This window comes from Takifugu flavidus, chromosome 8 (genome assembly GCF_003711565.1).
Source record: "Takifugu flavidus isolate HTHZ2018 chromosome 8, ASM371156v2, whole genome shotgun sequence".
In the NCBI taxonomy this organism is placed as follows: Eukaryota; Metazoa; Chordata; class Actinopteri; order Tetraodontiformes; family Tetraodontidae; genus Takifugu; species Takifugu flavidus.
Genome location: NC_079527.1, coordinates 7742088 through 7809480, shown reverse-complemented (window position 1 = coordinate 7809480; position 67393 = coordinate 7742088). Strand labels below are relative to the sequence as shown.

The 67393-nt window shown below is 44.1% G+C and overlaps 9 protein-coding genes across 24 annotated transcripts in view; 6 read left to right on the top strand and 3 right to left on the bottom strand.

Annotated features, from left to right (window-relative positions):
- The window catches only part of adora1b (adenosine A1 receptor b), a 6538-nt gene extending 3877 nt beyond the window's left edge, over nucleotides 1–2661 (top strand). Inside the window, exon 2 of the mRNA XM_057041738.1 lies at nucleotides 1–2661. This exon is cut by the window's left edge and continues 1546 nt beyond it. The gene's annotated coding sequence lies outside the window, so the exon portion shown is untranslated.
- A 5558-nt stretch (nucleotides 2662–8219) lies between these two features.
- Nucleotides 8220–12088, top strand: mmp9 (matrix metallopeptidase 9). The gene is made up of 13 exons (XM_057041732.1): nucleotides 8220–8477; nucleotides 8618–8856; nucleotides 8969–9117; nucleotides 9208–9336; nucleotides 9448–9621; nucleotides 9714–9887; nucleotides 9975–10148; nucleotides 10237–10392; nucleotides 10489–10684; nucleotides 10766–10905; nucleotides 10984–11134; nucleotides 11209–11312; nucleotides 11397–12088. Exons 1-13 carry the CDS (start codon nucleotides 8340–8342, stop codon nucleotides 11507–11509), a joined length of 2037 nt encoding a protein of 678 aa, XP_056897712.1. The 5' UTR covers nucleotides 8220–8339; the 3' UTR covers nucleotides 11510–12088.
- A 900-nt stretch (nucleotides 12089–12988) lies between these two features.
- LOC130530499 (zinc finger protein 335-like) lies at nucleotides 12989–23108 on the top strand. 9 transcript variants are annotated; one of them, XM_057041723.1, is made up of 29 exons: nucleotides 13450–13464; nucleotides 13837–13968; nucleotides 14652–14845; nucleotides 14913–15189; nucleotides 15292–15369; nucleotides 16132–17265; nucleotides 17369–17551; nucleotides 17644–17808; nucleotides 17886–18141; nucleotides 18242–18419; nucleotides 18507–18619; nucleotides 18707–18725; nucleotides 18871–18987; nucleotides 19066–19142; nucleotides 19251–19411; nucleotides 19496–19716; nucleotides 19817–19916; nucleotides 20009–20094; nucleotides 20170–20426; nucleotides 20536–20650; nucleotides 20732–20929; nucleotides 21080–21222; nucleotides 21310–21449; nucleotides 21579–21670; nucleotides 21759–21845; nucleotides 21937–22020; nucleotides 22103–22162; nucleotides 22249–22354; nucleotides 22473–23108. In XM_057041723.1, the coding sequence occupies exons 2-29, from the start codon at nucleotides 13887–13889 to the stop codon at nucleotides 22583–22585; spliced, it is 4836 nt and encodes a 1611-aa protein (XP_056897703.1). In that variant the 5' UTR covers nucleotides 13450–13464; nucleotides 13837–13886; the 3' UTR covers nucleotides 22586–23108. The 9 variants fall into 9 exon arrangements, 8 of the variants coding, with proteins under 8 accessions (XP_056897708.1, XP_056897710.1, XP_056897703.1 ...); XM_057041728.1 differs by lacking the exons at nucleotides 13450–13464; nucleotides 13837–13968 and adding an exon at nucleotides 12989–13250; XM_057041730.1 differs by lacking the exon at nucleotides 13837–13968 and having other exon boundaries at nucleotides 13444–13464.
- Nucleotides 23109–23228: 120 nt separating this feature from the next.
- On the top strand, nucleotides 23229–30939 carry LOC130530504 (uncharacterized). 4 transcript variants are annotated; one of them, XR_008951855.1, is made up of 7 exons: nucleotides 23230–23400; nucleotides 23483–23791; nucleotides 23857–23983; nucleotides 24056–24165; nucleotides 24248–24291; nucleotides 24423–24797; nucleotides 28848–30939. XR_008951855.1 is itself a non-coding variant. In XM_057041741.1 (6 exons), the coding sequence occupies exons 1-6, from the start codon at nucleotides 23370–23372 to the stop codon at nucleotides 24439–24441; spliced, it is 687 nt and encodes a 228-aa protein (XP_056897721.1). In that variant the 5' UTR covers nucleotides 23229–23369; the 3' UTR covers nucleotides 24442–27207. The 4 variants fall into 4 exon arrangements, 3 of the variants coding, with proteins under 3 accessions (XP_056897721.1, XP_056897720.1, XP_056897719.1); XM_057041741.1 differs by lacking the exon at nucleotides 28848–30939 and having other exon boundaries at nucleotides 23229–23400; nucleotides 24376–27207; XM_057041740.1 differs by lacking the exon at nucleotides 28848–30939 and having other exon boundaries at nucleotides 24426–27207.
- Nucleotides 27198–29072, bottom strand: prok1 (prokineticin 1). The gene is made up of 3 exons (XM_057041742.1): nucleotides 28909–29072; nucleotides 27877–28002; nucleotides 27198–27666 (listed from the first exon to the last, which is right to left on the bottom strand). Exons 1-3 carry the CDS (start codon nucleotides 29053–29055, stop codon nucleotides 27523–27525), a joined length of 417 nt encoding a protein of 138 aa, XP_056897722.1. The 5' UTR covers nucleotides 29056–29072; the 3' UTR covers nucleotides 27198–27522.
- lamtor5 (late endosomal/lysosomal adaptor, MAPK and MTOR activator 5) lies at nucleotides 30807–33352 on the top strand. Its single transcript, XM_057041743.1, has 4 exons — nucleotides 30807–30939; nucleotides 31033–31094; nucleotides 31632–31749; nucleotides 33053–33352. The coding sequence occupies exons 1-4, from the start codon at nucleotides 30905–30907 to the stop codon at nucleotides 33111–33113; spliced, it is 276 nt and encodes a 91-aa protein (XP_056897723.1). The 5' UTR covers nucleotides 30807–30904; the 3' UTR covers nucleotides 33114–33352.
- Nucleotides 33353–33761: 409 nt separating this feature from the next.
- slc16a4 (solute carrier family 16 member 4) lies at nucleotides 33762–51602 on the top strand. Of its 4 annotated transcripts, XM_057041734.1 has the most exons (12): nucleotides 33762–34053; nucleotides 34255–34316; nucleotides 36251–36383; nucleotides 36895–36992; nucleotides 42597–42724; nucleotides 42853–42985; nucleotides 43076–43219; nucleotides 43290–43451; nucleotides 43604–44239; nucleotides 47081–47292; nucleotides 48087–48180; nucleotides 48975–51602. In XM_057041734.1, exons 5-12 carry the CDS (start codon nucleotides 42608–42610, stop codon nucleotides 49178–49180), a joined length of 1704 nt encoding a protein of 567 aa, XP_056897714.1. In that variant the 5' UTR covers nucleotides 33762–34053; nucleotides 34255–34316; nucleotides 36251–36383; nucleotides 36895–36992; nucleotides 42597–42607; the 3' UTR covers nucleotides 49181–51602. The 4 variants fall into 4 exon arrangements, with proteins under 4 accessions (XP_056897714.1, XP_056897715.1, XP_056897713.1 ...); XM_057041735.1 differs by lacking the exon at nucleotides 36895–36992 and having other exon boundaries at nucleotides 33763–33929; XM_057041733.1 differs by lacking the exon at nucleotides 36895–36992 and having other exon boundaries at nucleotides 33763–34053.
- Nucleotides 51603–53666: 2064 nt separating this feature from the next.
- On the bottom strand, nucleotides 53667–58131 carry rbm15 (RNA binding motif protein 15). Its single transcript, XM_057041731.1, has one exon. It carries the CDS (start codon nucleotides 57971–57973, stop codon nucleotides 55436–55438), a length of 2538 nt encoding a protein of 845 aa, XP_056897711.1. The 5' UTR covers nucleotides 57974–58131; the 3' UTR covers nucleotides 53667–55435.
- A 2573-nt stretch (nucleotides 58132–60704) lies between these two features.
- Nucleotides 60705–64539, bottom strand: alx3 (ALX homeobox 3). Of its 2 annotated transcripts, XM_057040782.1 has the most exons (5): nucleotides 64128–64539; nucleotides 61759–62033; nucleotides 61497–61619; nucleotides 61305–61425; nucleotides 60705–61201 (listed from the first exon to the last, which is right to left on the bottom strand). In XM_057040782.1, exons 1-5 carry the CDS (start codon nucleotides 64459–64461, stop codon nucleotides 61131–61133), a joined length of 924 nt encoding a protein of 307 aa, XP_056896762.1. In that variant the 5' UTR covers nucleotides 64462–64539; the 3' UTR covers nucleotides 60705–61130. The 2 variants fall into 2 exon arrangements, with proteins under 2 accessions (XP_056896762.1, XP_056896761.1); XM_057040781.1 differs by having other exon boundaries at nucleotides 60705–61425; nucleotides 64128–64537.
- Nucleotides 64540–67393: the final 2854 nt, after the last annotated feature.

The following is a 67393-nucleotide window of genomic DNA, read 5'->3' as shown; positions in this document are numbered from 1 at the left end:
GGTTTTTGTCTAATGACCTTATCACACCATACCACACGCCTCCACGGCCTTACACAGGTTAGAAGGACTTAAAGAGCTGAGTGGGTGTGTTTATTATAAGCTCAATATTCTGCCCCACCGAGGCATGTGGAGATGGATAATTACGGCACGTTCAAATGCCGCTGGGTAAAAAAGCAAAAGACTTTAAGAATGTAAAATTGTTCTCTTTGGTTCCCCGTAAAGACTGGACTGAGTGCACTGACAAAGGTGGAGAGGAGCTCTGGCATGAAAAGTGTTGCAGTCTTGCCAAAAACCTCTCAAGTGGCCAGTCAACATTATTACTACAGTACATGGATATTTGAGAAACAGTATCAACAGAATCCTTTGCAGCTCCCTGATTTTTGGATTTTCTACCAGGTTCCCTGTACATAACACACCAGAGGACAAACCAGTGAATAATAAATGTTTAAAATAAGGGTGCTCACTAAAGATAATAATATTTAGCACCTTTAATTACTGTTCTCATCCCTACAAAATTGTGCAAATATTGTTGTTTTATTCTTTTAATTTTGTATTTATTCATGACCTCGTCCATACTGTACTTTATAATTTCTCACTGGTTAAAGAAGCAGCTGAATATGTTTAAAAGCAGGACCTCTGTTCCAAGCGTAACTTTGGATGTGAACATTGCTTGACACTCCTGTAAAAAAAGTCACTTTTTATTCATTTTATTCCAGACAAAAGTTGTCTTTCTCCATAAGACGGTGACGATCACGGCCAACACAGTTCGGGTGGTTCCGTCAAGCAGAAGATCTCGGCACACTCTGTTTATTTTGGCCACATGCAAAACAGAAAAAGGATCTCATGATGGCTAATTTACACTCTCCCACATGTAAACAGTGGGTTTTACCACCTTTAACCTCACTGTTATGCTTGGCCACTTTTTTGTTTTAGCCGGAGGAAGCTTTGAGAGAAATACAGCAGGCAAATGGTGATAAATTATCAACAGGACTGAACCTATTTATAGGGGGTTTAGCCAGACTAAGAGAGAAAGTTGAGTGATACTGTGAATCAACACTTTGTAAGGTTATAAAACCATCAGCCCTGGATATTTTAAGCTCTCGATATTTGAAGCTCATTATGATAAACGTGGGAATTCTTATCATGTCTTGTGAAGGTGCTGAGCTTCAGGATTGAGTTTCTGCTCATGCATAGATCTGCACCTTAAAGGACAGTCTAATGCTGGAGCGATGACCAGTTGACCTCCTCTCTGCTGTGACTGGCTGCCCTTGAGGTTAATGTGGCCGCTAACCGCAGATCCAGAGAGGAAGAAAGGAGCATCTCTTTCCACTGATTTATTCTTAAGTTCCAGAGTGAACTCAGGGTTGGTTGCAGCCACAGTTAAAACGAGTTCGCTTTGCTAGACGAGGTTGATGCTTTGACACGCGGTCACAACCATTATTTCCACAGGATGGTGCATTTCAGCGGCATGTCAGGACTGCACTTCTTCATCAACATCAGCAAGTCCAACTGACATAAACACTTGAAGCCCCCAAAGATCCTACAGTCATCTAGAGATCGCGGCGGAGGGGAAAAGGCTTGATCTTTGTCTCCCAGGACCAAGCTTTTTTATTGAAAAGGGACGAGCTGTTTGATCCTTCTCAGCCCTCATCATTTGGCACCAACATGTAAGCCCATTATTCTCCTAATGCCGAAACAGGAACTCGGTCTTAATGAAGAGCAGTGAGGGTGTGAGCACAAGAAGGATGTAGCTGAAGAAGTTGTGGTTACAGCAGCAGATATCTGTTGTCATGCTGCAGTTGTGCTAAAAACAAATCAGTCACAAAAATCCTTCCCCTGATGCAGGAGCAGCTGTGTTGGCGTGCAGGAGTGTGAGCATCAATTCCTAGGTGGCTGCATCAAAAATGATGAGCAGAGATGCAAAAGCATAGCCACATTTGCAGCAGATGGACCATTTGCATAAATCAAAAAGAAAAAAAACCCAACAAACAGAAACAATTCTCAAAGATTAAAAAAAAAAAACATCTATAAATTTGAGACTGCCTCTACCGGAGCCTCTGGCTGAGAGCATGTGTGAAAACCCAACAAATAATACAAACTCATTTCACCTAAAATAAAAAATAAAAAATGAATTATTCACCAAGCAGGCCTGTAAAATTAGAACAACATTAATATTTCATCTCTTTTCTCCCATCAAACCACACTAAACAATAGACTGCTGCGTGGAACAGCAGATGAGACGAGAGGCTAAATTTAGAAACTTTCAAATCGTTTTCAGTGAGCCTTTTTATGGAGCAGACTTCAGAGGTGCTTCCAGGCTCTGCTCGGCTGCAGCATCCACCCTCTCAAGTGTTCCTCTCAAAGCGTCTTCTCCTACCTGGCACTAATTCTCAGCACCGTTTCTGGCTCCTTTGGCCTCGTTGACCGTCGTTGTGGCAGGCTGCCACCTGCTGGCGAGGAATAAAACCAAGATTTTCAGAATGAGCCCTAAACAGCGCCAGGGGAATTCTGATTTCTTATGCAGGGTGGAGAGGTCACATCTGCTTCCTTCATTAAGCTTTTCCCACAGGTTACGATGGCCACTTCAGGCCCTTTAATCTCAAATCTTCAGAAGGATTTCCCAAAGACCTCCTTACCTAAATAAACTCTTTGTAACACAGAGGGATTGGATATCATCGGCGTGTTCAATATCAAACTACATCTATAACTTATTTAATTTATTCCTGCACAGAAAAACAAGAACACACGGTTTTAAAAGAATGTAGGTTATCATAAGTAGGTCAAAATCATCAAGTATAACTTTACAGTCACTGAAAGTTTTCCATTACTGCTAATTAATCATTTTTAATAGGTGGAGTACATAATCCTATAGCTGAACTGCTGATGCCAATGTATTTCTCCCTCTTTTAGTGATGAAGGCACAGTCATCAGTAAGTGTGTAACCACGGCCGGTAAGGTCAGGATTTCTGATGTTTTTTACTGGAAAATGACAAGGCGTGTGCACAGGTTTGTGCCCTCAAGGGAAATTGTTGCGTTCATCTCAGCCCGCATGAATTCAAATCCAGGCATTCCTTCGTGTGGTAATACGGCCAGAATTCCAGCAAACAAACACATAAAGGAGGGATAATTGCTTGTTTCAACAAGTCTGAGCCGTGCAGAGTGTGCAGAGTTCACTGAAGCTCTGACTCACTTCCCAGATGCTATCAGCTGCTTTTCCTTTATCAGGAAGGGGAATTTCCCTTTTCGCTATTTTTCCAAAATGCTTGTTTTTAAAAACCCTTTGAGCTGATGTCTTTTTATTTTTACTCCACTAATTTTAAAGGATGGGCTGGTGGCAACATTCCAACCTCTGACAGGGACCATCTTATTGTTTTGGCTTACAGGCTCTGTCGTACTTGTGGTATAGATCTTCCAAAACAGCTATTTTAAACATTATGGAGGAGTTGCTCCATATTGTGTTAAACAAGCAATAATGCTGTAAGATTCTGTGCAATCACAGCTCCAAAGGTTGCTTATACTGTCACTCCCTGTGGCCGCATGAGGCTGGAACGCCCAGGCCCCTGCTTACGACTGGCACTAATTAGCTTTTAAAAGTGGTGGCGAGAGATGGTTCTTCATAAAGTCAACAAAACTCCCCCGCCCTGAATTCACTCGACAGCGCCGAAGCAGACCGCAGATGAGCTCTGCTGAACACGCCTTTGCTTGTGCTCTAATATAATTACAAGAACTCGAACAAATTGTCTGCAGTATTACAAATGTCCCTGACCGACACCAGGTTGGCGTCTGTCATCGGCGAACTCGTAGCACATCGGTTTCACACTATGTGCACACGTGTACACATCAGGGATGTTGTGTGTGCCATATCGGGCAATTGCCTTGAGCCACATTCACTTTACAGTCATTGGTCCATATAGATAACAGCGTTGCATTGGAGCATGGGCATTACTTTGCTCTGGTTTCCTGTCACATCCTGTTACAGTCATCAAGGCCAAGGTGTCCCAATTCCGTACAGTACCTGAGTGAAGACAACGGAAGTGTGCAATTTTGCGGCTCCCCAGTGGAAAAGAACCATTTCTTCCACTTTTCAGAGGGGTGCAGATGCGTGTGTCAGTGAGGAAGCCTAATGATTCATCTCCTGCTTTTTTTTGTTGGGTTGCGGCTGAGGCGTCATTATGTAGCAAATGAGGATCAATGCTGCTGTCTCAATATTTGCAATCTTTGTATAATCCTTAAGGAGCTCCTAATAATTCCATTTGTGAGTGTTTTCTTTCATTCGGTCTCCCTCAAGATCGCAACCTCATTATGTTATCAAACGCTGTCAAACTTTCAGGGAGAAATACAACCAGACAGGTCAATCACCAGGCGATCATGATTAATTGTACACCTCTGTGTGTCATTTCAGGTGCATGAGTCACACTTTAGGTCTCCTGTGTGCCTACACTCCCAATTATATGACTGTGCATAACTCTCTGATAACTATTGAAGCAGTTATATTGACATGTGAGTCAACTTGCTCAGTGAGCAACATGCTCAGTGAAACGTAAGCACCGGGGGGCCACACCATAGTTTCCACGTGACCGAAACATGTCTCTTGTTTGTTGTGGACGCAGGACTTCAGTGTGCAAATTTCACCCGCAGGTATGCAAAGTATTTTGAGAAGCCAGGGCAAAAGTATTCAGAGACAGGTAATAAATAGGCTGTTTATTGTGTTCACTGTTTTTAATAATATTTACAGAATAAGGCCAAATGCAGGGGTGGATTTCTTGGAAATCCTCAGTGAGGGTTATAAAAACAAATCTGCCCTCAGAAGTGCAAGGCATGGCCGAGTCAACAGATTGGGGTAAAGTAACTGGACGTGGTGATTTTGGGGGGGTTGTCCCCTCATACTGTGACAGTCCTGTTTGTTGCACAGCCTGACCGCAAAGTCAACAAGCCAGTCACAGTAAATCCCACACAGCTGAACTGAGGAAGCTGAGCAAGGAACCAGATCAGATGGGACAGGCTGGAAGTGATTTTGACATTTACAGACCGCCAGAAGCACGCCGTACGACATAAACAAGACAGCGGGAGTCTACACAAGGCATGCAGCAATTAAGCAGCTAGTTGTGAAACTGTAAATCAGAGCTGTAAATGCTCCACAGCAGCAGAGGACAGTCTTGGTGTAACATTCACATTAGAACGTGATGCCGTTTAGTTCAGGGGTGTCCAAACTACGGCCCGCGGGCCAACTGTAGCCCTTCGTCCATTTTTAATTGGCCCGCAAGACATTTTATAAATAGAATAGAATATGGCCCGTACTTCAACTTTTGCTTGAGTGTATTGGACTTCTTAGTTTTAACACCAGGGGAAGCTACTGTTGGCATCAAGGCACTTACTCCACCAAAAAGGAAAACCCTGCTTTTGCGCATCACTTTGTAATAAGCGTTTTGCTGGTTAACACACAGTTTATACACCGCTGTGTACAGCGCACACACTGCACACGCAAAAGCAGCTCATCTCATCTGATGCAGATTTGCTCCTTGATCAAGTGACATTTGTCCGGATTTTTGGCACGAGTGGCGTCAGATCTGGACCACAGCTTGATGGCCCGATTTACATACCCAGCTGATACTCACCAGAATAATTTGCTAAATTTATGCGCACGTCCAGTTCAGTCTGTTAATGTTGATAACCATTTCAAGTGAACGTTATTAGGTGTGCTCCTAATCCTAATAACTTAAATAACAAGCTTGAAATCTACCAGTTCCATTTTCCACTTTATTGTTTTTTCTCTGTACTGTAAATCTTCTAAGAAGAAATCTGAGGCTGCTGTTCTGGGAATGAGCTACCAAAGCTTTTTCTGAATAACTCAATAAAGATCCATACATGGAAAGCTGTGATGAAGGCAGTTTTGTCTTTAATTACATTCAACAATATAACATATTTGACCACTTTTAATTGATATTTCTAACTTTAATACACTAAAGTTAGGGCTATATACCTAATTTCTAGTAAGTGGCCCAGCCCCTCCTATATTTTTATGTATTTGGCCCTCGGTGAAAAAAGTTTGGACACCCCTGGTTTAGTTCTAAGGTGCCTAATTATATTGTTGTGAAGTCCAGCGTATCTTCAAGCCAAAGTAAAGTTTAGAAAATGGTCTTTTTCTCAATATGTCACTCCTCTGACGTTGCATGGTTAACTTCATAAAGATCCATCCTTCCCATGTGCTGTGAGGGTCTGTATTTTCCACCCCTACAGTGACGCACGTGCCCACCTCCTACAGTAACATGCTGTGTGCCAGAAGGCTGTGCCAGGATTAAGGCCGATTTTGGGTAGAATGCCACAAAGAAGTGTGTGCGTGCACACGCGCATGTGTGTGGGTGGGTGTTTTAAGGTCCTGGAGCAGACGTCTTTTTTGGAAACAAAGTGGCAACACCAAATGAAATGTGGCATTCGTTAAAAATGGCGGAGCCGCATTCATTAAGGCTTTGACGCCATGTCAAATCAGTGGCAGATGTTTTCAAAGAGGTCCCGCAGGCCCCTCTGAGCAGCAGATTCATGCTGAAATAAGCTTTGGCTTGAACTTGAAGGTAAAATAACATGTGCGTTTGCAAGGAGAGATGTTCACTCTGAACGTGTACCATATTATTCCTGTGGAACAGAAACCTTTTACACATTTATACTCACTGAGAACGCAGTGTGTTGGGGTGCTCATTACTATACCTGTAAAATGACAGCAGAGTGTTTGGTAACAGAACAAATAACATATACCAATGTAAAAAAAGGCATCAACATCAACTACCCTGGAAATGTTTTAGAATAGAGGCAAACGGACCGCAACGGGAAGCAACGCTGTCATAATGAGGAAGGATGTCTTTCTCATCAAACCACAGGCCCACACTACATCTCCTCGTCATTCGGATGTTGTCAGGTACAGCTGTTTGGTTACCATAAAAGGCAATTTGGCAGAAAATCTGCAGCGGCAAATGTGCAAATAAATTCACTCTAAAAATCAAGCTCAGGGTCTTTGGTCGGCATGAAACATGAGGACGGGGTCTTGGCCGTGTGCTGCCCTCACCAGCCGGAATGGTGTAATTTAAAACATCAGTTATGGGGAACTGTTTATTTTCTTACGTCATTTTAAGACCGAAGACTAAAGATCAGCAGATCTGCAGCATGCTCACTTAAAAAAGTCCCCTTGTCTGCATCTCTGACCATTCGAGTGGGAGCACAGTGAGTCATGAAAGGCTGAGACAGGTCCTGATGCACATCCTTCTACACAACACCTCCACATTCATCAACCACAAAATATCAACATATGCCCACCACACCGGGCTGCAAGTTAGCCAATGTATAATTTGTGCTTCAAAACAGTGATGCAAGAAACAGTGTGCAAGAAAAACTCTAATGCAAGATCATTTTATATGGAAATAGAGAACGACTGTCTAAACATTACCAAAACAAATTATTGCTAATGAATTGGGTCACACTGGAGATTTTGTGCTTCTTCGGTTCCCGTGACTGCAATAGTGGATGGATGGATGGATGGACGGATGGATGGACGGACGGACGGAGGGACGGACGGATGGAGGGACGGACGGACAGATGGATGGATGGCATATCCTCTTATGATATGGCTATATCCTTGACCTAGATGGACATTTCACTCAGTGCACAGCTGTAGAAGGGAAAAATTCTATATATATATAAAAAAGTGGAAGCAATATTTCTGTTATTATTTGAAATAACAGAAGTCTCTGTCTGGGTGCTGCAATGTGTGTATTAGTCAGGTAACAACATATTAGCATATGTCAAAACCAGCCTTTCATGTTCAGAGTCTGAGATAAAATGATTTAAATAATAGCAAATGTCTGCAGAGCTAATAATAGTTGATCAAACAGGAGGCCTTTTGTTGAAGTTTTTTTTTGTTTGTTTGTTTTTTTACATCTATTAGCTTTGTTGAGCAGTTAATCCATACCTTAATGTCAGAATTGTATTATGTATTTGTGTCCATATTTTATGTATGTATTTGTTTGGCATACTTGGACAAAAGACAAATTGACTTGACCGTTTTCCATATGTAGTCTAATTTCTGAACAAAACCACTTTTTAAGTGTTAAAGCTAAATGTGGATATTTTGGAAATTCCCGTCTATACAGCCGGTGCAGTCCGTCACTATGAAGTGGGAGGGGTGAGGCTTGTAAGAGGTGGGAGTGAGGTTAGGTGACTAAGGCTTGATGTTGTATAAAAACAGGAGCAGCGCAAGGCACAAAACAAACACAACACCCAAAGCCAACAAGGAGGACCACTTCTGAAGAGACCTTTTTCTGTGTTTGAATTGTTGTTTTTGTTTTTCCATCATGAGATCCTGCACTTTAGTGCTGCTTGTAGTTTTAGGGGTAACCCTGCAGGATGGATGGAGCCTTCCCATCAAGTCGATTTTTGTTGATTTTCCAGGCGACATCATCAAAAACATGACTGACATTGAGTTGGCAGATGTAAGTAGCAGATGGTTCTATTTTGCCTTGATGCTGTTAAAGTCCCATCGTTGTTTGAGCTGAAGATGCGCAGGGCAGTAATTAGCTGAATGTTGATCCCAGTCTTCCTAATTAGTGTGGTTTTCTGCTTGTCCTGCCAGAATTATCTGAAGAAGTTTGGCTACATTGACATACAGCGCCGCAGTGGCTTAGATTCAGTGATCTCCACCTCCAAAGCTTTGAAGAAGTTGCAGAAACAACTGGGGCTGAAGGAGACGGGAGAGCTGGACAAGCCAACGCTCGAAGCCATGAAACAACCTCGCTGTGGTGTTCCTGATGTGGCCAATTATGCAACATTTGAGGGTGACCTTAAATGGGACCATAATGATGTTACTTACAGGTGAGCAAAAGACACAGTTGATCATATTGGAAATGTCATGCATGAATTACAACAGTCTATATCTATGGAGATATAGAGTTAAATATCTTTGCTGATGTGTTCTTATCTGCAGGGTTTTAAACTACTCCCCCGACATGGACAGCTCTGTGATTGATGACGCCTTTGTTCGGGCCTTCAAGGTGTGGAGTGATGTGACCCCGCTGACTTTCACCCGCCTTTTTGATGGAACCGCTGACATCATGATATCATTTGGAAAAACTGGTATGCAAATGTGCTGAACACAATAAATGTGGCCACCTGTGACCGTCACACAATGCAAAAGAGTCTAATTTGATGTCATGTTCTGGTCAGACCATGGAGACTTTTATCCATTTGATGGTAAGGATGGCCTTCTGGCCCACGCCTATCCCCCTGGTGAGGGTGTGCAAGGAGACGCCCACTTTGATGACGATGAGTTCTGGACTCTAGGAAAAGGACCAGGTACTGTCACATTCAGAGAAACATCGCTTCAACCATAATAAATGATGTCGTCTCCCCCTTGTGTTCACTTGATGAATTGCATTAAAACTGTCCTTGTTTTTGTCTCCCAAGTTGTGAAAACTCTATACGGAAATGCAGAGGGTGCCATGTGCCATTTCCCCTTCCGCTTCCAGAACAAGCTGTATAAGCACTGTACCTCTGAGGGGCGCTTAGACGATCTGCCATGGTGCGCCACCACGGCAGACTATGACAAAGACAAGAAATATGGCTTCTGTCCAAGTGAACGTAAGACTAATAAATTATTCTATAAGGGAAACCGGGGAAAACATTTGTTTTGGAGCTGTTACGTCACCCAGATATAATCCTCACCCTGACAGTGCTCTACACATTTGGAGGAAATGCCAATGGAGAGAAATGTGTCTTCCCTTTCACATTTTTGGGCAAGGAATACGACAGCTGCACCTCAGAGGGCCGTTCGGACGGATACCGCTGGTGTGCTACTACAAAGAGCTTTGACGAGGACAAGAAATATGGCTTCTGTCCCAGCAGAGGTGTGTAACGGGGAAGGGAACGAACAAATGCATCAGAGGGTGTCAAAGCCTGTTTGTCCTCACTGATTTTTTTGTGACCATGAGCAGATACAGCTGTTATCGGTGGGAATTCCGACGGAGAGCTCTGCCACTTCCCTTTCATCTTCCAAGACAAAGAGTATGATTCCTGCACCAGTGAGGGCAGAGGAGACGGCAAATTGTGGTGCAGTACCACTGCTAACTATGATCAAGACAAGAAATGGGGCCTGTGTCCAGACAGAGGTAATGGAGGCATTAGAATAGCAAAGATGCTGTAACTTTCATCCCTCATTGTTATGTACTGACACTACTTACCGTATGTGTTCTGTAGGTTACAGTCTCTTCCTTGTGGCAGCCCATGAATTTGGACATGCGCTTGGCTTAGAACACTCCACCATTAAAGAGGCTCTCATGTACCCAATGTACAGCTATATTGAAAACTTCTCCCTGCATAAAGATGACATTGAAGGCATTCAGTATCTCTATGGTAAGCTTGGATTGAAATAGCATGCAGGAATTCTTAAGAAAGACTTCAGTTGTGAGCCTCTGAGCATTTTTTTTCCTCAACCAACACTTTCTGCAGGAAGTAATACAGGCCCTAAGCCGACCCCCAATCCACCCATCTACCCCACAACTGATCCTATCGTGACTGACAGCACAGACCGACCCACTGAAACCACCACACCACTACCTGTGGATCCAAGCCAGGACGCCTGCACAGTGGCAATATTTGACTCCATCACTGCAATTAATGGAGAGTTGCATTTCTTCAAAAACGGGTGAGCAAGGATGGCTTTTATTGTGTGAGAGTAGAGTAAAAATTAAAAATCAAAGTTGGTTAATTATGTTTTTCCCAACAGAATTTACTGGAGGATGCCCAGTAAGAGTAATGCAGGAGTCAAAGGACCACATGCTATTTCGGAGAAGTGGCCTCAGCTGCCAGCTGTCATTGATACCGCCTTTGAGGACACTGTGACCAAGAAAATCTACTTCTTCTCAGGTATTCTTATTGTCATGCAGACTGCCCGTTGAGCCAAAGATACATGTCACATTCCTAATGATTGTTTCTTGTATGCAGGGACCAAATTCTGGGTGTACACGGGGCAGAATGTCATGGGACCCCGCAGCATAGAGAAGCTTGGCCTTCCTCCCAGCATTCAGAAAGTGGAGGGCGCACTACAAAGAGGAAAAGATAAAGTGTTGCTCTTCAGTGGAGGCAGCTACTGGAGGTAAGTTATGGAAGGATGGCAATCTATCCATTTACTGGATTTTGTGGTATAATGTTTGTGCATGTTCATTACAGACTTAATATTAAAGACCAGAAAATGGACAAAGGATACCCAAAATACACAGATGGTGTCTTCGGTGGTGTCCCCTATAAACCCCACGATGTATTTCAATATAAAGGTAAAGTAAAAAAAAAAAAAAAAAAAAAACTTTTCTCTTTTCTTTTTCCTTCCCATAAATTCCTAAACTATATTTCTACTTTAGGTTACTCTTACTTTTGTCAAGACCGCTTCTACTGGCGTATGAACTGCCGAAGGCAGGTGGACCGTGTTGGCGACGTGAAAAATGACATCCTCAACTGTGTGGAATCCTACTAGGCTCACTGTTGAGATGGATATTGGGCCAAACTGAAGATGCGTTTCTGTAGCACCCATCTACATATTCTGGGAAGGTGTCTGGTAGAAAACAGGAACTGATTTGTAATAGTTATGAGGTGTGTACTTTCTGGGTTGTGAAAAGGACCATCAGGGATGCTGGTCTTCTTCTGCTATTTACATTTGCCTAAATTTAAATCATATGCTGAAATAGAAGCATGGTGAAAGGCAATTTTTTAAACCACCATGTCGTCAGTCAAAACTGTGACACAAATAAACAATTCATAGAGCTATCTGGATCAAATACCACGTTTGCTAAATTATTCCTCGGTCTGACTGGCTCAGACATTAAACAGTATTGGATTATTTTTGGTATTTATTGCAATATCTAATGTCGCATTGTGTCCTTAGTCCTCTTTGTTTTGTTCCACTTTTATATCATTGTGAATAAGGCCTTAAAGCCATTTACTTGCACTGGAAAACAATTGCTTGTGTGTATCCTTTGCTGATAAGGCAAAAGCATTTTGTATTAAAAATTTGATCTGTCAAAGCAATAAATATTCAGTTAAAAGAGTTAAAAAACTTGTTTTTTTCCTCATTCATTCTCCAAGAAGTTAAACTTCAATGGTTGAAGATCTGACTACATGATGGATTTCTGTCACCAGTGGCGTAGTTGCCAATTCTGGTGGTCTATGGCAAATGCTAAGCTCTACGGTGCCGGGCAGTGAGCACAGGGCCCACTACAGGACGTCAAGCCCTCAGGCCACCCTTATGGAGCCTGTTTCTGATTGTTTGGTCAGAAACATTCACACCAGTGGCCTGCTGGAGGTCATTTTTTAGGGCTCTGGCAGTGCTCATCCTGTTCCTCCTTCCACAAAAGAGCAGATACCGATCCTGCTGATGGTTTAAGGACCTTCTATGGCCCTGTCCAGCTCTCCTGGAGTAACTACCTGTCTCCTGGAATCTCCTCCATGCTCTTGAGACTGTGCTGGGAGATACAGCAAACCTTCTTGCAACAGCACGTATTGATGTGTCATCCTGGAGGAGTTGGTCTACTTGCGCAACCTCTCTAGCGTCCAGGTACCGCACCATGCTATCAACAGAGATGTTGATCCAAGCCAAATAAATAACTACAGCAGTAGAAAGTCAGTCAGTAAAAAATCAGCCAAAAGAGATGAGGTGGGGAAATAAGTACCAGTGGTCTCAACCTGGAAACCCATTCCTGTTTTGGGGGCCGTTTCATTGTTGCCCATCTGATGCACCTGCTGTTGGTTTAATTAACAACAAAGCAGCATAAACTGATTAACAACCCCATCTGCTACTTAACTGACCAGATCAATATCCCAGAAGTTTGACTGATAGGTTGCTATGCTCTGATTAAAAAGTGTTCCTCTAATTTTTTTAGCAGTGTATTACTCCGCATACCGCTGCGTAATGCGCCCTCCTCTGAAAACAATAGTCCATCGAATAAAAAAAAAAACAAAATTTCACAGAAACTGATGGAAATTTTTAAGGACTGTGCTATCACCTAACGTATACAACAATACTTATCAATGTATTCACGCTCATTTAACCTTTAAGTTCCTTTTTGCAAAAATGAATAAACAAGTTCCGGCCACAAGGACAAGAAGCAAAGAGAGTCTCATGGCGCCCGACTAGAATGAAGGAAGAATTGTCGGTTACTCGTATCTGTTCTGTTTAGCGTATCTGCAGCCAAGGATACCTTCCCAAACGAATACATACGGTAAGAAAATGAACGGAGAATATATTGCCGGAAAATGAATGTATTTTTATTTTCTTCAGGAAGAGTATTAGGGCGGTCTGTTGCTGTTGAGGCCCTCGAGGTCCCCAGTAGAGCTTTTAGATTGCCTGAGTGTAAAAGCCCGTAAAGTGGCGCAAAATGGCGGCGTCGAGCAGGCAGGATCTCGGGCAGCTAGGCCCATTGTCAAACCGTTAAAGTACGCCGAGGTGGATGGTGGCGTGTTTAAACGACAGCGATAGTTTGTGGAAGTGTGCTGTTTTTATCGTGTTGTATTGTTTAATCATTCAAACTTCCCATTAATAAGGCTACACAAAACATTACTGCTGCTTGAGTTGCCCAACGGATCAACATTTAGCAAAAGTGACACGGATATGTGTTAGCCACTTAAATGCTAAAGTTAGCAATTTCAGTATATCTTGCACTAGCTCCGACTGATGTATCGTCAGTGACGGGGCCGGCTTACATGTCCTTAAATGCTGTAAACGCGTACACTACTATAATAATCACAGTGATCTAACATGTCAGTCAGTGTTTTATAAGCGATGACTCGTGTGCTTTTCACCTCTAGATACAAACGCTGTCCAGCGACATTGAAAACAGCACCACTATTGTCCTGATATGCATTTCTTGACCAAGTTCCACAAGTTCTTCCATATTGTTCACAGCCAGGATTCCTCCACTTCACTTAAATGTTTTTTTGGTTCGTTTTTCCTCTTAGTTTTATTGTCATATAAATTCTCCCTTATTTGTTGCTTGTCCTATAATTTTTGCACTATATTTGTGGGTTATAATTCCAAGTTACTTTCTAAGTAGTTGTGAATTACAAAGGAGTTAGGATTTATTCTTAATATTTGTAATTTTGGCAAATATTGAGTATACCATTGTTTTTTGGTTAGTATAGATATATACTTTTAAAAAGTTCATGGCCAGGACCCCTTCCTGATTTATATATGTGTATTTCAGCTCAATTATTAAGTCTTGATCTTGGGGAAAATTGCAGGTTTTGCTGATGTCTACTGCTTGGACAACCTGCTGAAAGTGTGGGAATTAAAGGTTTCTGTTGTGCTTATTGAATTGACTATTAAACATTTTTGTAACTTTTGCCACAAACACAGAAAGAATCTGCTCGAACATTGAAAATCAAACTCCCGAACTAAACCCCACTTAGTAAATTTGGGACATCTTATATTTGTTGTTCTCTGAGCAACCATCTTCCTTTTCCATGAACATTTGGACATTAAATCATATTGCAGAAGCCAAATAACATGACCTGACATTTGACTTTCGGTGAAGTTATACATTATCATATGTGTTAAACACTAAACAGTTAACATTACAAACTCATTAAATGTTGACAAATTGTCCGATACTTTTTTAATATAGTTATGGATTCAGAGGAGAATGAAGTGGAAAGCAGCAGTGATGCTGGCCCCTCTGGAATGGAGGAGCCGTCTGAGAGTGGCATGGGTATGGAGTCTTCAGAGGCCATGTCTGCTGACAGCAGTGATGCTGCTGCCTCCCATCTACAGGCTCCAGAGTCCGACTGCCATGTGGGACAGAGCTCAGAGAGGCTTGTGGTAAGAGTTTTCATATAAATAAATTGTGCATGCATAAGGGGAGTCATCGTATTCTGTTCTTTTAAAGGTATTCATACCAGAAACCAGCTCAAGCACAGACATCAGAGTTTCATCGGTGCACCTCCCAGATTCCTCTTCTGTGGCCCAGTCCACCAGCGTGTCAAGTGTCTCCACGGTGACTCAGTCAGTGCTGGTGTCGGAGTCAGCTCAAGTGCTGGTCCACTCCAGTGCTGCTTCTGAAGGAGCCATGATGGTTTCTGATTCAACTGCTTCTACCTCGTCAGATCTGGGGTCTGCTATTGATAAGATCATCGAGTCCACCATCGGCCCTGACATGATGAATGGTAAACTGTTGGCACAGATTTATATTTGTTGCTGTTATATTTATATTTAACAAAAGTATCATCTAATCAGACATCTAATCCTATCTGCTGTTATTTGATTAGGTTGCATAGCTGTGACTAGTGCAGAAGATGGAGGCGCAGAGACAACCCAGTATCTGATACTACAAGGACCAGATGATGGTATGTTTACAACTGACAGAATGTGTTAAATATTCTGCTCAGATGGTTCAGTGAATTTCTAGAGAGGATCTAAACCAGGGGTGCTCACAGTTTTTCAGCATGCAAGCTATTTATGAAAGTAGACCAAGTCAAATTGATCAACCCATTATATTTATTGAGAAAACTATTGAGGATTCTTACAGTTTATGTTTATATACGTTGCATAACCACTTTGTATATTTTTTGCCATTGTGGAAAACAACTGGGATTTTAGTTCCTTCCCCGTTCTCTTTCTCATCTCACTTTTTGCAGGAATTCAGTGTTGTATTTTCCATGAACAGTCCAAAAATGCCGCTCCACATTTTCCTTCTTTGGTATTGTGATGGTAGACTGGCAGATGAGGCAAACGCACTTTGAAAGTGTCATCATTAAGATAAAAAAACGAAAGCAAAAAATTAGCAATAACAAACTCGCTAGCTTGTTAGCTTTGCTGCACTTAGAGTCGTTGTTTGCGCATGCAAAGTGACCTAAGTGTCAAAAATATTCAGATGTCATCTGACTGGCTACCCTGTATATCAATCAAGTGACGGGATGGATGATAGACTGGCGTCTTAATTTTTTATTGTCATGTGATCTACCAACAGTACCTTGGCGATTGACTGGTAGATGGCGATCGACGTATTGAGCACCCCTGCTCTAAACTGTTTTTCCTCTCTGTGCCCACATTATTTAAATCTTCTTACCTGTAGAGATGTTTTTGATGATGGGTTTTGTGTACTGTAGGTGCTCCTATGGTTGCCCAGATGTCCTCTTCAGCGCTGTCTAATCGTATAGCCATAGAAGCTCTTGGAGAGGGCCCCACATCTACCTGTGTAGATCAGGGAGACCTGCAGCGCAACCTTGAACCTGACCAGCCTGATGATCGGCCCGGTCATTCTGGTTATCCAGAGGACAGCAGCAGTCAGCCCGACCAGCCCCAGCACTCCCACCCCTCACAGTACATGGACTGCAGTGGTGATGGCCCAGACCAGACAGAGGAATCTTCATCTTCCTTCGTAGAGTGTTCAAGTGAGGGGCCCGACCAGACACGCTCGCAGTCACGCTTCCCTGACTACAACGAGGAAACCAGTAATCAGGACCTTCCTGGATATGTAGAATGCAGTGGTGCCGACTCAAACGCAACCAGCCATGGCCATTATGTGGTTGAATGCAGTGCTGGATATCTGGAATGTGTAGTGGACGATGGTGAGAGACCACACCATTCTCGGAGTTACATTGACAGCAGTGCGGATCATCAGACTCAGACAAGTCGGCAGTATGGGGCCGAGTACAGAGGCGAGTGTGTTGCAGCTGCCGACTCTGAACAACCTGGGTGTTCTCGCTATCGGCGAACAGATGACGACGAAGATGATGAGCAGAACCAGGATCCCGATCAGCCACAGCATTCCCAACAGCCACACCAGATTTCTTGTTATATGGAAAACAGTAATGGCCGAGAGGCCTCGATCTATGCTGATGACAGCTCCTCGTCAGACCACCCTCTGGCGGACACGGCAGGGTCAGTTGGACTTCCTGAGGCTTTGGAATGCAGTGAGAGTCAGTCTGGGCCCTACATCAGCAGCAGTGGGACTTACAACCCCAATCCGGAGCCTGAGCCCGAAGCCCAACATTGCTCACCCAGCCAAGAGGAGCCCCAAGGATCCCAGGCGCCACAGAATGAGGCCAAAGTTGACAGGGAAATGGAGACATCAACAGTGGCAGACGGCTCCGGAGAGATCCCGCCAAACCTGGCAGAGTTGGAGGAAATGATGGAAGTGGTGATCGTACAGCAATTCAAGTGTAAGATGTGTCCTTATAAGAGTGCCTCTAAAGACACACTCATTAACCACATGAGAGACAGACACTTTAAGCCTGCAGGTCAGTGTGATTAGTCTGGTTTTCTATGTACAATAAAGACTTAAAGTCGTCTACTTACTTTTTTTTAAAAAAATGTTTCGGCACTTAAATTTGTTGCTCTCAGGGGACACGACCAAGAAGCGCAAGCGCGGACGTCCAACTAAAAGTGAAATGTTGGCCCGCCAGCAGGCAGAGCGGGAAGAAACCATCGAGAGGAAGGCGGCAAAGCTGAAGGCTGCTGAGCCCCAGCAAGCTGAAGAAGATGAAGACGACGTTGTGGATGCTGGTGCCATTGATGACCCCGAAGGTGAGAAGGAGAGATCAAACACCAAAAATCACTTTGTCTGAATTGTGTCCATCATTCACTCGCCTGCCCCGCTCCTCTGTTCCGTCACTCAGATGACAGTGACTACAACCCGGCGGATGCAGATTGTGATGGAAGGCCACCCCCGGTTCCGAAGAAGTCCACGCCTCCTATTTCTTCTTCATCTCAGGGGCGTCCCCGGCGTAAAGTCGGCCGGCCGAGGAAGTACAGCCTGTTGGATGAAGGTTATAATGAGCAAGGTTTGTACCACTTTTAGTAAATCTAAACTCCCATTCCTAAATTGCATATTATATTGAATTATGTACCCTTGATGCAGAAGCAGAGGATGTTGCAAAGAAGTCAAAGATGGATGGAGATACAAGTCCACCTGAGGAAGCAAGTTCTTCTGGATTAAATAATGGTACGACTATGGTGACCTGTGAAGAAACAGCAGAGGCGGCGGTTAGCCAGTCAGATTCTGAGAACAAAGACCCTTCTTCCAATGCACAGCCAGAAGAGCTCTACAAGAGCAAGCGGGGGCGCCCTTCCAAACATTTTCTGCGCAACAAGTATAAGAAATACATTAATAGAAAGTAAGTCAGCTTATTAAAACTTTTCTTGCTATATTGTAGTAGTACTAGAGTTCACTCGCTGGAAGCCAATATTTTATTTGTTTTGTTTCTTTTTGTCCAGTCGTTGCTTCAAGTCCATCAGGCCACTCCTGAGACCCCACAACTGCTGGATCTGCGGCTCCCGCTTCCTCACTCAAGAAGATCTGCGCTTCCATGTGGACTCTCACGAAGGCAATGACCCGGAACTATTTAAGTGCCTCCAGTGCAACTATCGCTGCAAGCGCTGGTCCTCGCTCAAGGTTGGTTGCTTGGAGATGAGCACAAACATCCTGGCGGACCTCAGTGTACAGGCGTGCGCTAAAAGGCTTGTCGGCTTGTGTTTTTAGGAGCACATGTTCAATCACAAGGGCAGCAAACCCTTCAAGTGTGAGGAGTGTGATTACTCAAGTGTGTACAGGAAAGATGTCCTTCGCCACTCAGCGGTTCACAACAAGGACAAGTAAGTAGCACCAACAATATTCTCTGTATTAAAGCGATTACAAAATGATTGGTCAGGTTATAAATATATTTTCTTTTAATTCTCCAGGAAAAGAAAGACAGAGATGGTAAGACGTCTATTGCTTTTTCTTTAGAACCTTGGAGCACTACATTAAATACAGTTTTAATTGCTATAGTAGAACCTGTCTCTATTTTGACTCATTTTGTACATTTTAGTTGATGTCATTAAGCAGTTGTTTTGGTACTTTTCAGGCACCAAAGGCGTCTGAGTTTCTCTGCCCTGTGTGTGATAAGGTTTATCCCATGCAGAAGAGACTCACCCAGCATATGAAGACACACAGCTCAGAAAAACCACACATGTGTGACAAAGTGAGTGATGAAGGTCGTAAATGTCAGTATCTTAAATGATTTTGTGCATAACATGTCGTCTTGTCACTGTTTTCACAGTGTGGCAAATCCTTCAAGAAACGGTACACATTCAAAATGCACCTACTGACCCATATCCAGAGTCTGGGAGACAGCAGGTCATGACTGAGCATTGTTATTTCAGCACTTTACAGCTCATAGTTGATAGATGAATTTCTCATATCATGCACTCCTCAGTACTTACTGTTTTCTTTCACACACGCCAGGTTCAAGTGTGAATTCTGTGAATACACTTGTGAGAACAAAAAGCTGCTGCTCAACCATCAGTTGTCCCACACCAACGACCGTCCTTTCAAATGTGATTTTTGTAAATATTCTACATCAAAAGAAGAATTCCTGGTCTCCCACCTGGCCATCAAACACACAGGTCAGTCTGGGTGAAAGCCCTCCATCATATGCCCTCCTTACCTGACCTGTGGACTCATGCCCAGGTTGTTTGTGCTCTCTACAGGGGAGAAGCCGTTCTCCTGCACTATGTGTCACTTTATGACCAAGCACAGGAAGAATTTACGCCTCCACGTGCAGTGCCGTCACCCTGAGGCCTTTGAGGAGTGGTCTGTGGCCCACCCCGAGGAGCCTGCCAGAAGGCGGCGCAGACCTTTCTTCACCCTGCAGCAGATTGAGGAGCTCAAACAACAATATGACAGCAGTCCAGGGATGCCACGCACCATTGTGAGCTTGTGATACATTTCTTATTTTGCATCACTACCCCATTTTGGATTTATTTGTAGCATTTTTTACATTTTGTGGATTTTTTATGCTCTTATATAAGGTCACAGTGGATTCTGCCACACTGCAAGCCATGCAAGGTGTGGAAAGTGCCTCAGTGTCCCAGGACACCTTGGGAAACACCACCATCATCTATGAACAAGGTTGGCATTACTGTCCTTGAGAGTGAGGCTGAGATTACTGTAATACTGCTGTTGTTTGACATGTATGTCAATTTTATTCACGTACTCCTCAGCTGAAACTGATCTATCAGCACAAAATGCCCTTCACCTGCTGCTGAACATGAGCAATGCTCGGGAGCTGGTTGGAAACGCTTTACAGGTTGGTGCTTTGACTCTTAACTGCCCTCACAGACACAGTCAGGTGGAGTAAAACTGCCCCACCATGTTCATCCAGGTTGCAGTGGTAAATTCAGAAGACAAAGCTTTAGAAAAAGGCACCTGGAGTACGGTGACGACAACACCGGGTCAAACGCAGAAGGTGGTGACCTTTCATGTGTCTGAGAACGGGGAGACGGTCCTCCAAGAGGCCTATGAGGAGACCGCTTCTGACACAGGAGAAGTCACTCAGATTGCTATTGAAGCCTACGAGGGTGGCGAGGAATTCACTGTGGTGGAACAGAACACAGAAGACAATCAGAGCCCTGAGAACAGGTGACATAGCATTCTATCTCTCTTTTAGGAATTATTTTGAATAAAACAGAATGGGGCTTTAAATGATTGTAATATAAACAAACTTTTAAAAACTGTTTTATTAATGCAGTAATGGGGAGATCAGGGGTTCTCCAACTGTCGAAGTGTCTGAGTCAGAGAACATGAAAAGCGAAAGATTCTACCTGGCTTCAACTCTGTCTGATGGTGTCCTTCAACAGGTGGAGGTAATTGAAGAAGCCATTTAGAAATATGTTGTTAGAATAAACAAGTAAAGTCCCTCTCTGACCATGTCTGTTCTCCATCAGCTGAGCAGTGAAGCTCCTGCCTCGCCATCCGCCGTAAGCTCCCCCAGTGTGAACACTAAAAGGTTTTCCTGTCGAATATGCATGGAGTCTTTCCACGGACGGTCTGACATGGAGAACCACAAGAGGGCGCACTTGGACGCAAACACCTTCAAGTGTCCTGATTGCGACTTCACTTCCGCCTCCTGGCCTGAGGTTAAGGTGAGTTGCAAATAATCAACACATTTAACATTCTTATGGTGCTACTGTGGGCTCCAGACTCCATGTTTGTGATATAAACAAGCATGCAATTGGTGCAAACTCTGCATTGTATTTCTTGCAACAATCTTCAGGATTATTGCATATTTTTAGGCCCACATGGAGCTGCATTCATATCTACGTCCTCACAAGTGTCCAACCTGTAGCTTTGCCTCCAAGAACAAGAAGGACCTGCGTCGGCACATGATGACACACACCAATGAAAAGCCCTTTCTTTGCAAGCTTTGTGGACAAAGGTAGAGGTGCAATATAAGTGTCATCATCAGGCTGCTCGAGTGATAGTGACACACTTTATATTCATGGTTTTGTCTCTGATACCTCAGATTTAATCGAAATGGGCATCTGAAATTTCACATGGAGCGCCTCCACAATCAGGAAAATCTGATTCGGAAGAATCCCACTTCCACGTCTCAGCAGACCATCATAGTTAACAGTGACGAGGAGGCCCTCGCCACGTTGCAGTGTAAGAAATGAACTCATTACTGCTGTAGCTGAATTACTCTTAAGGTGTACTCTAAACAGACATCCGCTGCACAAAAACAAGGAAAACGTTACAGAAATCTGCAACCGCTGAGTCATTTGTGTCTCACAGCCCTCCAGGGACACCAGACAGCGCTCACTCCAGAGAGGCTGCAGGCTCTGGGACAAGAACACATCATTGTAGCTCAGGAACCATCAGATCAGGTATATTCCGCACGGGACATCTAATCCTCTCCAGCGGTTCCTTTATGCAAAGCTGCACTGTAAATCTACCCATGTGTGCCTATAACAGGAGGAAAGTGCGTACATCCAGCAAATAACCACCATAGATGGACAGACAGTTCAGCACCTGATGACAGGAGACAACCAGGTAACTGAGGTATGAGTCACTTATGCCCATACCAGGAAATGAACATCAGATGTAAACATGTGTTTTTTTACTGCGGCTGTATTGTCTCTTGTAATGTCAGGTCCAGTACATCATTTCACAGGAAGGAATGTCCCACTTGACCCCTCATGAGTATGTTGTAGTATCTGATGGCAGCCACATACAGGTCAGTCTTACCTCAGGAGGTCGTGTCACAACTGAGGTTAGAGGTGTAAGCGTGTAGGTCTGACTGTTGCTTTGTTCCTCAGATGCCAGATGGTCAGATCATCCAATATGAGCATGATGGGACCTTCCTGCAGGAGCAGCAGGTGAGGTGGATGTTGGTGATGTACAACACTGAAGAGTTAGGTTTGTAATCTAACAAACAGTGTCTTCATCTCCCATCTGGGGCCAGATTGCTGTAAGTCATGACGGACAGATCCGATATCTTCCGGTGAGGTCAGAGCAACAGATTGTAATCCCTGAAGACCTGAAGGCCGGCGACCCCTCCGAAGTGACAGGTCAGCTCTCCTCTGGAAAAAAATACACTTTTGAATTTTTATTCGGATCTCCATTTCACTGTTGGAAGATTATTACGCAGAAAAGACTTTGTAATGTTGTGGACTGTCTTTGATGCAGATGCAGCACTGATGCAGACACAGACCCTCTACACTGAAGCTACCCCTGAACAGCTGGAGCAGCTGCAGCAGCAAGGAATTCAGTATGACGTCATCACATTTACAGACGAATAGATGAGCTTTCTTGATCCAGCGGGGTGAAGATCGGCTCGGAGTGGGATCGAAACAGGACGGCTCCGAGATGTCAGAGCGGCTTGTTTATGCATCCATCTGCCTGCTAAGCATCAAGAACTCAACAGAATCATCTGTCTTTGGCTTTGGCTGCATTTTGCAAATTCAGAGTATTGCAGGGGTATTGCACCCTCTGTGTAAAAGTGAATTCAGACAAGGTTGATCTGCTTTATCAGAGAAAATGATATGTTCAACAAGGCTATAGATGTTAATCTGCTGCCCAGGTTAACCTTTGACCCAAGTCAAACTTGTAGTTTTTGAATGAAAGTTGAATGTTTATTTTTGATCTCTAATCAAATAGGTTTAATGCTAGAATGCTACTACTGTACATTGTCTTTAATTATATTATTTGTATATATGTTTTGCATTTGTCTTCTATGTTTGGAGGATGTGTCTTTAATTAGGTGTTTATGAAATGTTTAATAAGATGTAAGCTGACACCAAATAAATCACTTTGTGTATATAACTTTCTCCGTGGGCACAATGCATTTTTTTAAAATCCATTTCCTGAAGTCAAAATTTGACTGCAGGTACTCTGCTTTTATGGCCGGCCTCCTATATCCTTCCTTTCCGGATAGGGTTGTCTTTGCTGTTCACATCATGTTTCTAAATATACAGCAAATGCAATAGCAGAACATCTGAACTTCTTCTTTTGTAAGGAGGAACTTCAGAGCCACAAAAATCCGGTAGAAATTGGTCAAAAATCTCATCGATCATCACAAAGAAGATGAAGCTCTTATTTCCTTTGTTTCTTTTAAGTATGGAGCATCGGCAACTTTCCTCTTTAGTCCACTGCAGAGTACCGGTACAGCTTGTGTAATAATGATCTTTGTTTTCCAGATGTTCAGTTTCTGCAGGGGCAGGAGAGGATGAAGACCTATCAACCCATCGTCCTGATGTTGACCTTCCATTCATTTTACAACAGTTACAACAAGTCCTGCTGTAAACTGTACTACGGAGGTTGCGACTTTCTGCTGGACAGCACGGGATTCACCTCTGATTCACTGAAAGGAAGAGTCACAATCGCTAAAGACAATGGCTGGATAGAATTTAAGATCTCTCATGTCCGGTCTGAGGATGCTGGTTATTACAGATGCATGGTGGTGGGATTCCAACACTTTTATTTCGACTACTATGTGGAGCTGTCTGGTAAGTGCAATCGCAGCCAGTTGTGCCTCTCGTTACTTAAATTGATTATAATACCACATCAACAGAGGTTTCGGATGATTACATTCAGTCTCAGCCATCAGTAACACCAACTCTCAAGCACGGCACCTCGTCAGCAACACTCCCACAATCCACTGCAGCAGTGATGGATGGAGACCTCGGTCATGATAACAGGTATTCACTCAGCAGACGTAATGTCCTGATCCTCAAAAGTTTACCCATTTAAACCACTGTATTTCCTTCCAGGGCTTCCTGGAGTCTTGGCCTGCCAATCAGCATCACTGTCACCATGGCAGTGATTTTAATAACTTCTATCATCGGTGTCATTTTCTGCAGATTCAAGGCCAAAAGGTTAGGTGAGTGCTTATCATCAATTAAGAAAAAAAGAGATTTATTTATTTAGTTGTGCCCATTCATAGAGATTCTCTTTTATTATAGACAAATGTGAAATTTCGCACGAGTCATCAAAACAAGATGATGTGGTAAGTGCTGAACAAGGAACACGTTGGCTATGATTCATTGTCACTTGGTTTAAAAAAAGAACTTATTTAACTCTTACGCTCCAGGCTTCTTCCGCAAAAATATGTTTACTTCAGACGAACACTGTCTCCAGCAGGAAACAAGCGGAGTAGTCTACACCACAGTGGACTTCACCACAGTGGAGCAGGCAAAGGTGCGCAAAAATCCAAGGATGCAAGAAACACAAGCTGAAGGCCGCTACCAAAACTGCAGAAGTGAGCCTGATGAGTTGGTGGAGTACTCAGTCCTGACATATCACCAGTGAAGACATGTGAAGCAATTTCTGACGGCAAATTATGGTCAAAGCACCGTTTTTTCAAGATTCTGTGGATGAGGTCTGGCGACACCTAGTGATGAGAGTGCAGATTGCATGACTCCAATACCTTTCTTCAAACCCTCCCTCTCCCAGAGTGTCAGAGAAAATCTTATTGCTGCTGCAGCTTGGACATTTTTGATGAGTGACCACTAGGTATGAATTATTGTTGTTGGTTGTTGTGATCCAACTCTGGCGTATTACGTATTTAAAATGTAAGAATGACTGCCGATGATGGAGGCAGCTTTCAGCTTCCCCTTCCCGCCCTATAAAAATAGATACCTGTCCATCAAATCAGCGTGGCTGCTCCCTGCAGTTCAACCTGGTGCTGCTCTGGACCACCATGGTCGTGATAAATGACCTCACCGTGGCAAACGTGGTCAAGCAAACGAGGTGTTGGAGCGTTACTGGGCAAGTCCATGCGCCCCGCCCCCGTAATCAAGCCATTTTTTAAATTTCCAGACTAGAGGTGTACATAAAAGTTTGCTTTTAGTTCAGTTTGTCCAGTCAAGGCTATTGTAGCATAAAGGTGTAAGGTTTTAGCACCAAAAAAGGGGGATCCAGGCAAATTTGAAAAGCGTAGCATAAAGGATGCTAATGATATAAATAACAAAAAGGATGTTTCTTTGTATTTTACTTGTTTCTTTGGAAAGAGAATGAAAAACAAAAACCATAGGACAGTTCAAGGAACATAAAGGCCTCATTTAATGTATCTATGCCCGTTGTCAAAAATCCTACAGATAAAATGATTCAAGTGAAATCTGTTTAGGACAGAACACGTAATCCCATGTGGTATTCTCAGAACATTGTGGTCTCTCCCCGCAGTCTGAGATAGTGACACAGCTGCTGGCTCATGTCACCGGGGTATCTTTTGTTGTATCAGTGCGTGTTCTTATCTGTTTCTTCAGCCGGCGAGAAAACTCGACCCGCCGCTCCTCAGATGTCTATTTTCATTCTTTTCTTCCATCATACGGACAAAAAAACCCTGCTGATCCTTCTTGTCCTGCTACAAAATGTCAAGCTTTTGAGAGCAAATGACTGAAAGGTCTCAAAAGAGTGTTCTGATTCCTGTGACATTTCAGTGCAGCACAGAACTGAGTCGACAAAAGCCGCTTCTTGTGTGCGAGAGGTGCCACATTCACACCGACTGTTTGATGCCTCAGTACTGTTCTTTGAATCCAACATGACAATTGTTCCTTGTTGAAGACATCTTCTGGTACCCAGAGCTGCCAGAGTCACTCTTGCAACCAGTGTGTGTATAAGAGTGTGTTGCAATGGTTGTCAGGGATGCTGAATGCTTGTGTTGAGGGCAAGCGTGACATCATGCATGTTCCGGTCGATTTGGCAGTTTACTGTAACCTGCACAAAGACGAGCTGGATACCGTGTCACAGCAGAGGTACTTTTACAGGTTTCCAGTGAAAGCAAGGGAGCGAATCCTGCTTAATTGTTTTTGTTTGAGTTTTGACGTCAGGACGTTAAAGGTCCGTTTACTCTGGGTTCAGAAAATGGGGAAAATTCACCTCAGATGGTTGGATGGCATGACTCAATTCTCCATACTGGTTGGTTGAGTCTCCAGGTCAGGATTTCACGTTGCCCACGTTGCTGTTTGGGCCAACAGTCACAAAGGTGCCAGTGTCATCGATGCAGGGAAGAACTCTGGTTTATTAGTCCGGGAGGTGTCGGGCACTGTGCGTCTCGCTGTGTTTTCGTTGTACCTGCCAGTAGGTGTCAGAGGTCACTGCTCTTTGTTGCTATATCCAAGTAAAATAACAAATGTGATGATGTCAAAGAGCTTCCAGTCCTGTGGCAGAACCAACTCATGCTGCCTAAAAGAGGCAGAACAAGTAAGACAGGAGGGAGTGAGAGAGAGCGATCCCAAGATTCCCTCCAGCCGTGGCGCCCGTGAAAAGAGGCTCAGCCACATTTAAAACAAAACATCTGATTGGCCACAGAGACCGCAAGGACACGCACGGAGAGTGCCAGCTGCAGTTCAGCAGACCACAGAGATATGCCTGGGTGAAGTGTAAATACATTTGTATTTTCTTCCAGTGGTTTTCGTTAACTCAGCAGTGTCTCCAGCCTGACAGCCAGGACTGGATGGACTGTCTGTGACGGTGGAGGACTGCTGAAGCGCTTACGGCTTGCTGCAAAACAAACCTGTATTTCTAGTTTTGGTTTTTGTCAGTCTTTTTATCAATGTTACTTTTGCCATCATTGCCATTTCCGTTCTTAAATTTAAAATGATTGTTTTTTATCAAGTTATAGCCCTTATAGTCATGCCTTAATGAAAACTTGATTTATTTTGGGTTTAGAATATCAACAAAAAAGTTTTAACATGATTATTTTCAGCACTTCTTATATGTCTTTATTAGTTTTATATGCAAATACACAAATGCTCATTCGGAGAACCCTGTGGAATGCCAGAAACCCTTGAACTCTGAGATATACTTCAAATATCCTGATCTATTTTCTGATCTAAATGAACATTGTTATGATATCAAATCCTGCTGTCATGCCTTGACCGTCAGCACAAAAAAAGTCATTAAAATCAAAAGTGATGACAGATTGGTGATATTTTATTTTGGTAAAATCTTCTTGTTCAGTGGAAGGGACACCTTCACCCCATCATACCTCACATCATGTTTATTTAGGCAACAGAAAAAGTAACAACAACATGTAGTTATACCTTCATGACAGTGTTAATAAATAAAAAGCTATTTAAATAAAGCAGCACTTATTACAAGTTGCTATCTATTGTGTTTACATCAACTGAATATATATATAGTGCATGGAGAGCACAAATAAGGGAAACCATTAGCGTAGATTAAATAGATTTATCTGATCCATAGCCCATCGGTCACTTTTCTTTTTCATCCCTCCTCACCGCAACGTCTGCCCCACTTCATAAAGATCCACGTTTTTAAAGTCATCGGTGCATCTGTACTTGCTGTCCCTGTCCCGGGTGCACACCAAGTGGGGCAGACAGGGGCAGGTGTGATGCTGTCTTTTGCCAGGATAGGGCACCTGAAGTAGGAAAGAGGGGGTGTTTTAGTTTAAAGATTGATAGAGTTGTTGTTTCCAGGTGACGCAGGCGATGAATGGCTTTGATTGCTTGTGGACAGGATCAATATCCACTGCAGTTATCTGCAGCCTCGCGTGAGATTAGCCCACCTGTCGACGCCTGATATGATCTGAGAATCTCAGAGTGGATGTGTGTTGACGTGGAACACCCACCTTGTGGCTGAAGGGGTGGCATTCATCCCCTTCCAGTCCTCTGGGGGCACACATCCTCAGACCCCTCAGCCAAAGACTGACGGCACAGCAAAGACCCAAACCACACTGCACGTCCCTCTCACAGGCCTGCAGAATAGATGCAGAGGAAGGGGGAAGGGGGGGATGAAAAAGAGGGGTGGAAGAAGAGGCTTCGTTTGATGCCAGCAAATTACTTTTATTTTGTTTCTATGCTAATAGTGACATTCTCTCATGCGGATACAGTGAGGCCATTTTATCCATGGTCTGTCATCCCTGTAATCTATTTACAAATGAATACCAATCAGAGAAGCAAGATAATTTCCTGTTATTTTTCCAGCGGACAAAGAGGAGGAGGATGTGGCCTGTTACCGCTGTAATTCAATTTCAGAAAACAATTCTACAAATGCAAACTGCTCTGTCTGTAAACAAATAAGATCTGATTCAAAAATTAGACATCGGTCCTGATAAAATGATATGTATATATATATATAGGGATTTATTTATTTATTGTAGGTACATCAAACTGGCTACACTTGATTCATACTGAAGTTTATTAACATGGTAAACTTTCCTGTGTTAGTGTGTTTTAAGGCACTGGTTTTCTGATTATTCCAGATTCACTATTTGAGGAATGTTTGTCAAACACAGTCGTTTCAAGCTGCCCCATTTAGTCCAGAATATGTGTGTAACAAGCATTTTTCATACTAATCACAAACGAGTTACACACTAACAATACTAATAGTTGGCTTTTTATTTGTCTGCAGTTTTAAATACTGTGTGAATGTATGGTAAATAAATGAAGGACTTAATTAAAGTCAAAGCCAAAATCAAGTACTAAAAGTATAAAATGAATGAAATTAGAGTTAGATTTTGTGAAAGTCCATTTAAGTGGAAGCTAAAAGAACATGTTATTTTAGATAGTAAATATAGATTGTTACCTTTATGTTTTACAGTAGAAATAGATGGAGTAAATGGACAGGAAGTGTCCATCAGCACTCCAAAGGTGAGACTCACCCCCGTGATGACGGCTCCTCTGGACCAGCTCAGGGACACCAGCAGGAAGGAGAGCAGCACGGCCCTGAAGCCCATGACAGCAACAGATACTGACACCACCTTCAACACCACTGTCAGAAATTCTCTCCCTGGCACCTCACACTGCATCCGTGATGTGGACCTTGTCAGAGGGAGGGACCCACACTCTGTCCCTCTCTTTATCCGCTGCCCACACCCACCTGATCCCTCTCTCCCTCCCTCCTCCTTCCCTACGTCTGAGACCTCCTAAACTGCTCAGGAGCGTTGACATGTTGCTCCTCTGGCGAGGTGTAATCAAACCAAAGGTTGGTAAAGTTGAACTCGATATCAGCGTGTCCTGACACGAGACCATCAGATCTAACCTCCGTGTCAGGTTGAACCGCCTGTGATGACACTAATTATCACCACTGAAAATTACTGCAGACTTGGGAATCATCGCAGGTCACCAAGCATTGCTGCTGACTGTATTACGGGATATCTGCCATCATGCTATAAACAGCGCTCATTAGTTGTGTCAGAACACCAGTTAATACATGCTGAGATCCAAATCTCTGGCTATCTGAAGCTGCTTTTTTTTTTGCACATTATTCAGTCATCAGTGGCATAATCTTAAATATTAAATCACTTGGTTTTCAGGTCTGAAAGCAACATTCCATTAAGGTCACAAGTGGAGGATAGCATCATAACAAAAGGAAACACAACTTATTTTAATGTTAAATTCACTTTCTATCCAAAATGTCATTTGAAAAAGATGCACTGTTTAAAATTATGTGTAAGTATAAACTAATATTCTTCAGAAGCAATGTCATAGATTAATATAACTGATTGAATTCTCTGAGTTATTACGTAGTACTTTTACTAGTTATATATTACATTTCAGGGATATGATACACTGACCGTGAGTCAGCACAGCTTGGCCTCAACTCATTTGGACATTTGTTGTGAGGGAGATGTGGGACTGATAATTTATCAGCTATTCTAATCATTATTACGATATTGTGTATAAAGAATGTGCAGGTGTTATGAAGACAATTTCATATGTGATGCAACACACACTCTCTTATGTGAGGGTGGTTACGTGACTGTCTCGGACAGTGATGGGCGGCAGGTTGTCAGCAGAAGAGTTCAGCCTCTGAATTAGGAGGAGTGAGGAGAGAAATATGAGCGAGCAAAGAGGGGAGGAAAGGACAGGATTAGAGGGGCAGAGAGAAAATGTACCCCATGGGTTACTTATCTGGACATTACACTGCTGCTGTTGCTGCACGGGTGATAAATTTTTACACAGCAGAGGAGCAATAATTACATCCACCCATTTCTGCCCTGTCAGCAGGAGCCCTTAAAAGTCTCCTCATGCTGGGACAGGCATGAAATCAAACCTGGTGTTGAGACCAGACGCTGTCCTGCAGCTAACTTTCAACATTACCTAAATCCATCATCTAAATGCTGCAAACTATGCTGCTGTTTTATGGTTAAAATAAATCTAGTTTTAAAGTTAAATAAGACGCATAAGTATTGATAAATGTTTGCACTATTCCATCCTTCGATAATATGATCTGAAGATAAGGCTGCATAACTTCAACTCATCTATGTCTGCTTCTATTTTCTGAAACTTTTATTTATATTATGTTGTTTTCACAGCTTGGAAAAATGAAACCCTTGTCCGAAGCTAGATTTAGTTTGTTAGTGTTATTCATTTTTATAAGTTCATAAGCCCAAATGATTGTTAAAATTGTTTGCACAAAATGCAGTTCGTAGCACATGTTAGTTTAGTTTATATTCTATTACATTATTACATTTTACGCCTCGCGTTGCGGTCTTTGCTTCGCTCTTCGTGTAATTTGGTCCTCCCCTATACCCGTAATGCACGTGACAGTCATCTGACGGTACCCGGAAGTTGAGCCTCACTAATGTCTTTAGTATAAACAACAAAACTTCACTCATAAGCCTTAAATTTAGCTATTGTTTGCGACCGCTAATAATGGAATCGACGTTGGAGCAACATCTTGATGACACGTAAGTCGATTTTAGACTGTCTTTGAGTTTATGTTTGCAATACTGCCATATTTCAGGGGAGTTAATAATCTTATCTGCCTGTTTTGTTGCCAGGATGAAAAATCCAGCAGTCGTTGGTGTTCTTTGCACGGACCAACAAGGACACAATCTGGGCTGTGAGAAAATATATTGTCACATAACATTTAGTTAGTTAATCTTTTAAAAACTTAATGCAACCCTGGACGCTTCTGTGTGTTTGCTTTTTAAGTGGCACAAAGATGGAATCTCTGATTAACATTCGAGTCTGCCTGGATTTTCATGATTTAGTCTGTGAAATCTTTTAAATAACTCCAAATTCAACATTTGCGTCGTGATAAAGACCAACTGTCAGTCTTTTGTCCTCATAACATGAACGGCAAATGTTTACACAATGTGCTACATTAACATGTTACATCTTCTCTTTACTCATTACTTTACCATTGAAACTTGATTTAATCAGTTTATAACCGGTTCGTGTAACTGAAACTTTATTATATGGCATATTCTTCTATCACAATTTAATACCATACAAGAAAAAAGTAATTGAACCATAGACATTTTTCTCAAATTTTGGATGCAACTTTCACCTGTGACACTTGTGTCTTTCATAATGAATTTCCTCATCTTTTGCTTCGACAGATCCTACAATGACTAATGAGTAATGTAATTTCCAGGTCGTGGCTCTCTCTCTGATGAGCATGGTGGAGTTGTTTCCGTTTTAGCAAAACAAGCTTCAGCTCTGACCAGAGATCCAACAGACTCTCCGACTGTGTGCCTCGAGTGTGAGTCAGGGTGAGTTTATTCTGGGTTTGTTTTGATTGACATCCACGTATTAACTTAGGGTGGTTTATTTAATACTTGACAAATAAGTATAGAGGAACTACACAGTTAACCAAAATGAAAGTACCCAGGAGGAAAAAGATTGTACTGGCGCATCTCAAAAAATTAGAATCAATTTAGATGAGTCTAAACCCCAAAGATTCAAATTGGGGTCTGGTGAGTTTGGTATCCAATCAAGCACAGGGTCATGGGATCCTTGAACAGATATTGGTGCCTTTGGTCCAGTGTATAGGCGCCAGGTCTTGCTAAATTAAAAAAAGAAAAAACAAAAACTAGCATCTCCATAAAGCTGGTCAGCAGAAGGAAGCATGAAGTAATCTCAACGATCCTGCTAGGTGTCTGTGCTGATTTTGGAACTGATGAGATAAGAAGCTTCTTGTAGGCGATGTCCTGGATATGTTTGTATCTGGTGGTTCTGACTCCCGTTGCAGTTCTCTCATAACTCTTAAAAGGGCCTTGTTTACCAAACAAGGTTTTCAAGGTTGCTGTTATCTTTGCTGCTTGTGTACCTTTGTCTAACACATCTTATTCTTTCCATTCAACGTCCCATGAATGTTCTTGGATACGGCACTTTGTGAACAACCAGCTCCGTCTCCAAAAACCTGTTAAAAAAAACCCTACTTGTAAAGGTTTTATGATGGTCTTTTGCGCAACTTTTAAGTCAGTTGTCTTCTCCATGATTGGCTATTAAACAAGAGTTATAGACCTTTTGAAGGCTCAGGAGACCTTTGTTGGTGTGCTGTTATTTAGATAATTGGAGAATGACACCATGGACCTTTAATATTGAACGTTTTTACAATTTCTCTCATTTTCTGAGACACTGAATTATTGGTTTTCATGAACTATGCACCATAATCTTTTTGGTGATACTGTATTCTAATTTATTGGGCTCAACTAGAATTTTGGATTTGTATGTCTGTACTGCCACCCTCTGGACAGATGGCACTTAGTGCAGGGGTACCCGTGAAAAGGAAGAAGCTGCTTCTTCCCGGTGAAATGAGTCTGTTTTTAGACTAAAGTGGACTAATAAAATATCCTCCAGGTTCTTTTTGTGCGCATGTTGTTTAGTGTAGTTTGATTTTGTCATGAAAGTGTCCTTATGGCAGGTTGAAAAATCCCATTAAACTGTGTCAAACCGCAACAGTGAACAAAGAAAATAACCCCCCCCCCCCCCCCCCCCCGCATGTCAAATAATTTTTTTATAGTCCAATCTGGAGACTTTGAATTGTTTGTTTTCTGTTCCAATGTTTGGTAGAACCATTCTGGTGAGGACTCATGGAACCATCACAGTAGCGGTTCACAAGATGGCGTCCTGAAGCTGAAGATGTGCATGGAAGCGTTTTCACACAGCAATGGTCACACAATCTGATTCTGAGTGAACTTCTGAAGTAGAATTATGTCGACGAAATCTCATACGTCATTGTTTCTGTTGGTTTTTGCTTTGGTTTGCTTGTCTGTGTTTTTCTTTGTTTTGTTTTTTACAGAGTGAGTCATTATGTTTGTATGTGTGTGCTGTAAAATAATACATCCATAATAAAGTTTATTTTGACTTTGAGTATTCTTCTGCTTCTTTGAGTTCTGACTGTTGTTACTTTTTAAAAATTACTCAATTACTAATTTTCTTTAGTACATGCATGAAAAATCTCAGAAATGTTTGCATGGCTGCTATTATATTATCAATAAATATAATATATATCAATTGAAACAGCTCCGTTTGTGATGGGCAGCTTTATTTAGTTATCTAAGTTGAAAACAATCCCGTGGACCGGGTTTTCGAGTCCTGCTTTAACCTGCGGTGTCTCACAACTCCTCACTCCTCGTCTGAACCGTCTGACAGGTGCAGGTGCGGCGCTGCGCCTCGTGGTGGCGCGCTGCCTTGAGCTCGATCCAAGTGCAAGTCTGCAGTAGGTCTGTTTTCTCCGCAGAGCAGTGGGTGCGCGCGCGTCCGTACGCGTGTGAGCCTGCGAGAGCGAGACAGAGTCACGTGTCCGCCTTCAGCCGGTGAAGGCTTCGCTTTGCGCTCTGCGGCTCCTCTGGGCACACAGCGATGCTGCGCCTGGAACGGGAGATGCAGCCCAGAGTCACTCGCGTTTAAAGGTGAAATGATGGCACGGTTATCACCGGAGATAAAGGTACCGCAGCAAACTCTTTCTGCCATTCAGCCCCGCAAAGGTGGCGCGCACGCCTCTCCGGAGCGAGAAAACTCCAATTTTACGCGTCAAATTAAACTGAAAACTGGAGCAAAAGAGTCTTCAGGTGCATTTTTCTTTTATTTGCTTTCTACTGACACTTTGTGTTTAAATTAGACTTATTTTTGTCAACGTTGCGGGGATTTTGTTGCCGAAGGCGACACCTCTTTCTAAAACAATTTCTCACGTTGCGACAGTTAACATTCTTTTGAAAAGTTGACCAGACTTGATGTGCAACTCCGCTGTCTGTCTTCCCTGCCCCTCTCAGAGTTGATGAAGGCGATGCAACAGCCCTGCGAGCTGAGCAGAAGCCTGGCAGAGCTGCACACGGTAAGACTTCACTCTTCCTTCCTCACGCTGACAGGGAATCTCATCCGCATTTCCACACTACCACGGATCAACTTTTTTTTTCTTTTTTTTTCACAAACAAACAAAAAACCTATAAAGAGTTGGAGTGTTTCCAAAACGGTGAGCTTGTTCAACTTAAAAGGTTCGATATCGTTAGGGTATCGTTGAAGATATCGGATGCTGTCATACAATCTGGAACTGATTTTAAAGGAATGCCTGTCAAATTTATATATTTATTTAGGCCGTTATTCAGTCAGTTTTGAGCATTGAACTATGTGTTTTCAGCCGATCTCCGTCATAGCAAGCCGGCCTTAGTACGGTGGTGGGGCTGTGTTGTTTTACCTGCCATTCTGGGGTGGGGCCTGGGGTGAGGAGCTGAGGGTCATTGGTTCAAGCCCCGGTGTGGACAAAAAGCAGGCTTTCTAGTAGAAAGAGGAGGTACCTTCAGCGCACCAGCAAGGTACCAAACCCCCTATGCTCACATTGGGTCTTGCGGAAGCAGTCAAGAAACTGTTTTCAATCAGATTTGTCCACTTTTTCTCCCAGCTGTCATGAGCAGTGACTTGCCCAAGAACCACTGAGCTCAAAACTCTGAGTGTATCACGCTCTTGGGTAATTCAAGCCCCCAGATTCTTGCACAAATTCTGAAATTCAAAATTTGCAAAAATGAAAGGTTGTGCAGCTCAAAAGTAGGGGTTGTTGAGTGTGGTGACAGAACAGTTTTGAAGGAAATACAGTTCAACATTCTTTTGGGATTTTACACAACCTGTTTTTTCCAGACTGCTTTGCAAAGACTGCCATATCATCATGGACGTGACGCCCATGGGTGTGACCTTGCCTCCAATCAGTTACGACCATCTTACAGTGTAGACACAACAGAGCAAAAAAGAGTAAAAGTTACCTTTATCAGCAAAAAAGTTCCAGTTATCACTCACATCAAATAATTACAGGTCACTCAAGCCACCAATTAGGAAGCAGTTCAAAAGGTCAGGACAGGATGAAACAACAAAAAGACTTAATACTCCAGTAATATAGTGATAAAAGATTAATTGTAACTCTTTACCTGACCGGTGAAGAAGCCGTTAAAAAAGGACAAAAGCTTCATCCCGATGGTAAATGAGACGAGAACAAAGACTTTCGCAAATAAGCGTTACGTTGTATGATTGTCCTGTAAAAGGTTAAAGGTGGATCATTCTCACTGATTATTAGGTCACCTGTTCAAACATTTTATAATTTGCAAATCTTCCATCCTTGAATTACATTTTTGTTTATTTATTTGTTTATTTAGTAAAGCAACATAAGGTATGAAAAAGCACACAGGAAATGCGACAGTTTCTGCAGTACACTGGGTCTATTTTGCAGAGTGAGCGAGAGTAAACGGTCTTTCACCCAACATCCACAGGAACAAAGACAAACGGATCCCAAATCCCATCCTGACACACGCTGAAGACAACATGGGAACGCTTGAGATTTTCTTATAATAGCATGTTGTGGACAGAATAGACCTTTGCTCATCAGAAGATCTGGCTGAACAAAGAACATCAACCTAAAGGGGAAACAGGCTTCAGCAGCCTGTTAGCCTGTCAAATTTTACAGATTTTGAATTTTTTAGATTTCGAGCGGACCGGAGGCCTTAAAGAAACAATAGCCAATAGATCAATGCATCGACTGGCCCACATGGCCCGGAGGGAGTATAGGCTACACAGATAACGCTTGTATGATAACATGAATCCGCTCTAACAGGTAACTGGAGGCTAATGTTAAGGGTTATGTGAGGGGTTTTTAAATGTCGCTGTTGCTATTAGACAGTCTATGCTGATGCCACCAACAGCCCGTGTTCTTCTGTTTTCCTGAGCCCCAATATTGATGACACATTTGCTCTGGTGGTCACTCCCTGTATGTACGTCTTTCTTCAGGTGTAACTCCAGCGTCGATGCAGCCGCAGTTACAGCTCATCTTTTACCAGCTTGAAAATGGCACTCAAGTAACTGGACTCCTGTGTCTGTAATCGCCACAGCCAGGAACTTCGCTGCTGAATCATCAGACAAGGTATAAGGGATTAATCACCGTTTTGGTATTTTTCTGAGGTTTTCACTGTACTTGGGACCTAAACTGTTATGCTGCTTGCATATTGTTCTTACCTTAACATCCTGTTGGAGAAATGTGAACTCCGTGACTTACTCGGCTAATTGAGAGGGTTTCTGACTTCTGATACGATAAAGTGATGGAAGTCTTCACATCTAATGCAGTTTTACCACACAACCTCGCAGTGGTTGGGCACACGATTCTGAAACTGAGGACAATTTCTGTCTGCACAAAGGCCACTTCTCCAGGTGAGGGGGGCATTGGAGGACAGAAATTTTGCTTATTCCTGTGGCCAGTGGGAGGTTTCAAGAGGGAGTTCCTGGGCTGCAGGATGACTCTGCACTCTATTCTCTCTGCAGAAGAAAATCAATTTGCCAAATAGTTGTGTGATGTGTGACAGTGATGGGTGTAAACGCGGGTAAAGAGGCCAAACAAATCCACTCTTCACCAGCTTTACTTTCATCTTACTCCTCAGACCGGAGGAGGGTGAAGCTATTCTAACAGAGCACAAGCAGGGAAGAGGAGAGGTTAAAGTCTGGCTGGACTCGCTGTGATTCATTTCAAGATTTCCTGGTACTTTTTTCCTTCTTTGCAACCCAGAACTGAAACAGTCAGCAGTTAGAGCTCTTACTGATTTACAGTCGGGGTCTGAAAGCAGAGGCTGACTTCTGCACTCGTCCTCTCAGCACATGTCTATTTTCCTTCTCACACATGTGCACTGGCGGATGGGCGTGAGTGGGCAAAGTCACACATTGTCTGGATTATTGTGAATATTTTGGCTATGGAGAGCAAATGAAGCTGTGAGCTGAAGAGAAATGATGTCAGACCGCATCTTCTGCAAAGAAGAATGTCAGTGTGGAATCTGCGAAGCTAAAGAGAGACAGAAAAGCAAACCAAAGTTCCGGAGTGATAAAGACTTGATTGGCAGGTTGAGCAGCTCATTTTAAAATGTAATCTGCACTAGAAACATGCGCGTGCAATCGCCACACGTCCACTATGACAAGAACTTGTTCTTCACATCAAACACATCTTTGTTTGAGCAGCAGATTCCATCTACGCCGGTGCACCAGTGCGTTCATGGAACTCTGCTTCTCACTGTAGCTGAACAAGTTCTGAACCACCTATTGGATCCTGTCAGTGAGCATTTAGAGAGGAGATTGTTCTTAGTTATCAGCACATGTGTGATGATGTCAGATTACATACAGGGAGGTGGCGTTGTTGTGTCGTCTAACGATCCAGATCATTTGTAACCTCTTATTCCCAACCATGTAGGAATAAGAGGTTTGATCTCTCTCTGCCATGTATGTGAAATATTCTTGCAGCGAGTCCAAAACATCGCAAATCTTTTCGGACTCTGTAGATTTGTGAATACTTCAAATTGACACCAGAAGAAACAGGCAGATTTCTGGGCGACGTTGTCGTCATCATGGATGACCTCTTGCAATGAGGGCCCATGTCTTCAGAAGTTGAGTTTATGCTTTGTAGCTTAATATCTGGGGGCCAATTCTCGTGAAATGGGGTGGGAAACAGCGCGTCAATACAAGTTCTGGCTGATCTGCATTTGCCTACATGTATTGTTGCTCCTCTTGCTGTTTCTTGCCCTTAATGCTTTCTGCCACACCTGTCCCAAAAAAAAGAAAAAAGAATTAATTATTAATCATACCTGGCAAAGTCAGACATGCTCAACAGCTGTATTTATAATTATTTTTTGAAGTTGTAGTTTACACCAAAGGATAAAACGTCTAACAACTGGAATTTGGCCTTTTGGGTCCTCAAATATGAAGACCTTTTAAAATCCTAATTTATTGTTGGAGGACATTAAAGATGGTTCTGAATTTGTCTGGCCAGTGAACAAATGTGCTGCCGAACAAGCAACACGGTGTTTATGCCATTAAAAAGCACTCGTCTCCAGTCCTCATCACTTCCTTGGTGTCCAGGCTTCACACTCACAAACACTCGAGTACTCTGAGAACAACTTGTGAACAGCACATGGGGGGAAATACTTTGCCCGCAGTACACTGGCCCAATTCATTCCCGTTTTAATCCGCTCTGTGCTCTCTGCCTGATTTGGTCTTGGCTTATTTTGCATGTCTAAGTCCGACTGACGCAGGCTACAAAGGAGCGGCGATAAACAGGGGTTTAATGTGCTGTCTCCTTACTGGGTTTAAGGTAACCCTAGCTGCCCAAACAGGTTCTGTCATTCCATGACCCGAAAATCTTTTGTAATCATTTTGTAATCAGTGCAATATTTAGTTCTGGCCAGATTATTTATAAACTCCTCCGGGTGGAGCGCTTGATTTGTCAAAAAGAGGAAAGAAAACCAGCTTGTCATCAAGCCTTTGGTTTTTTTTTATAACTTCTAGCTGTAATAAACATTCCTGACCAGGTTCTGGTTTAGGAGTTTAATGCAACGTTGCTCATATAAAAAGACAGAAACTGAATGAGTTTGGCTCTACTGTATTATTGAGCGTTTTATGCAGATGAACAATATGGTGTCATCTATGCAACTATAAAATACAGGAAGACAGCATCAAGGCCGGAACAGTGGAGCCCAACAATACCCACGAGTAACTCCATCACTAATGCCAGAAAGGCAACACCTATTTTTTTAAGCCCATAAGCTTTCAGTCAGTTATGAACCAAATCATTTAGAGACACAAAGACTCAGGAATCAGTGGCCACATTACAGAGAGCTGATGAAGGAAGAGATCCATCTACAACCTAATGATTATTCAGGTGTTTCAGAATGACACCCAAACAGATCCCAAGGTCACCTCATAATGCAAAATAGTTCAGATGGATTGTGGAGCCCCACAGGTATTCTTTAAAAGGCATTTCAAGCTGCATGTGACACAGGATAACAGTCAGATCCATTTCAATAAGTTTCAAAGGGGTAATGGCCTTCCTGGTTCAGGAAATAGCCAAATCTTCTGTTCAGACTAAATGTTATTGGAGCCATTGTAATTTAGGTGGACATTACTGTTTGTGTTAATATTGGGCTAAGTTAAGTAAATTATAATACAGCAACAAATTTTATAAAACTGTTTAATTTTAATTGTGTATTTACTGTTGAAATAACTCATGAGTCAACATTATTGGGGTTAGAATTATTTACAGTGGAGCAATAAAGAATAAAGAGTGTTGTTTCCAGTCAGCTAAAGGAAGGTTGAACTTTAGCCTCCAGTTGGTTAGTGTTTGTAGGGATGTGTTTATGGTCTGTGGGATGACATTTGTCAGTTCATTAACACTTGCAGTGTTACACTTCAGGTGTAAATGATCAGTATCATCTAGTTAAATCTAATCTAAAATGTCAATTTCTGCAGCAGGAAAAGCAGCAATTACTGTGTTTTAATTGACAAAGTCTCTGTATTTCGTGTATTTTGGAGTTATAGGTGTCACAGAACATAATAAGCATGTAAATAACTGACACGACTTTAAAATGTGGTGTCTGGTAACAGGAAACAACCACAACAGTTTGCAGAAGATGCAACAGTTGATCTACCTTCCACCCAGGATTCATTCCTGATATTCTTCTGGGTGGAAGGTAGATCTTCCACCCAGAAGAATATCAGGAATAAATCTTGATTAATAGTCTCAGTCATCCAGGTCAGAAGAATCAGAAGAATCAGAATCAGAAGCAGATTTATTGCCATTGTTCATGTAATACACAGTATTACACAAACTAGGAATTTGTCTTGGTGAGACGCTGCGACATTCAACATAAAGAAGACCACACTAGAATAAGATAAATAAAATAAAAATAAGACATATATACAGTATATACATAAATAGTAAGTGGTAAGAGGTAAGTGGTAAGAAATAGTGCAGGTCAATGCAGGATGTGATGTATTGTTCGTGAGTCCGACTGGCTGCTGTACATGGTGCTTAAGTGATAAGTCACTTGGTGTTCAGCAGCCTGATGGCAGAGGGGAAGAAGCTGTTCATGTAGCGGGAGGTTTTGGTCCGAATGGACCGTAGTCTCCTGCCTGAGGGGAGGGGGGAAAACAGTCCGTGACCAGGGTGGGAAGGGTCGGCCGTGATCCGACCTGCACACCTCCGGGTCCTGGAGATATACAGGTCCTGGATGGATGGAAGCCTGCAGCCGATCACCTTCTCGGCAGCGCGCACGACGCGCTGCAGCCTCAGTCTGTCCCTGGCGGTGGCACCAGCAAACCACACGGTGATGGAGGAGGTGAGGATGGACTCGATGATGGCCGTATAAAACTGCGCCAACATCCTGGGAGGCAGTTTGAGCTTCCTCAGCTGCCGTAGGAAGAACATCCTTTGCTGGGCCTTCTTGATGAGGGAGCTAATGGTTGGCTCCCACTTGAGGTCCCGGGTGATGGTGGTGCCCAGGAAGCGGAAGGAGTCCGCGATGGTGATGGGGGAGTCCATGAGGGCAAGGGGGGGCAAAGGGGCTGTGACTTTCCTGAAGTCCACAATCATCTCCACTGTCTTCTGAGCATTCAGCTGCAGGTTGTTGTGTCCGCACCAGGACACCAGTCGAGCCACCTCCCTCCTGTAGGCAGTCTCATCGCCGTTGGAGATGAGCCCGATGAGGGTGGTGTCATCCACAAACTTGATCAGCTTGACAGACTGGTGGCTTGAGGTGCAGCAGTTTGTGTACAAGGAGAAGAGCAGGGGGGAAAGTACCGGTACTCAGCCCTGGGGTGATCCAGTGCTGATGGTGACGGAGTCCGAGACAGTCTTCCCCAGCCGCACGTACTGCCTCCGATCCGTCAGGAAGTGAGTGATCCACCTGCAGAGGGAGGCAGGCACACAAAGCTGGGACAGCTTGTCCTGTAGCAGAGCGGGGCGGATGGTGTTGAATGCAGAGCTGAAGTCCACGAACAGGATCCTCGCGTAGGTTCCCGGGGAGTCCAGATGCTGCAGGATGGAGTGAAGGGCCAGGTTGACCGCGTCGTCCACAGATCTGTTGGCTCTGTAGGCGAACTGCAGTGGATCCAGGAGGGGGGTGGTGATGGACTTGAGGTGTGGCAGGATCAGGCGCTCTAAGGACTTCATGACTACAGAGGTGAGCGCCACAGGTCTGTAGTCGTTAAGCCCGGTGATCCGTGGCTTCTTGGGGACAGGGACGATGGTTGAGGTTTTGAGGCAGGCTGGCACCTGGCACGACTCCAGGGAGGAGTTGAAGATGTCTGTGAAGACAGGAGTCAGCTCCTCTGCGCAGTGCCTCAGGGTGGAAGGAGACACGCCGTCCGGGCCAGGGGCCTTGCGCGGGTTCAGCCTGGCGAACTGCCTGCGCACATCCTGTTCACTGATGGTGAATGAAGAGAATTCTTGGCTTCAGAAAATTCAACTGGACTTCCTTTAGTTTTTCACCTTCGATCTAAGATGTGTCTTCATTTCTGAATCGACTGGTGGCAATCCCAGAGTTAAATACTGTGCTGGTTTACTGAGTGCTGCCTGCCGTTAGTGGTCGTTGGTGGTAATCTGCACTGTTAAAGGGGTGTGGATCATCCCGGTCACCAGGCAACATCGGACTAGGCTGTCGCTGGGGGGGATCTCAGGGCAGCATTGTCGAATTTTCTGAAGCCATGAATGAATGTTCTACTGCAGTAAAAGGTCATTTCTTAGAGTTCCAGTTACTTTATGGGCTCATCATCAAGACTTTCTGGTGTTTCCCATCAGCAGTGATGAAGCTGAAGCTGTAGGAGCAGAAAACTTTGCTTGTTTAACCAATGGTTAGATGGCACATATAGGAACTTATCTAAAAGCCTTATTTACTTATTATACACACAACACAAACACACACACACACACACACACACACACACACACACACACACACACACATATCCTTCTGTATATTTCATGTATAATAAAAACCCCTGTTAACTCTGTAACTCTGTGATCCGGTTGGTAAATGTGAAAGCTGGCTGGTGTTACTGCTGACTGAAATTCCAGTTAAATGGTTGTATATTATACACGCTGCGTCCTATAATGCCAGCCGAGCTGAGACAGTGAGTGAGTCTAGAAGTGCCAATTAGGGTTAAAAGAGGTTGAAATGTTACCAGGTTTGCATGTTATAAAAACGGTTGTTGAGTCGGTTACTCAGAACAAAATATTCTTGTAAAATCTTTTTTTTGCATTTGGGTATTTTTTGTAATCCTGTGTTCACTCTGCGTTACCTTTTCGTGTCCTTTTTGCTTTTAGCTTCTCTTGCCATGAATCTGTTCAGGAATAATGCCATGACCACTAAGAAGGAAAAAGAGAAAGAGATCCAGTATGAAGAGCCTCCAGATGGAGGTTGGGGCTGGATGGTGGTGCTGCATTGCTTCCTCGTACGTTGGTCTCATATCAACAGACACAAATAATGAAATTAGTTGTAAATTAGTCAAATTCTGCATTTTCCTCCCTGATGTGGCCATTCTATGGCATGAAAAGCTTTGTATGTTTTTTCTGTCTGCAGGTGAATGTTCTCGTGATGGGAACGCTGAAGAGCTTCGGGATCTTCTTTGTAGCTTTTCAAGATGAGTTTGGAGGCTCGGCAGAGAGCATCAGCTGGATCGGCTCCATCATGTCCAGCCTGCGTCTCTCTGGAGGTTTGAGCTGAGAACATGCTACTCTGGTGTCAGCTGTGTGGACGGGACTGATGAATAAGTTCCTGAGAACCTGCTGTTTCTGGTCTACAGCGCCCCTCGCCTCCTTAGCCTGCGCCAAGGTTGGAACCCGGGTGACCTCCATCACCGGGGCGGTCCTGGTCAGCGGAGGGTTCCTCATAAGTATTTTTGCCAACAGTGTGGCGTTCCTCTACATCAGCATGGGGTTGATAGTCGGTAATTAAAACTCCTTACTAGTTACACCAACAGTCATGACAACCACAATAACCACCATTTATCATTGTAGGAATGGGTTTCGCACTGTTGTATCAGTCCTTCTCCGTGGTCACAGCGTTGTACTTCAGAAAGAGGCTGGCAACGGCGTATGCAATCGGACGTTCGGGAATGGGTTTGACCTTTGCCCTCGCACCGTTCACCCAGCTGCTTCTGGATCAGTATGCTTGGCAAGGTAGCTATCGCTGAACTGTAGCCAAGTACATCGAACAGTCTTGCATTTCACTGCAGCATTTCATTTTTGTTTTTTTAAAAATATATTTTTACGTTGCGGAATTCCTATAAATCCTGTAAATGTCCTGATTTTCCTTTCCTCTCCCTCTCCAGGAGCAATGCTGATTTTTGGTGGCCTGATGCTGAATCTGGTTGCCTCCGGGATGCTTCTGCGCCCCATTAATGTGAAGCCAGTCTCTAACTCCAAGACCGCTCCCATCCAAAAGAGCCCCGCAGTTTCCCTAAAGAGCTCCTCAGAGAAGGACAGCGCCAAGAACTGCTCGAACGGCTCCTCTCATTTGTCCAACGGAATCCCAAAATCGACACCTTTTCAATCCGCTCCTCCTGCTCCTCAGGAGGACACCAAGAAGCAGATGAGTCCATGTCCTCAGGGAGCCCAGGACCAGTCGTTAAACCCAGAACTGAGCAAACTGGTCCTAAATGGTGGTGAGGCTCAACAGGATGTGGGTCAGTGCAAACGCACAGACGGCTCCGCAGAGCTCTCCGGAGGCATGAACGGGTCAACCGTGGCTGTTTGCCCCCCGCACCCGAGCACACAGAGTGAGGTGATGGCCACAGAATCTAAATTACTGGACTTCTCCCTGCTAAAGGACCCGTTCTTCTGCATCTACACCTGGTCACTGGTCTTCAGTCAGCTAGCCTACTTCATCCCCTACTTCCACCTGTCCGCCCGCGCAAGGAACCTCGACATCGATGCCATGGACGCCTCCTTCATCATCTCTGTGGCAGGTGAGGCTCATGTTGTGTCATAAGACATGTCAGCTGTTTTCTGGGAGGTGTCTTCAGTTAGCAAAGCACCTTTTGTTGCATCTAACCGTTTTGTCAGTTGTTGGGTGAGTGTGGCTGCCAGTTGTTTTGTTTTTGTTAGAGAGGCGGTTGACTATTACCACAGTCCTTTTAGATCATCGTAACGTATCACCACATAATGGGCGATATTGTGGCAAAAGTGGCACCTTTTCCTGCTTTTTCAGTGCAAAAGAAGTGAGGCCAAGTCAAATTACGCCCATCTTAAATTTGTGATAACGTAATATAATTTTCAAATGTGTACATACAGGAAACTGATTTGTCCTGTTAAAAGTCTGAGAGGTTTCAACCCTTCCCTCCTTGCTAACCCATCAAGATGTAAGATTAGAAAAATGCTAAATGGAAATCAGAATTGCAAGTCTGAGTGCAATTATTAGAGTATCACTAGAGGTGGCAAGGCAAGCATTAAGGGCGCACCTCATTCTTCATTTAGTGCCATTAAATACGCTGGCTAGAATATGAGCAAGCATGAATAAAGTCAGCTTTTTACTCTTTATTGATTATTCCTTCAAAAGATGGATTTTTTTTTTATTTAAAAGAAATCTACATCAGACAAATTAAAACAACCTCAAGGATTTTTAAAAATTTCAGACCAAATAAGGAATTTTCAGAATCCACAAGCACATGAGTCCGATAGGGACACCTTTGAATTATTACTTAGCTGATTCTGCTGCGCTTGAGGTCTGCGTTTGTGAAAACTGGGCTTAGGAAGCAGTGCAAAAAGAGAGAGAGAAGTCCTCAGTCAACTTTTCGGCATTAATTATTTGTGAGCTGCTCATTCTCTGCAGTCTTATGTAATGAATGCCCTTACATAAAAGCTGAACTTTGGTCTACTGGCCAGAGCGTGTGAGTGCAGCAGTATGCCATTGATGAGGCCAATCCACCAGCAGAACACAGTTTAATATTTTCTCTACATTTGCGGCGACCACGTGCACGTGTACATTTTTGTGCGCCTGGACAACCTTTGTTCGATTATGCTTCGGCGTTGTAAACATCCAGGTAGTCGATGTGTGTGTGTGAGATTTGTTGCTTACTCTGAAATCTCTGATGCGAACGGCTAAATATCTGACATAAAGAGAGATTTTCTATTTAACACCTGCAGAAGAAAAACTGTGGTGGAAATGATGCAATCTGACCCAGACAGGAGGAGGAAGGGTTTGCCAGAATGACACCAAAAATGATTCTCAGTGGTGTTTTACAGGCGTCTTTATTCCTCTCTGTGGCTTTTTTTTCGGGGAAATCGTAAGCTTGGTGCCAGCGATTAGAGCCAGTGAGCGTCAAGATGGATTCTTCCGCCTCGGGCACATTTGTTCTGCTCATGTGCACTGCAGCGAGGGAGAAAGAGGGCAGAGCTATAGAAGGAAGGTGCCACCCGTGCTCCAAAGCCACCACACCAGTGTCCCGCTGCTTCTTTTTCTCCAACCCTGCGCTCGTCATAAAGGTCCATTGACTCGCTGGCGGAGGAAGGCTGCTATCGTCCGGGTCAGACAGTCAACCTTCAACCACCGACGCTGAAGTTAACGCCGAAGTCGCTTAGCAACGCCCGGCTGAAAAGACGCTTGGCATTGTGACATGGAGGGCCTCCAAGTCTCGTTCTTTAGTGGCCGATACTCTTCAGAAGAGCAGTGAGGCGACACGGGGCACAAAAGACACGTCTAACTTAGACAAGCTGGGAAAACCACCATGTCCTTTATTATCATCTCGCTTTAATGAAGTGGAGACAACGTCCCTTTTGTGAAACCCACAGCAGTGTCCTGATATAAGTACACGTTTAATACCTGCCAGCCGCACAGACTCGCCATAGAGTTCATGTTCCTGATGCACCGACGTCCAGGTGCTACTTGGCGAGGCCAAATTTAAACTGCATTATGCTGAATTTGGACAGAGCAGCTGCAGGGCTAAGCTAACCTGCTGAGGCCAAAACACACAAACAAACTCACAAATCGTTTGTATGCAGGCAGGCGACGCGACGGGACACCATCTAGAGGAGGACAGACAAACAGAGCACAGCTGCCTGCCTTTTCTCAAAACCCAGAGGGGAGAACTGATCTAGATTCCGTTACGTAAGAGAAGTGTGCTGACGAGGCACCTCGTCCTTCATTCACCAGGCTTCATTCATGGCCTTGAGCTGCGGCTGGTCATCAATATCACGCACACAGCATTTAGAATCAAAACCAATGTGCACGCTTGAGGACTGGTAACGCCTTGAATCGTCCGCTAGAGTAAATGTGTCTCCGTCCAGGCTGCGTCGGAGGGACTGCAGCCTGGCGCTGAGGCTAAATAAAGGTTTGGTAACACTGATCTGCATGGAGCCATTTTGTCCACCGATCAATAGCTTGCAACTGTCTGCTGGTAGCTATTCCTGCAGCAGTCAATACACCGCCGCAGTCTCTCCTTCAACAAGGGGAATGCTGGTGTCATTTGAAATCTTGTCATGTATTTTTTTTTATTCAATTATTTATTTTGGGGTGTTGAATCACCTAGCAACGCACCTTTTTGTCTGTTGTCGGTACTATGTCAGCTGAAAACATGGTAATACTGACCTAATTGGATATTTAACTATGCTAATGAAATTTTCAAAGAGATCCAAAATAACAAGTTCGGCAGTTTGATTATCATCAGGTAGATCGTTGATGCATATTTTGAATTATACATTCAACCCTTCCGCCTTAAATGTAGCTCCCCATCTGACTTAAATATTTAAATGTTCGGTCCTTTTCTAACTCTAAAATCTTAACGCCTGCCATTCTTTCTTTTTTACTGTAGGTATCACAGAAACCATCGCTCAGCTGATCTCGGGCTGGGTGACAGACAGGAACCTCTTCCACAAATACCACTACCATAAAGCCTACCTGATCCTCTGTGGCCTTGTCAACCTGCTGTCCCCGCTGGCCACTTCCTACATCCTGCTGATGGTGTACGCTGTGTTTTTTGCCATCTTCTGTGGTGGTTACATGGCTCTGCTGCTGCCCGTTCTAGTAAGAAACCCTCCTCTGTAGAATAACTCTGTGGTTTGATGACTTTCAGTGACCCGCTGAGCCTCGTGTAATCGAACATTCCTCGGGCTGCGCCCGTCGTCACGGCTTTAACGTCTGCACTCCCGAGGCAAATGGCCCCTAGTCACATAGGTAGAATGTAAATCAAAGGAATATAGATGGCTGACTGCCAACGGAGAACAACTATGCTGAGAAATGACAGGCAGAACTGTCACCTTTTAGCACAACTTCCCGATGAAGCATTTGGAAAGAATTGTGTGCAAGATACAAACAGATAAAGCGAAACACTCCCCTTTGAAGCAGAGGTCAAAGCTGGTATTATATATATGAGACAACCTTCATATCCACACTCTCGGTAAGTTCAGACACGGGCCACAAAGACCCTCAAGGCCAGTACTAAGCCCATTATCTTGTGACCCACTTTCAAAAGGCATGCGAGGAGGTTCCTCTCAGGTGTGCTAGGGATCCATGACCACCCGAGACACCACTATATCCATGATTTCACATTTCCTATAGAGCAGGCGACACCGAGAAGGGAAAAGTTTGTTTAATAAAGATGTGTTTTGTCTTCATGTGCAGTGTAAAACACTCAGATTGACCCTCTGGTGTCAGATCCATCTTTAACACCCTTAAACTAACAGAACCAGGCCGCTGCTCCGACAGTCACTCTTGGCTATCTTTTATCTATGAAGATTTACAAAGACAAAGATTTAACAGCAGTCGAAGTTTCCCCACTTCCAAACCTGTCAGACTAAAGTTCTGCTGTTCTCTCGCAGGTCGATCTTCTGGGACCCGAAAGGGTCAACGACTCCATGGGGTTCTCCATGTTTTTCGTGGGCCTGGGATGCCTCACAGGGCCTCCGCTCGCAGGTGAGGGAGTCACGGGATTTGAGGAAAATAATAATGTCGGTCACGTCGGTAAAAACCACTTTCCAGATGTGTCCAATAAAAGACCCGTGTGCTGCACATTCAAGCCTTTGTGTGCACGTTCACCGAAGAAGTCAATGTCAAGGGATGTTTTTGGCCTTGCACAAGCTCGCCGTGTTTTCCTGAGTTCCCGGTGGCGTCTCTGTGCCTGTTTTCATCGTAGACTTTGGAGAACAAGTTTTTTTGAGGGGTGGGACCGCTGCAGGTTGTCCCGATAACAAGTCGAGATGAGTTCCCCGCGTTTTTGTGCTGTGTTCATACTTGTGCTCTTTGCTTAGCTTCACTGGTAACAACCTGACAGCCGATCTGGTTCTTATCAGTGATGTGTTTTTTTGTTCCCCACAACAAAGGGACACCTGAATATGGAGTGACTTTCCCCCCCTAATGTTTGGACATGAACTCTTTAGCCTTATAACTGGCCCCAGTTCCTCTGAACCCCCTGACACGGTTCTGTCATACAATCCCCTCGGAGGATCTAGAGTTGAATTGTGAATTACAACCTCATCAATTCATCCCCAAACTGGACTGAATTATCAGAGCAGCATTATTATTATGTATTATGATTCCTTTAGACCTTTTCTTGAATGCAGCTTCCGGTCTGTCCTCAAACGACCGTTGCACGCAAATATGACATAAATCTATACTTCTCTGAACTGTGAGTAGATCCACTCAGTCGGCGTGACGTACAGCACATCATGCAAAAACTATCCGCTTGACTAAAAGCTTGTGATTCCCAGGGTTCCTGTACGACTACACCCAGACCTACGACTGCTCCTTCTACCTGGCGGGCCTCTGCTACCTGCTGTCCTCTCTGTCCTTGTTCATGGAGCCGCTGGCTCAGCGCTGGAAGACCAGGAACAAACTGAGTCAAGACAAGAAGGAAAACAGCTGCCAGGCCAAAGGCTGCTTCACCCCCGACCGCCTCCGGAACAGCGTCGTGTAGAAAAAACACCCGGGAAAGGCCTCCAGTACGTCGGTACCGTTGGGTCATGATTGCCGTGGGAACCGCCTGAAGAGACAGAGACTCTGACCCGTCGGCGACGACGCAGATGTGACTTTAATGGAACAAAGCCCACCAAAGCCAAATATTGTTGTTCTGGAAACCGTTTTTGTTCCGCTGAGCATCACCTGGCCCGTTTTAAGATCAGCAGCTTTACTTATTTTCAGGCCAGAAATGATTTTTTGTGCACACACACACACACACACACACACACACACACAAAATTGGCTTCAGTTCAGCGCTTCATGTCACGTCAGGGAGACGAGAGCCGCGCACGCCGGCGTGAGCCATGAACACCGCCGGGCTGTGCTTTTCACCCCATTCCTCCGGAAGTCTTTACCAGAACCAGGTCGTGATTATGCTGCATGATATTACTGCTGAACTTTAGCTGGCGGATAGTTAAAAGCAGGAACAGCGGTGGCGCTGAAGTCTTCCAAGTAATTTGCTCTGAGGTGTCTGCAGATTATCAGAAAAAGTATGGAAAAAAACTCCTCCTAACCCGTTTGCTTTTGCTGATGCACTCGTGAGGTACAGGACTTCAGCCGCTGCTCCAAGTGTTACTCTCCTGCTTTGAATTATTTTTCCTTTGATAATTGGGGTGTTAATTACCTGCACACAGACTAAGGCCGTAGAATCTCTCCCAACCTTTTCGTTGCGCTGCGTGAATGTTTGCTAACACAAATATCGAGAATGACACCTTTGCGATCTTTCAGGACATTCTGAAAACTGGCCGCGAGTGGAGCCACAGATTAAAAATCATTCGTTATTTTCCCATCACCTCATAGCAGCATAGGGCATTTCCTCTCTTACGCCTGTTTTTAGCTTTGCGACTGGCCAGTGTATTTATATTATGTCCTTTCAAGGCATTTTCCAATTTACTACATGCCTGATGAACTCTGCATCGTATTAGAAAGGTTTGATTGGTTAAACTCTCCTCTTTTGTACACATATATGCCATTGTATATAAGTCAGATATAATCAAAAGTCCAGGGCTGCAACTGCTTGCGAGCATTTTATTTTTATGTTTTAGTACTCAAGATAATTTTATGTCTTTGTTTTCACAACATTTAGTTGTATTTAGTCACTTTATTCAGATTTTGCACGCTAAAATGATGACGTTTTCATCCACAACACTACATATGGTTGCATTTACTGCATTAATATCTCTTACCTCAACTCACACCTCAGCGCCTTTCACTGCAACACCTCAGATGACCTCTAAATCTTAGTCCTTAAACTTTAATCATTTTAGGGCATTTTTACAGTTTTGGTAGCTGCATCACAACACAGTTTTTAATCTGCGTACCTTTGTCACACTTTTAAGTAAGAAGAAAATATTTGGTGAAATGTGTTTTCTCAAAATGTTTGAAATACTGTGAATAGAACTGGTTTCTGGAAAATGAAATTTCTGAATCTACATTACCAATGGAGTTACAGAGACGATAGGGAGTACAGATCTTTTGTGAGGAACTGGAAGAAAGTGGTTGCCAAGCCTCTACAGTGCCTATATTAGCGGCCACGCAACTTTTATTTTGTTAATATGTGGGAGTGGATTGTTTCATGAATTTTTTCTTTTTTATTACTGCAAGATGATTTTATGTTCTCACCTGTTTGCCTTATAAGATACCGTTTTGTATCTCTGCTACTTTTCCACTGATGTCAGCCAAAGACGCATTAGAAACCTACCGAGAACTTGAACAAGAGGAGGTTTGGAAACATGTAAAGAATTCGGACGCGCCGCTGTGACCAGTCATTTTTTAGCTCTGTCGGAGCGCCCTCTTGTGGCCTCGGCGCGCTTCTACTAGAAGAATGCCATTGCCATTAGAACCAAGTTATTCCCCCTCAGCTCACTTACACAATACTGAGCAAGGCTCTTTGTATTGTTTCAATAACCACAGTCATGCACAAAAGCTCTTTTGGCTCACGTGTTGCATGCTGCACCAGTATGACTGAGGACCACTGAATATATAATAACCTATTATGAATGTCTGGCGCTTTAAAAGAGGATTTGGGTTTCTTTTCCTTTCTTAGTTATCCAAGTATGTTTAAGGAACAATATTTGATAAGTATCTGGAAATGCATTTTTACGATCCTTTTAATAAGCAGCCGACAAGAGCCCAGACTGGTGCACGTGTTTTCTCACTACTCTGACTCTTGGGTGTCACAAATGATTTAGAGAATATGCTAAACTAATTCCAGGAATCCTGTTTTGTGTAAGTACGAGTTGATCTGTCAAGCCCTGCGAAAGTGCAGAGTGTAATAAACTCGCATGCGACTCAAGTTTGTGCACATGTGACACTGACAACCCTGCAGGTAAATAAAAAAATCAGAACATCTCCCCCAAATAAAAACAGTCACGAATGTGGACGTTTATCTGGCCCTTTATTTGGAAATGTCACCTTTGACAGAAGAATTGTCTGCACATTGTTACACTGTAAAAACACAGTAAAAGCCTGGACACTGTTGCTGTGGCGTTAGATAAAGTTCGACACTCACATGAGCTGCAGCGTGATGAAGGGGCGAGGAGCCGTCCGCAGGCCGACTGACGCGCTCGTCCGGACAAACCCTGCGAAAGAAACGGAGCTAACTGTTCACAGCATTTTACACTGCACAGCAATCTCCAGTAAATGACATTGTGAGTTACTCTTTCCCCGTTTGAATGATGTTCTTCTCCAGAGTTTATCTTGTAGATGGCAACTCATCTTTTAAAAGAACTTAAGAGACTAGAGACAGGGTTATTTTTATAGGGTTATATTTAGTTTTAGACCGGCAGTAAAGTGAAGACAAACAGGACTAAAGACCTGTTTTTCGAGTAAATTGTGATTAAACTCACATAGAATTCTATCAAGCCATCAAATCAATGTCACGAGCTGGTGATTGTGAACTCATCCCTGTCCAGATACTGGTGCCCAGCAACACGTGGCAACATGGAGGATACTGAAGGATGCAGGGATGGACCTCCTAAAATCACTGGTAGCTTAATTTCTCTATTTCTTTGTTGCCTGATATACAGGATGTCACATTATTCCTTTATTCCTTATTCTGATAGTTCTAGTGAAACAATAAAAAGAGGGCCCAAACTCTGGCAGGATGGAAAACACAGATGCCTTTTGAGAGAATTTTCCAAGATCAGACCAGAAAAACTGATTATAATCACCATTGAGATTTTAAAAAGGACAAAGGTTGTGTCTTCATCTCACTTTACAACATTCTCTCTTAACCAACATTGGCGTTGTAATTTTAAGAAGGGAAATGTTGTACACAGCAATGTATTCACCATTTCGCAACATTTCTTTTGGGATGGACCAACAAACTAAGTTGTTATCAGCAACAACTAATGTATCTAGGCAGAAATTGTGTCCACATTGACTGTTTTTCTGGCTGTCAACACCTCCATCACTTACCTCTGCTGCGTCAGCCAGCGATACAGACCTGGCCCCGCAGCTCTGGTTACTCACCCCGGTCCTGTCCGTCTCCATGGCGGCGCACAGATTCGTCCGGTGGTCGTCTGGTGTGCAGGAGTCTGGATCCGTCCTGCAGGTTGCAACAACAGAAAGCTCCGTGGTCCTCAAGATGGCAATGTTTCTCTCAGGGAATCCTCAGCACAGTGCACAGTGTGTTTTCGCGTGATAGCGCTACGATTAATAGCAAGATGAAATGGAAAACTCTCTTTTCCTGTGTAAAGCAGCTGTAAACTTAAAACGCAGAGTCTCCTAGATGGTTTAATGGGAGTGGCGGCGTCCGCTGTGTGGATTCCTTCCAACGGGGTCAAAAAGAGCAAACAATTTGCCTTGTTCGTGCTTGAACTCCACCTCGAGGATGCAGGAATACAGCTGCAACACGGCAAAAGCCTTCTTAGCTGGTCTCCAGGCAGCAGGGAGGGATCAGTGGGAGGAGGACAGACAATATTCCTAGCCAATCCTCCTCCCTGTGACAATCTTTAAGTCAAATCAAATCACAACTGGGCAAAAATGGCAGAGACAAATCAGCCCAGTGGGTCTGTTACAATCATTTTAGAATGATGTCGCCCATAATTTTTTCCAATTGCAGTGTGGTCAGCGGCGCTCGCCGCCGTTAGCTCCGCCCTTTGACTCCGGAACGGCACCGCTGTCTGCCTCTGCCAGAGTTTCACACCTCACAGTGGATTCTGGCCGTAAACCAAAGGGAAGTGGAGGCTCCTCGATCCTCAGCAGGTTGTTCACATGCCAACAGTTGCAGGATCAACAGAGGATCGTGGGAAAGGTGCAATTTAACCAGGCCTGTAAGGAAGAGCGATCCTCACAGAGCACAGGGGTCTCTCCTAAACCGAGGAGTGGTCTCCCCTCTTTCTCCTGTGCAGAGACAAAACTTTTTTCAAGCCACAACTCCGTGGAAACACAATAAGGCAAGGCAGCTCGTTTCTTCAATTCACCTCCATCGAAGAAACACGTTTCCCTTCAAATGAACAATTTATTGATAATCTGTCACACTGCAGCGCCCGAGGGCACCCGACGGTATGTGAACAGCTTCTGGGCTTTTCCTTTTCCATGACATGAACGTGTACATTTCTCAATTTTTCCATTTAAAAACAGAAGTCATCACAGGCGCAGGTGGGACACACGACGTTCAGAGGCGCGCCTCCAGACAGAGCTGCTCAGTTCTGCGTCCGTCTCCTCGGAAGTCCCCCGTCGGAAAGGGTGCGACGCTCGCACCGGTCACATTTCAGACATATAATGCTTCCATCACACATTTATACAGTCGATAAATAATTCTCGGAGGATTACTACTGAATGACAAACATACAATGTCAGAAATAATGGTAAGCAGGCCTTGGGAACATGTTGGCAGGCAAATTTAAAGAGCTAAACCTAAATTTAAATGAACACATTAACTGATTAGGTGGTTCTACAGCTTTAAAATCACAGAAACAGATTATGGCTAATTTGTACCAACATTTTACTGTTACTGCATATTAGCAGGGTTGAAAATCAGCTGCTTTCAGAGCAACAGAAGAAACAACACAAAAGCTCGAATCGTTATCCGTTGCTAATGGAGTTTGTCCACTTGTCATATCAAAGAAATCTTTCTAAGGTTGGGGATGAACTAAATAAAATCAGACTTGGAAAAACAGTTGGTTCTGACTGCGTCCCGTGCATCATTTCCGAGACAGAAATGTCACTTCATAATCAGCATTCACGTTGACACAAGCGTTTCCTAGTGAACGCGCTGAGTTCACGGTCTATTTGGCAATTAGCTGTTCCACAACATAATTGCTGACCTACAGAAATTTAGTGTCTGGAAACGTTTAGAAGCAAACCATTTTAACAATTAAATGAGATTTGTGTCAACAGGTGAGCTGAGGGAGGCGAGATCATCTAAATGGAGTCTAATGAGTGAACACGGTGTGCTTAATATGGCCTCTGCATCATGGGACCCTTAAAACGTCTCCAATATTTTATCATAATGATAAAAAGGTCATAAGAATCTGATTTATGAATGCAGAACCAAAACATTCATTACACCAGTACCAAACGTCCTGCTCACCCTTCTGGTTCACTGGAAAACCAGTACAGCAGAAATATTATTGGACTCTTTCAAAAAATAGATATTTTTCTATTTATAATGGACAAAGTAACACATTAACAGCCCCAGGAAATGCATCATAAACAACCTCATAGAGCCATTAACCTTCACCTTTAATGCTTATGTTAGATGCCCCCTTAAAAAAAAATTAATTACCTCTACTTTTGCAGAACCCTTAACAATAGTGGTTTATTCTAATCACTGATGAATGGCAAAAAAAATCCAATTAGAGTTAATAATGAGGGGGGGAGAGCAGCTTGCTTTGCGGGTTTTCATCCTGTGGCGGTGTTATCGTGTCCATTACAAGTTTTGGAGCTCAGGCTGTGACAGGCTGAACCAACTAAGAATTAAACCTTTGAAATGACCCCTTTTCCTTTCCTTTCTCCTTTTTTTAAAGTTAAACTGAAATACTGGAATATAAGCTCCCTTCACTTTACTTGAAAGTGAGCCCTTTCTTCATTGTTAGCTTGTAAATGAGGGCACTGCTCGTCCTTTCAGTGGAGTAAATGGCAACATACAATGTAGAGTCACACTAGTGTTTCCCATATTGCTTAACACACAGCATGCAACAGTTACTGATATACAGCAGATTTTTTTTTTACACCATCTGAACCAAATGTGTTCAGATTCTTTCTCTCAAGAGGCTCCACGAACCACAATCATGACCAGGTAGTCCTCCTTACTCTTAGCGAGAGCTTTGGCAGAGGAATCCAGGAACTGCTGGGAGAAATCACAGGGAGGGAAAGCATGAAGAACCCCTGTGGTGTCTTTATCTTTGCTGCCCCCCACAGGCAGGCTGATGACTCCAGCTGCCTGTTTTTGGTTGAGGTAGGACACCAGGTTACGTAGAGGGCGCTGTGTCGAGGCGGCGTCGGACGAGGATGGATCTTCCGTGGCCCCGGGAACTGCCAAGAGGATAGCGTAGCCACCGGGTCCCGCCACCTTGATGCGCCGCGACACCTCGTCGAGCTTGGGCTGGTCCAGTCGGAGCCGCTGGGTAATCTTGAGCTCGCTCACCTGCCTCCCCGTCGAACCGTCGACAAGGAGCTCGCTGGCCACGTTGTGGTCGCCCTCCAGCAGGTGCATGTTGGCTGGGAAATTACTGTTTTTGAGCAGCAGCATGCCGTTCCAGGCCATGACAAGTTTACTGTCGTCCAATTTAGACAGCTGGCCCGCCTTGATGCTGCCTTCAGAACGTTCTCGCTTGGCCAGCCCCTTGCCGCCATCGCCGACTTTGCGCTTGCGTTCCACAGACGAAACCCCGGTACTTAAAGGTCCTTTCTCAGCGAGGCTGAGGCTTTTTGTCCTTCGCTCAACCCCGCTCCTCTCCAGTCCGCTGTGATGTTCCCGCGTGGGGGAAGCTCTGTCGCCTCTCAGGGGACGCTCCGAGTCACTGAAACGCCCCCCGTCCCTGCTGCTCCCGCCAGGACTTCCATCTGGAGAAGCACGTCTACGCCTCGCAGTCCTTTCAGAGCTGTCAGGAGAATGATCTGCGTGTCGCCCGTCCTCCGTTGCGCGCCGCTTCCGCGCAGGTTCTCGTCCCTGTAGTTCCCTCTCTAAAGACCACGCCTCCCGCGTCCGCCGTTCCAGATGGTCAATGGTCTCAAAAGGCGAGGCACGTACCCTCTCGCGAATAGCGGGGTTAGGCCATTCAGTTCCAGGAAAAAGCTCCCTTTCTCTGAAGTGAAGAGGCGGCGGAGTCCGTTCCCTGACCCTGAGGGGTTCAGGAGTAGCCCGGTGAACAAACGATTCTGCCACCATGTCAAACGGTGGTATCGGCAGAGGCTGCAAGAACTGCTGCTGGTAACGATGCTCGTTGTCTGCAAAGTCCACTCTGAGTCTCCTTTCCGGGCCGCCGAGAGGAAAACCCCGCATGTGTGTGCACGCTGCTTGTGCAGCGTCCAAACTTTCATACTGGATGTAGGCCCAGGTGTGCCCCTTCCTGTAGTCAATAGTCCGAATTGTGCCGAAACGATCAAACTCTCTCGCCAGGGCCGCTAAAGGTACCCAGGGTCCGAGACCACCTACCCACAAGCGCGTGGAAGGAGTTGCTTTCCCATAGCCTATCTTAATAGGGTTGCGACCCACCACCTTGCCAGACATGCTTAACTTAGCTCGGTGGGCCATGTCAAGGTTCTCAAATTTCAGAAAGCCATATGTGCTGACTTGTCCTCGTGTGGGTCTTTTAATGTCTACTTCTGTTATGACCCCAAACCTGTCGAAGGCTCTCCGCAGGTCCGCTTCTGTCACAGTTATGTCCAGGTTGCCTAAAAACAACGTCCTGTTGGCTCTTTGGTCGTCTTCTGGAGAAATAAAATCCTCTTCGCGAAAGGCTGCGCGCTCCGCAATGAAAGCGGGCCGAGTTCTGGCTTCAAACAAGGCGAATTCTCTGTCCCTGTCCAGCTCCCTGGGCAGCGGGGGTGGGGGTGGAGGAGGCAGCCGCCCCAGGGCCAGCTGCTGCAGCCGATAGTCTCTGTACCCGAGGCCGGTGGGGGAAAGGGGTCTCTGGAGGTGCCGGTGGCTCTGGGCTGCACCGTACAAGTCTCTCTCCACGGGGGAGCGGCTCCTCCGTCGGTTAATGTACACCGCTTCGATTTTTAGCGGCCTGTCATACAGCACCAGCCGTCCCCGAGCGTGCTTGGCGGCTCTGGCGTCCTCCGGCTTCCGAAAATTCACAAAGGCTATCCGCTCGTCGTTGCTACGACTAATCTTGACGCTCACGTCCCCGAATTTTTTAAACTCGTGAAAGAGTCCGTCTTCTACGTCTTCGTCGCTGAGCTGGGTACCGAGGTCGCTTATTTTGAGGGTTTTGTACTCACTCTCCCCGCCGGGCGACTGTACCCGCTGCTCCCCCCGCAGCGCGGCTCTCGCCGAGGATAGATCCAGCGTCAGGCTCAGGCTGTGGTTCTTCCCCACGGAGCCGCCGGTGGCGTTTAAACTGTGATTATTTCCAGTCCGGCTGTGCGCGTCGAAGTCCCTGTCTCTTTTCTCGATGAGTAAACTCCTCCTCGTGGAACCGCCATCGCTTTTGGTCGAGCTGTTTCCATTATTGCTCCCACTGGAGCCGGAGAGAGGCCCCATTTTCTTGTTGGTCGGATGGCATCCTCCCCTGTCTCGAATATCATCCAAGGCCCGAGAGCGCTTTTTTATCGGCGACCGCTCCTTGCCTTTCATCGCACGCCTCGGGGAAACGGTCCGTAGGGAAACCCTTCTCCTACACGTCCTTTCTGTACTTTAATGCAGGAATTAAATAACCTCTCAACACGGATTAATTCACCGACCCTGCGGCAAAACAACAACAGTCGCCATTTTGTAAAGATTACGACAAAGACCCGCCCCTTCGCTACGATTGGCTAAAAAGTGGGTGGAAACCTTTGAAACCCACGTCAATCAACCCCTCGCGGAGGCACTGCTTTAAAAAAAGTGTACCTAAATTAAGGAAAGATTTCTTGCATTTTGGGCCTAATTAAAAGCGAACGATGTAATCGCGTATAAATATGACCAAGGAACGCTAGAAGACAGCTTTTTGTATTTGTGCATTGAAGGAGAGTACGGTAGAAACAGGACTGAACGAGGGAAATCCCTATCTAAAAAAAATGTTGCCGATTGTAACCACAAGATGGCGGTATTTGCACAGCATCTCAAGTGTACAGTACCCAGCTTCGTTGCTCTCGTTCTTTATATTTATGCATTCATTATTTTTATTTTTTATTTTTTTTAAAAAAAGCTGCACGATTACGTGAACAATACAAAAGGCAATGGTTATAATCTGAGTTCAATACTTTTTACTTTAGTGTTTTGTCAGTATTTTGTCCCTGTAGAGCTACAATCGAATGCAATCACATTTTTGTAGATGATGAAATTAAACAAAGCTCTGATAAAATCCGACGCTGAATGACAGCCGGTACCTGAGTTACCTCACCATAGTGCTGGTGTGTGCTACTGCACTGCTCTCTTAATTTAAAGGCAATATTGTGCTGTCTGAATTCTTGAAACACAAACTCTGTTGGTTCTATTTGAGGCCGGCCAAGATCAATCTTCTAGAGGCCAAAGCTTAGAACGGTGGCTAGCAGGAAGGACCACAGATTTTAATGATTATTTATAGCCTTTTACATTTCATTCCTAATAAATCTATGCAGCCTACTACAAAGTAATGTACCAATAATGGCAACTTAGATAACCTTATAATTTGAATCTTTGTATAATAAATCATTCTATTGTAATTGTTTTATCAAATGTAATAAATCCAAAGATTGTTGGTCGAATGTGCTTATCTTTAAATAAATTTTAAACAGATCAATGACCTGCCATCTGCTAATTAATCAGCTTTCCTAAAGATGGGACTCTGCCCAGTCCCTCATTCCTACTGATGGCTCTTCTTATCTTTTCTTCTTAATCTGGGCCTTAATGGGGGGAAGGGGGGGTGTTGTAACTGCAGCCAGGGCCGCCATCTCCCAGGGCCTGGCTGGAATTTGAAGCTGTGGGTGTGGAAAGTGTTTCTGATGGCTTTCTGCATTCTTCTATTAAAACCACATGTTAGTGGCCTGCTAGAAAGTCCGACACAGATCCGAAGAACGGCAGTAAAAGTGACGCATGGTGCCATGACTGGTGAAGCAAGCAGAAGGGAAGGAGAGCCAGGCTATTGTGCCACGAGCCAGGGACGGTCCTGGGGAGCAGGAGCAGTGTTTTGTCCAGCGGCAGTATATTTCCTTCCCCTCTTCAAGATGCATTTTCAGCCTGATACAGAATGACATGTTTGCACATCTGACATGAATATATTGGTATTTAGTTATTTACACCAGATGGGATGTACCATGCAAGTCAGTGTTTCCTTGACAATAAAGTAAATTGTTTGGGGGAAAGCACAACAATGAGATTTCCTGAAAACGATTATTAGTCTCACATTCAGAAAACACGCAAGAGCGAGTGTGCCACAGCAACACACTGATGTCATTTTCATCTTTAAAATACGGTACATGAAAGCACATGTCCTTATATATAAGCACAGGAAGGTGAGCTGGCTTTGAAAATGTATTACCCACAATGCTCTGGGATAGAGTAAACACAGCTTGACTTGAATTGTTCTGTTAATGATTCCCCATTGTGCGGCTGCAAAAAAAATCCCAAAAAGCCTGGATGAAAAATGCCTGCCATTATGGTCTGCTGGAGCCTATCCACTTTATCAACAGTGAGCTGCGGTCACTCCATTAGCTCTCCGTTAACAACCCTGTCCTGACGCATGAGGTGTGCCATGACGGTCTCTCCAAGTCGCCCCAAATGTGCGGCGCTTGTAAGGTAGCGCACTGCTGGTGTCTGTGGCTACGCTGCACTATGAAACAATTCTGCCTCGGAGCTCACGTTTCCACTGAGTTATGGAATAGAGAAAATGCCATCAGGATATTTGGTGCATTGATAATTCTAGAATGTGAAGAGACCTGTATGTGGATATTTGGGACAGTCTTCCATCCAGTTCCAGTTTGTTTGCTCATAATTTAGCGCTTGTCTGTTCAAGCTGTTCATTCTGTGGCAAAGGTCTTTACACTGTATGTTATCATCAAAGATGACATGGCTGCTGCATAATATATCATGTGGAATCAGTTTGACAAGATGTTTCAACAGTGTCTTCCACGACAAGCCAACCAGGACCTGCTGCAGAAACAGCGGGTGAAGTCCAACGCCGTCTTTGCTGTCCGTCTAACCGGTCTCTTAATGGTCTGAGTATAAACATGAAAAACAGGGTGGATTCCTTTTTTATAGGCACTATATTGAATTCTGGTATCAGTGATTACTGAAAGCGTGACATCATATAAGTGCATCTGAGTAATCAAATATAGTGTTGTTGGTCCATTTTTTGAATAAAGAAAATCACCCACCCTGAAATCTGTCCTACTGAGGGAGACAAATGTTACAAATGGAGATCTTTATTATAGATCACTCAATAGGAAAAGCTGACAAAAAAAGATTAATATGATAATCACATTTTTTACATGCTTAAATAAATTTTCTCTTTTAAAATGTGATACTAAACCAAATACAAAACAATTAAAAAAAAAAAAAAAACGAACCTCCCCTGAATATTCTAGTTGGAGTCACCTAAAACTTTCCAAAAGTTTCTTTAATTTTCATAAAGTTCCTTCTCCACACTGGCTCGGACAAATATTAGACACTGATATGTGAGTCACTTTGGGAGGGTGTGTACACCGGAGGCTCTGGATGAGTCAGGAATGTGATATGCTTTGGCTCAGTCAGTGCATCATGGAGGGCTGGCACTGTCGCGGTCATGTAGGCCACGAGAGGAGGCTGCCTGGGTCTTTGGCTTTCATCCGCAGCGCTACCAGGCCCGCTGGCTTGTATTCGGACTCATGCGGCTCCAGGGAGGGAGACCCGAGCCCCCCGGGAAAGCTGTGGAGCGAATAGAGGCTGTTGATGCCGGGGTGGTGAGGCGGATGATGGTGGTGATGGTGTCCAGGGGAGGGGGTCATGCCCATGAAACCTTGCAGATTACCGTGGGCGTGTGGATATGGACTCATACACGACGAGGAGATGGATTCGGCTCCTAAGACGCAGCTGGCGGCTGAGCCTCCGCCTCCTCCTGAAGCAGAACCCGGCCACAGATTGCCCTGCATCTGGACACAGAGAGTTTTCGGACATTTCAGCATCGGCGAATCAAAAGAAATTTCTGGTTTTTGTCTTTTACCTGATACGTATCATGGCGAGGGAGAAGAGAGATATCATATGTGGCGAAGTGGTTCCGGACCTCTTGGATCTTCCCGTAACGTTCCCGTTTCCTCCACTTGGCTCTCCGGTTCTGGAACCAAACCTGTCAAAGGAAAAAACACCCAAGAGCGGCCAAGTTTCAGGGAACAGTGGTTTATGCAGAGGTCAGAGGCTATTCTCACCTCTATCCCCTAAGCTTGACCCTAACAATATAAATACGAGGTAGTCATGGCAACATGCACCTGAACTCGGGCCTCAGTGAGCTCGGTCCTGAGGGCCAGCTGCTCCCGGGCGTAAACATCAGGGTAGTGCGTCTTCTGGAACACCTTCTCCAGCTCCTCCAGCTGGAAGGTGCTGAAGGTGGTGCGGTTGCGTCTCTTCTTGTTCTTCCCTGATAGATCGATGGAATCAGCGATGGACTCCGGGTGTAAACCCCCACCGGGCTCTTTCAGTTTGCCACAACAGTCCACACCAATGCCAGCGTACCCCATGGTCTTGGGCGGGCCGTCCTCTCTGGCTAAAGAACGGATACAGACAAAGATCATCGACCCTCGATGCTTTAAAGAGGCAAGAGGCAATCATAGTCCTAATATTTATGTCTATGGACCGTTTATAATCATTTTGTTTGATGAGATTCATCTGCTGTTCATTTATTTGATTAAACATATTTTACCTATTTAAAATTTTATTTAACTCTGTCTAAGGCCATGACAGTTGCACTGCAGCAGTGAACCTTCATAATTTGGAAGGAGTTGCCTCAAAATTCATCTGTATTCAGAACAATAATTTCATGTAAAATAACATTTTATATTTAGGGAATAAATATCTTCAGGGCCATTTTCTGTGTGTGACTCTGCCGATCAAGCAACAGCAGTGTGTCATTCCGAAATACAGAAAACAGCTAACTTAAGATGACTTTTTGAGCCAGGTTGAAACATGTCAAATCAAAATATCCAGATAAAAAACAACACCGGCCTGAACAACAGCTAAACGCGATCAAGTAGAAGGTGGTAATAATCTGCATTATTTCTAAGGGTGAACAGAAACTCTTGGGGTGTCATTTCTTCATGAACGGAGGCGAACGTCTGCGGCCTTCTGCAGCGTTGTGCTGCCCATCTCTGAAGGAACTTTCCTGAACTCTTAATTCAACAAGGGGCCCAACAGAGAGCTTTTTTTTTGATTGCGACATTAATATTCTTGTCTGCATCAGATCCCGTCTGACACCGCAGCTCATGCTGAAAACGCCGTCTGTCCCTGCCACAGGGCTCCCACATCCGCTCCGTCTCTGCTCCCGTGTAACCGGAGATCTACTTCATGTGTAATGTAGGAAAGGACAAATCCACGATCCACAAATCTAAAATGTGGAAGCACGGGGATTCATTTAAACATTCTGAGAAAGTTGAGGCAGAAATACATTTGCTTCATTTCAAGGAAATAATGCACATATTTGTTGGTAATTATAATCAATAAAACAATTAAGAGGCTTTTTTATGTTGACGAAATACAGATGAATGTCTCTATAAATAAACTGTCTGTGATTCAAATATATAAATCCTAAGTCTGCAAAAAAAATGAAGTAAAATAAACCCTCTCTGTGAAGAAGTTCCAGCTCTCACATTTGAACAAACAAAAGCATTGTTGTTATGACCAACGTTTTCATACTTGATTATAAAATCAAAGACAATTTCATCACTAAAATCATGTTTCTGCGTCAAGCTGCTGAAAGACAGATAAATTCTATTTGCACAAAACTTGTTTGACATTTTTTTTGCAAACCTTCTCATGAAAACACACTATTGTGAATGGATTAAAGAGAAAAATCCCCTTCAAAGTGTGTAAAGGTGACGGAGGTGCGCAGATCTTTCCACCATGAACAAACTGTCCACACACTGCAGACAAAACAGGAAAACTTGTCTGTTTTTGAAGGTGTACAAATGCAAACTCAAAACCACATGAACCCCCTCCACACACAAACACACACACACACACACAAATCATTGCTTATGCAGATATCAAATAAAACATTGCATTATGTATTATGCACAGTAAAATAAATTATAAGCTGTGTGTGTGTATGTGTGTGTGTGTGTGTGTGTGGGGGGGGGGGGGGGTACCACTGTCCATGCTTATTTGAACTGAATTAAAGCGAAATAAAGTCGTTAAATGTTATTTTCAGCTGGTAGTGCGGGTGTCCCTAAAGTACCTGCAGTGAAGAGTGTGAATATGGATCAGGCCTTTGTATATTATTGTGGACACAGATATCACAGAGACCTTATCATGGCTCACATCCACCGATGGTCCGTAGAATCATCAACACCAATAAATAAAGTGAAAAACCACATTGTTTCTTCAGGCTGGGCTTCAACATATACAGTCACGGCTTCTCTTTCTGGGATGGATGTTTAGAGTCGGAGGAATCCGAAACATCCATTTCAATTTAATGTCACGGGGGATTTTTTTTCATTTAAAAGGAAAAAAGGCAATTTGTTGGACGATTATTAATCTGTCGATTACCTGAAATATCCGTTCATGAAACGTGCGTCTTACTACATAAACCGCACAAAACAAAAAAACAGAACCTGCAAAACAACAGCATCAACTTTCCTCTTACCTTCCGTGGTGTCGTCATAAAACCCCGGTTTGCTGCTAATCGTTGCCCCTTTCTGATCCTGGTTGCCCAAGAACTTGTGTTTGGGCGGCGAAGCTGGCGGGTTGAGCGGGCCAGCGCCGTGCGTAAATTCCGCCGGAGCATCCCCAAACCTGGCCATGGCCGCGGCGTACACGTCTCCCCTCAGGCCGAGTCTGTGAGGAAGAGGAGGCGGAAGGTGCGAAGCTTTCTGCGACTCGTCGAAAGGGAGAAAGGAGCCGTGTTCCAGCCGCGGGGAGTGTTCCGGGGTCCTCCTGCTGCTATGCGCATGGAAAGTTAAACAAGTGTCCGCGTCCATTTTTACGGCTCCTGCGGGCAACAGAGACAGCACCGAGAGACCGACTGACCATGAGCGTTTCCCCCCACTCTGTCTTCATGTCAAGTGGGTGGGATTTATCAGATCAGTAACAAAGACCCGTAAAACCGGGATTGAGCGAGAGCGGGAGGTGGAGGGGGAGGAGAGGGAGGGGGGAGGTCTACGTGCGTGCGTGCGGTGTTTGTTACAGCATCCAGAAGTCTAATATAATCCGCAAATAAATCAATCACGTGTGTTTCCCATTCATCCAATTAACGATTTGATTGTGTCGTCGTGGCTCTGAGCTCCACATGCAGGCGGACGCGACAGACCTACGGGATACTGAGGAAGAGTGGTGCGTCTCAACCGCATCTTCTGGGATTGTTTTAAGCGTTTTTGGGGACTTTTGGGAGTTTTTCTAAAGCGTATGAAAATCTATTTCCCCCTTTATTAACACACGGGCTGTTGAGGCCTCTTAATTAATTATATTTCCATGTCCGAACGTTTTAGGCATTAGTTTCTAATTATCCTGCAATGTAAATGTTCGATTAAAAAAAAAAGAAGCACCAAAGGGATGCGGCCAAATATTAATTCCTTTCAATATTATTATATTGAAAGGAAAATTCATTTAAAAGACTCTCCGAAATAGTTCTTTATTTAAGGAATCGTAATTAATAAACGCAGCGCCCAGAGAAACATTGTTCATGCATATTTAAAGTTTTGCAGACAGTATTTCTTGGTCATTTCCTTAAGATGTGCCAACATTGATTATTTCCACGGGAGATCTAAATTAATCAAAAGTTGTTGTGAAATGGCCATAAACCGTCTTCACAAATATTTAAGGGACTATTCTTAAATTATATTTCAATACATTTACCAATGATTCAACACATAAAAGATATTTTTAAATTATATCAAGTAAATTGAATCAACATTTCCGATTTCCGAAGTTTATTTTTATTATTTTCTTTTTCGTCGGGTACAGTGAAGTTTTTAATGGAGGCAATAATTGTCTAATCGTTTTGGGATTTATTTTTATTTCTTGGACTTATTTCAGTGTTTTGATGGGAGGCAATAAAAACGATAAAATTTAGAGAAGGAGCATAAAACTCGGATTTGCCTTCGGCAACAAACTCAAAACACGTTATTACCTCTGCGACGTAAAACTGTCTGACTGTCTGTAAACCGAATTAGACTCAACCGTCAGATAAAAAGGCCCTTAATTCTAAATCTTATCTCCAGTCAAAGTGTGTGTAAACACACGTGCACTTACCGGGTTGAGACACCGAGCGGCTGATGGTGGGGACATTTCTGCAGGTACCTCAGGCTCCTGCATGATGGACACGTCTGTAAACACGGGCTCGGTTTGATTTCAGGAGGCCTCATGAGCGACGGTCAGATCCCTTTGGAGCTTGATAAACTCCAAAAATCCACAGTTCCAGGTCTCTGAGGGGGAAGAGACACAGATTTAGATATTCTGTCTCTACAAGAACAGAATTCATGAGAAAGTGTGTGAAAACATCCAAAAACCAAACAAAAATCCCCAAACAGTCTCTTTGAAACTATTTTTTTTTATCCTGAGGTCATTTTGCCAGTTATATATAGTTCTCTTAAACTGCTCCTTATGAAGGCTCTAAAATGTGCTTCATGGAGACAGAAATTCCTTTTAAAGCAGGAGCCTTAAATTTGAAATGATTAGTGACCCGAGTTATAAAACCTAATGACATTTATGAGTAACATGACTGGGCTGAACATGTTTGGGTCAGTAGAGTCGGTGGGACCGTCACATAAATCACACACGCAGACACACTTTTAACCCCTACACACTCCTGAGTGGATTCTGCTGTCAGAATGTATCAAATGGTCACAAACTCTTCACCATTTCCTACACAGGGACTTTCTTAAATCTCTCCACGAGCGAGTCCTTTGGGGCCCGAAGCGGCCGAGCGCGCACAGGCCTGAGTAAATGCATTCCAGAGACGTGCAGAGGAGGAATCTCAGCGATCTCAGAGCTGCAGGTAACGCTGTTTATACAGATGCCCCATCGTGAAATGGAGACAGTTCTGCACAAGGTCTTTAGATATTAAATGAAGCTTATGAAAAGCTGAGAAGGTCTTTTTCAACCATTTGTAGGGAAAGGAAGCAGCACATATAGAGTGGCAACAAACCCTGTGATGGTTTCTGCTCGTGGTCCTACACGCTTGTCCCTAAACCCTGTCCTGGGCATGACCCTGCACAGGAAATCAGTCCAGCCTGTTGGAAGTCCCAGTTCCCCCCCTCCGCCTCCCAAGTCTGGGCACAGCCGGCGTGGATAAAGGTGACCCTGCACTCTCGCTGCACACCCCGCAGCCCTCGGGGCTAGGACCACTTCCACTACATCCTCCCACCCCTCCGCTACATCCTCTTAGCCCGTTTGTCAGCTTTAAGTGCTTCGTCACAGCCATCCTCCATCACAACAACACTTTCTTCGTAAATTACGCCAAGTTGGCGATAAGTCCAAAAACGTTACGTTACACCTGTCATCAGATCATTCTTTAATGATCAACACAAACAGGAAGTGGTGTTTAGTCTGTTCCTTGTGCATGTTTGGTGTCTTTGTCTGCGTGGGCCTGCCTGGGGCCTTTCCTCTCACGTACATGGTGGCGATTCAACCTGAGGTTTGCATTAGAATCGAAGAAGGACGGCTAATTCAATTAGCCGCCATGAATGCACAGAGATGAACCCATGTGCAGAGTCGGGACTCCTCTCTGAGGCTTCTCTCACATCTCCCAGTCTGTGTCCAGAAGCTGCAGTGCCAGCTGAAGGCATGATTGACAGCTGTCGACCCCAGGGGTCAACCGGCCGAGCTGAGGAGATGCATTCTGGGAAGCCTGCGCCAGTTTGGGCAATGGAGCAATGGGGGTGAAATCTCTGAAGGGAAGTGGCGGCACTGTCC

Coding starts and splice junctions, on each gene's coding strand:
- mmp9 (XM_057041732.1), top strand. CDS start 8,340: ATGAGATCCTGCACTTTAGTGCTGCTTGTAGTTTTAGGGGTAACCCTG. Junction 10,393..10,488: donor AGGCATTCAGTATCTCTATG/GTAAGCTTGGAT, acceptor CACTTTCTGCAG/GAAGTAATACAGGCCCTAAG. Junction 10,906..10,983: donor GAAAATCTACTTCTTCTCAG/GTATTCTTATTG, acceptor TCTTGTATGCAG/GGACCAAATTCTGGGTGTAC.
- LOC130530499 (XM_057041723.1), top strand. CDS start 13,887: ATGCATTTCTTGACCAAGTTCCACAAGTTCTTCCATATTGTTCACAGC. Junction 17,809..17,885: donor TGAAGGTTATAATGAGCAAG/GTTTGTACCACT, acceptor CCCTTGATGCAG/AAGCAGAGGATGTTGCAAAG. Junction 20,651..20,731: donor GTGTCCTTCAACAGGTGGAG/GTAATTGAAGAA, acceptor GTTCTCCATCAG/CTGAGCAGTGAAGCTCCTGC.
- LOC130530504 (XM_057041739.1), top strand. CDS start 23,370: ATGAAGCTCTTATTTCCTTTGTTTCTTTTAA. Junction 24,166..24,247: donor ATTCAAGGCCAAAAGGTTAG/GTGAGTGCTTAT, acceptor CTTTTATTATAG/ACAAATGTGAAATTTCGCAC. Junction 24,292..24,422: donor CATCAAAACAAGATGATGTG/GTAAGTGCTGAA, acceptor CACTGTCTCCAG/CAGGAAACAAGCGGAGTAGT.
- prok1 (XM_057041742.1), bottom strand. CDS start 29,055: ATGCAGTGTGAGGTGCCAGGGAGAGAATTTCTGACAGTGGTGTTGAAG. Junction 28,003..28,908: donor GAGGAGCCGTCATCACGGGG/GTGAGTCTCACC, acceptor TCTATTCTGCAG/GCCTGTGAGAGGGACGTGCA. Junction 27,667..27,876: donor GCCACCCCTTCAGCCACAAG/GTGGGTGTTCCA, acceptor TTCCTACTTCAG/GTGCCCTATCCTGGCAAAAG.
- lamtor5 (XM_057041743.1), top strand. CDS start 30,905: ATGGAATCGACGTTGGAGCAACATCTTGATGACAC. Junction 30,940..31,032: donor GAGCAACATCTTGATGACAC/GTAAGTCGATTT, acceptor TTTTGTTGCCAG/GATGAAAAATCCAGCAGTCG. Junction 31,750..33,052: donor TGCCTCGAGTGTGAGTCAGG/GTGAGTTTATTC, acceptor AATGTTTGGTAG/AACCATTCTGGTGAGGACTC.
- slc16a4 (XM_057041734.1), top strand. CDS start 42,608: ATGAATCTGTTCAGGAATAATGCCATGACCACTAAGAAGGAAAAAGAG. Junction 42,986..43,075: donor CAGCCTGCGTCTCTCTGGAG/GTTTGAGCTGAG, acceptor TCTGGTCTACAG/CGCCCCTCGCCTCCTTAGCC. Junction 43,452..43,603: donor GGATCAGTATGCTTGGCAAG/GTAGCTATCGCT, acceptor CTCCCTCTCCAG/GAGCAATGCTGATTTTTGGT.
- rbm15 (XM_057041731.1), bottom strand. CDS start 57,973: ATGAAAGGCAAGGAGCGGTCGCCGATAAAAAAGCGCTCTCGGGCCTTG.
- alx3 (XM_057040781.1), bottom strand. CDS start 64,461: ATGGACGCGGACACTTGTTTAACTTTCCATGCGCATAGCAGCAGGAGG. Junction 62,034..64,127: donor TTATGACGACACCACGGAAG/GTAAGAGGAAAG, acceptor TCCGTTCTTTAG/CCAGAGAGGACGGCCCGCCC. Junction 61,620..61,758: donor TCACTGAGGCCCGAGTTCAG/GTGCATGTTGCC, acceptor TTCCTTTGACAG/GTTTGGTTCCAGAACCGGAG.